Genomic DNA, 72,089 nt, shown 5'->3' with positions numbered 1-72,089 from the left:
TCTTTTATTTCCCACCTACACAAAAAGTTACTTCAAAGAATGACTGTATATTCAGCTAGTGGCTAGCCCCTCCTATGTTTCCCATCTAATCTAGCATAAGTTTTGATCCGCGTACAACTGTACTTGTCTTTCCTTTCTTTTAAGCTGTAGGCACGTTTCATGGGACCAAGTCCACGTTATTGAAGAAGTTACATGTTAATACCTAATTATATCCTTCATTTCACAATTATTTTTTTCTTGGACAAATCAAGTCGGTTTATCAGAATCTTATTATAACATGTTGATAATTTTCCAGTTTTTCATCTCAATTCAAGTCAAACACAAGTCACGTCCAAAAAAAAAAGGTTTCATTCCAGTCAAGTCATCAGCCGGGACGTCGGAACTATTTTCTGGAAAGGGATGCGTACATTTTTAATTGTGGGTTTTGCAGTGGATGTAAAAGGATCATGCACGTTCATATTACCAAAAACATTATTCCCAAAGCCACTTTGACGAATGACCACTTTGCCGAACGGATGTCCTGATTTTTGTTACAACGGTTCTAATTTCAGTTTGAGCCAACTTTTAAAACATATTCTTCATTAAATGAATCAATTATTCTTTAATCAACATTTAATCATTACAATACGTGACGAATAATTAAACATTTTATTTTTTAAAATTAGTGTAAAATGAATGGGAATAATATTGGAACTTGAATCATCATCAAAAATATTATTTTTATTTTCGGCAATGTGTCTGTTGGGAATAATGACATTCGGTAAAGAGGTTCTAGAACCGAATAGAATCCGGCAGCACTTGAAAAAGGGTGCTCTAATGAAAAAAAGGCCTCTTTGGACGCCCCTGGTCAGAAGCCCTAAAAAAGAGATTTAGAGACAACTCAAATCATGTCACTGTGACTCAAGACATGGGTGTCTGATGAATGAACATATTGCAATATTATTATTATCAATTGTTTTTTTCTTAAAAATATTCATTTTTTTATTTTTTATTTATGATTAAATATTAAAAATTAGTCTATAAAAAACCAGAAATGAAGTTAATGTTGTCCAATAAAAAATGTGTATTTTATAAAATAAAACATCGTTAATAAATCTTTTGTCAAAAAATCATAAACAATAAGGAGTTTTATAAAAAAGTGTCAATTTTAAAACAAAACAAAAAATCTATTGGCGAACTGGTATTTCCAATTTTGAATTGCATTAGTGATTAATACTTCAACCAAATTGAAGTCGCCCCCCCCAAAAAAAAAAAATCTTATCTCCTACGCCTATGGTTACAAGCATTGTTATTTTTAATGTATGAGACACGCGCATACTTCCAGGCAGTACTTTATCTTGAAATAACAGACAATACTCGAGATATGAACAAAATCCTAATAAATTGTATGTCGAGAATTTCCTTTATATAATGTAACAGCATATGTACATACGTATATACAAAAAAATGAATGGAGAACAAATTGATTTGAGTTACGAGCTTGCTCCCGGAACGAATTAAAATCATATCTCAAGACACCAAAATATGTATTGTAAACGCATTATATGGAAGCACCAATGAGTGCAAATAGTATAAATCTTTTCCAATAAATATTACAAGTATAAAGAAAATATCTGAATCAGCTATAGCACTCGAGTCTGAAGTAAGACTTGATCCATTTTTTATGGATTCAGATCCATGTGAATTCGGATTTAACTTGGCCTCGGTATTGGTTTGGACTTAACTAAGGAATCATATTAACTTAGAATTGCTCTCATTTGGACTTTGGGCTCAGAGCTGTCTTTAAATAGCTCCCCTTTTAACTCAGATATTTTGTGAGAAATATTCGATTGTCTGGATTCTGTCATTTTTACATTGGTAAATATTTAAGTACAAGGTCCAACTTAAAATTCAAAGTACCTCATTTTGTTCATGGCGACGAGGGATTAATTAATGAAATATCTGTGGTTTTATTTTTTAACTCGGTTGTAATCAAAATTAAAAATCAAATACATGGTGTATACTTGTATATAGTGAGCCCTGATGTATCTCATATACACATTTTTAATCTAAGCAATCACAATATGTGGAGCTAAGACTGAGGTAGGTAGAGTTCTACTAGAGACGAAAGTACTCCTTGGCTCTTTTTTCATATTAATTTTTTTTATCACACTATAATTATTATCTTTCCATCTTGAGGAGAGAACATCTATCAAATTGAGGAACTACGTGTGAAAAACAGTGAGGAACATAGATGATTTCTTATGCAGTTATTTTCTATATTAATTTAGGCTAAGTTTGTATGTTCGACAAAGCCTAATAACTCCGGGTAACGCCGAGTACTAACAATAGTTCTCAATATACAGGGAGCGGGGATCAAATTGACGCCAAAATATTTTTCTACAAAAAACAACACAAATATACATTTTTTAACTTTTCTATTGAAAATCAAAACCATGACGAGCATATAGGTATAGAGTAGCCATTCATTCGATATAATCACCGTTGGCATCAATAACGGCCTCAATACGGCCTCTGAACCGGCCGCAGGCTCTTCTGACCATCTCATTGTCCATGTTGCCGAATACCTCCTTGATGGAGTCCATCAGGCTGGCCCTGGTGCTATGGGAATGTCTGTTGGTATGTCTCTTGACATAGCCCCAGACAAAATAGTCCGAAGGATTAAGGTCGGGAGAGTTAGGAGGCCACAAATCCTTGGTTACGACGTCATAAAAGTTCTCGGTTAACCACTGCATGGATATTTTGGACACATGGCAGGGTGCTGAGTCCTGTTGCCACACCCAGGGCCTGTCTCCAGCCTTCATGGACCTGGTAGGGTCATCCTCAACCATCTTCTTCACCTTATCGACAAAGTCGGTGTCCCTGACCTTCCTATCGGCGCCCTCCTCCTTGGGTGTCCTCTTTATGGTGGCATCAACATCCCAGGTGTCCTCTAGCTTCTTACAGATACGCTGAACAGTCCGTAAATTCATTCCTAAGGTTGAAACAATCTTTGAAAACCAATGCCATGACGGCGGACCTCGAAAGCTCCTCGTTCCACTTATAGCTCTTTATCTCCTCATATGATGACGGCATGATGCTAACTGAACTACGTATCGTCAGCTGACAAGAATAGCTTTCCTCTTTGGTAACCGGTTTTTTATTTGATAATGTCGTCTTCAAGTTATCAAGGTTTAAAGTAGGCAACAATGTGATCCCCGCTCCCTGTATATAAAAAAGAACATTAAAAATGGATATATTATTATTTAATTAAGAATTGTCAAAGTATTTTTAAAAAGTTTTGTTCAAAAGCAACACCCTCAAAGAAAATTTTAATTAATATCCCTGGTTCTAGCAGAAATACACCAAGTAACTTTGAACTTGTATAGGTAATATTACCTATGTATATACACTTTACTCCATAAATACAACTAAAATATTGAATGAAGAAAAAAAAGTAATTGAAATATTTACTTCAAATATAAAAAATATTTTTCATTTTTTGTTCCCTCTTTCTCTCGAGTTTCTTTAGCCTGAGGACTTTGTTTATATAAAAGATTTTTGTTTTATGTACTTCTATAGTTTAAGAAGAATTTTATTATTATTTTCCTTTGCTATAATATGTAGCAAGAAGATAAGGATCAGAGCAAGAAGGATTCATGATATAAGTTGCTCAACTAAAAAAAACAACCTTAAGTCAAAATGAAAATAGCTTTAATTAATTATTATAAGTTTAGTATATGTTCAAATTGGGATTTGTACAATGTGTAACTTATTCTACAAGCAAAGATTGTAAGACTTTCAAATAAAAAAGTGAAGATAAAAAAAAAAAAAATAATATTGATAACAATGAAATTTATTTATTTTCAGTTACGACATACAAAATTCGAATTTTGTCTACACACTTTAGTTTTTTTGGTGTCTTTTTCACAACTTACTAGTAAATTTGGAGGAGAAAGTGTTTAAGGCACTTTGTAAGAGATTGGGTTATTCCTGGAAAAATACTTGGGATAAATAAAGATATTTATTAAAGTATCTACTGAAATTAATATTTGTAAAAAAAAACTATATATTAATTTAAAAAAAGAAGTTTCATTTCGTACATAAATCTTTGTGGCCAAAAAAAGAGATGGGTTAAGTCGGAGTTCCAAATGAATTCATTTATAAAATAGTTTTATTTTGCGAAACGGACGTGACAAAAAATATATATATTATCCCCAAGGTGGTATTACAGTCTGTAGCTTTTTTTTAAACTACTAAAAGAATTTTCAAAGAGTCTTCCATAACAAGGAGGGAGTAGGCTGAAGGAAATGAAGGAATTTTTGCTTTTGACTAGAAAATATTTTCGTCATTCTGGCAAATTATGCAGCAGAAAAGTAACTAATTAATTTAATTATTAAAAAATTTCCCTAAAAATTAAATTGAAATTTTTTTTTTCTAAAAAATTAATTTTTTTGAAATAAAAAAAAAAAAATATATATATATATATAATCCTAGGGACGCCCCTGATGTGATTAACATACGTATGCCATCTTTTATATAATCATTGAGGGAGTTGTATTCTTTTGCCACTAGACAGCGCCACCCTCTGTCGCTTTGTTTATAAACGAATATAAGTAAACAACGCCTATGCCCTATTGATAATTTTAAGCATGCCATGAAATCTCTTTTTTTTTGTTTCTATAGTACTGAATCAGGGACACTGGAACTCATTAAAGAAATGGAAGGTAGTTATATAATAAAGATGTCTTGATTAAATTCAGGCAATTTTTTACCTAATTTGGTTGTCATCTTTTGATTTTTCTGTTTTTTATCCCCTTATCAGTATTCTGAACATTGATTGTGGGATTTTTGGCATTTCCCCCACCTTATGTTCAGATTTAGTACATATAATATAATTTGCTTTAATTGCATTTTCTAAACACCCCATCCCTTTTCTACTTGCGTACGTAGATTATCCCCTTGGTTGTATACGAATGAGCTGTTGTTAAGCTCTGAGCAATCTACAACAGTGATGAAATAACTATGCTATAGAATCTCATATTTACCAACTGATTTACAGTCTTTCTTTTTTTAACACTCTTTCGTTATGACGGAAATATTGCGAAGACAATAAAGGTAACGACGTATCAATCGTAATAATGGCTCAGAGTAGTGTTATATTGATCCTTAATAATGGTATTTAAAATTTGTCCATTTCAATTATTGATCCATGAAAAATATCCCAAATTTACATGGACCCTCTAAAAAGCATCATTATCACTAATATTATAGTAAAATACCCCAATTTACAAATTGAATTAGTCTAATAAAACTTTAAATATCTTTACAACACGTAAATATTTTCCCATTGTTCTTAATTTAATCCAACCAAGCAACGTATAGAACACACACAATAATTAATGAATAGTCGAAAGAGTGACTATTAACAAAAGAATAGGCGGGAAATTTTTACATTATACAGTCCTTGGAATAACGATAGGATATGCTCTCTGGAAATCACGCAACCTTTTTATATATATTAATACATAAGTTACCCACGACTACTCGCTTCTATTGACCCTTGGTTTAATTATTATTTGTATTAATAATAATATAAACACATTCTCTAGTTACTATTAGGTATTTCCAATATGAAAAGTAGAGTATAACCTTTCCCACTCATATTGGGCTTGGGTACTTTCAAATAAATAAATATGTAAAATTGTGGTTAGAAATGTGAAAACCCATAGTACATATTATGTAGAAAAGAGGGGCTCTTAATTTTTTTAAATCCTCGAACGGGCTTTTATTTGTATGAGAAGCAAAAATATTGCTTCTGGTAAAAATAAAAGTTGAAGCCATATTGATCAATGCATCTTGAAGTTTCTAAATTTCGTCATTATTTAGAAAAAATATCACATTTATCTAAAAAATACTCAACATAAGTTAAAATAAAGCAATTTTTAATGAATAACAATTTAGATGAATAAATAATCTGTCAAAAGTTTTTATATCATTTTCTCCTATAATTATTAAGCTTTTTCATATTATATAAATCATAATATTTTCCAAAAAGGACTTTAAAACAAAATTTTGCGAGATTGAAAATTCATTTAAATTATTTATATATCTCTATATTTTAACTTTTATTGATTATTTTTAAGAACAAAAGCAAATTTTTCTACAAAAATATGAAGTTTAGAAACTTCAAATGGAACGACATAGCTCAATAAATAACGAACTTGGGATAAACTATTGTCTTGAACTCAATGCAACTCCATTTGAACAATTAAAGGAAAATTATATATATAAAAAAACCCCTTCAAGAGTGATGTGTAACCTCCAAACTAGTGTTTCGTAATAGGTGCTCCAAATGCTCCAGTGGTTATCATGGTCATCAAAAAATGTCTTATCTAATAAAGGTCATCAATAATTTTTGTTTCTAACAAAACCTTATACAAAATTCCAATGAAATATTTGCTCCGATAAAAAATTCATAGTTTTTTTATAAAAACTCTACGCCAAAGTATTCGGTCAAAATTGGGTAATCCCTAAAAAAAATCGCCTAGTGGCTCTGCATGGATGAAAGGTTGGGAATCACAGTTCTTAAGTTTTATCAATTTAGCTCAAACTTTATACGCTTATATATATATATTTTTTTTTTTTTTGCCTAAGGAAATTTTTTTGAAGTATGATGATCCCTAAAATTTCGAAAGATGCAAATTTAAGAACCACTCTAATCTACGTACATATTATAATGGAAGTTTGAATAACCATATAAAATTGTCGATTATGCATGTAATTTTAAATTATTATTATATGACGAATAATAATAAATAAGAATACGGAGAGAAGAAGAAGCAATCTAGGCAAATAATTTAGTGTTGGGTTTTGGTTTGAAAATCATAGACCGATCTGAGACCGATATGGTTTTTAGTGAACCCATCTAATTCGGTTCTTTATTAGTATAGATCAATCAATTCAAAAGAAAAGTTCGATCTGGATCGGTTCCATTTAAAATTTGGATCTAGACTGATTCTACACAGGGGCGTCTGAAGTCTAGCGAAGACCTCCACCTAAAAACAGTTAAACATTCCAATGATCACAAAATTAAATAAAACTAAACAATTCAAAAAATAATAATCAATCTATTGCTCTCCCTCAATGAGAGCGTTCTTATCTCAGAACAATTGTTTCTAAACAAGTCGTAGTAGTGTAGTTGAATCTGACAGTTTATATTTGATTATGTTAATAGCATGATCCCAGGAATCACCAACCATCCTTGGAATTTTAAGAGAAAAAACACAATAAATATCTGCTGAGGACAAGATCTTTGGTTTTCTTTAATAATTGGTTGTAGCGAGAGGTTGTGTTTATTGTTATTTCTTGTTTGCCAGTACATAAATTATGTTCAGAAACTTATGAATGTATTAGCAATCAATATATTTTGATCCATTTCATTTGTTGTTCGTTCCTCTTGTTAAATATCTTATATTCCAAATATTTTCTTTATACCTGACACAATTATTTACTATACATAACTAATAACTACCTATACCTTTAAATCAAATCTATATTTATAGTCTCTAGAGTCCAATGACTCAATAGAACTTATATGTATAGGTTATAAAATATATTATTAAAAAATTGTGCCTTGAAGTAGGAGTCGGTGACACTCAAAATACTTTAGTGGGAGTTTATTAATCGACTCTGCAGCCCTGCCTATAATAACATTTCAACATTCTGAACTTTGACTTACAATTTAACGTCATAATAAGCTTAATATGTTGTATAAATAAATATTGTACGGCTCATAAATCAGGATATGGGGAAAATCGGTCCATAGATTAAAACCGAAAAAAATCGGTATGAAAACCCAGTCTGAACTGAAATATGGGGCCGCATCTGTCTAGACTTAAATATTGGTTCACATCCGTCTAGAAAAATTAAATTAAGACCGAACCGAACATAAAACCAACTCGGTTTTGGACCGAGTCTCAATACTAGCAATTATGTATTTTTCTAACGTTTTTTTTTTTTTGCATCTAGTAGAAATTATATTTTACTTTTTATTATTGTTATTATTTTATACCATTATCATCCTCATCATCACCTCTGTTAAGAGTATAATTATCAATTATTCGATCATGGTTATATATTTCCAAAAAATACTTACGTTCATACTTATTTATAGTCGTAAGTGAGAAGAATTCCCCAGGTTCATAAATCTTTAAAGTAACTCTTCTTTTTTTCCATACATAATATTTTGCTAATATCATGTATGTACATAAAAATTATAAAATGTGGTTGCATATTATATAAATCTGTTGGATTAACACAAAAACAATCCTGCACCAAAGTCAAGAAAAAGAGAAATGTCCAATTTATTTATTTCCATCATAAATAAATATTTTTCTCAATTATAGGCTTTGTATTTGCATTTCTGGGATGAGTTGATATACCTAAAAGTGTTAACTATGTTGGTTAGCCTCCGATATGATCCTTCAAAAAATTTATTAATTATAATTATTTCAGATTATCTTCTTCTTGTCATCAAATGATTCTTTTTTCATTTTAAAAACATTAACTAGAGCCCATTTGTGTTTTATTTTGAATTTTCCCCATTTTGTATTAATATGTACAGTCATGAGCAATGGGCCATTATGTCTGAAATATATATCAAAGCTGTGGGCAAGGAGTTCCGGAAAAGTCTGTAGATATTTTGACTAATTTAAGTGCGATTTGCAGCACTGGTAAATGGTTTATTGTTGGAGTTTGACAATAATAATTTGTCGAAGAATACAAATGTAATCAATACTCATTTATATTAAAAACATATAAATGGACCGGCGTTGTTCAATCGACAACGCACTTTGGCGAAATTGTTATATTGAACTCAATGTGGGTCGTTTCAGGGTCGCACCTAGAGAAGGAAATACACAAAACGTATATGGACTTCAAAGACAATTCCTAGATCAGATGGAGTAAATATAACACTATAATTTTTACAAATACTTAATGACTAAGGATAGATGGGTCCATATTTTCTCGGATCCAAGTAATAATTCTAATTGCTACCTTAATACCATAATCTTTAATTACTATTAGAACTATTGTAATAATAACATTGGACAAGCCTTTTCCTTTATTATATATTGGAGCCTATCATCCTATCAGAAACAGAAAAAAAAAAACCAAATTAGTTGGTAGTTGGCGAATTCTTCAAACAATTAAAGTATTATTCAATAATAGTTGATAATTATTATTATCAGCTTAATAAGAAGGTACTCGTGTACAAGCAATCAATGATTCGAGGAAAAGAAGAAGAAACATCGACAGCAGACTACCAAATTCAATGAATTTTTTTGTCATAGTGAGGTAACGCCGGTCGAATAATAACAGAATGCAATTGCTTACGTACATAGATGTGACTTCAAGCATTTATCAAAATAAATATAAATGCTAGGCTCGATGTCGATAGTATCGTTTTTTATAATTTGGATTAATTATTAAGCAATACTATTTGCTTTTTCAGATCTGAAAATCTCTCGTATCTGTTTTATGGTCAGTAAAAGTTCGAGTACCCGAAGTCCATTCAGGATCTTTTTGGATAATAAAAGTTTATTTATACCAGACCCGAGTCCTTTGGCTCCGGCTCCAAGACCCGCCCTCTCTCTTTATATGACTTGAAAGTGTAACATAGTTATTAATTACATAAACATAAGCAATGTTGCTAGTTATGTATTTATATGATCATATATGCGTCGAATAAGATGCCCAAATATGGGAGTCAAGACCTTTTACTAAAAAGGAATGGTTTTGAAAAGATTGGAATATATGTACAATTAGACTGTTCCGTGTTCGCCTTGATATTTTTCTTCGCCTGCTCAAAGATCTTTTTTGCTGAGAAGAATAAAGAAACTTACTTTCCCAAAGATTGCGCTCTTTAAAGTCATTTTTGGGAAGGTACAAGCCATTTTAGTATGGTAACACATGACATTGACCTCCTTTTTATTTAACAACTATCATTACAACTAGGGTTAATTTTTGACATGTCATATTTCATAAACAGGGAAATTGTAAATCATTGAGTACATCTTTGAGCGCTTAAATGATTAAACAAAATGTTCTCAATATTTTCAACGTATAAAACGTATACAAAAAAAAAATATGTAAAGTGCAATTTTTAATCACTTTTAATTTAATCAATTCGGACGGTGCAAGATGTCAAAAATGTTCAATTTCCGCTCATTTTATTCAACTAAAATGACCTGAAAGGCCTCAAGCTTTGATTGTCCCTAGCACAAAAATGTCTTTTTGTAAGGAAAAGAAAAAAAATAAGCCCGAAAACGGGACAATCTAATGTACATTATATATAGAAGACATAATAATAATGGTTTTGAGCCGTCCGCCCTTAATTTCACCCACACAAGGCACAGTTATTTTGAAGCAAAACTTTTTAACCTAACAATACATAAATGATATCTTTAATGTTTGGGTTTTTTTCTCTTAAAACACACATACCTACATACACTTTATAAATGTGTACTAATTTTTTCTTCCTCTCGGACCCCATCATAAAAATAAAATAAAAAATTAATTTTTTTATTAGTATTAAAAAATAACATATTTGAGTGCATCTCTTATCAGACCTACATAGTTAGTTTGTTAATAAGTAACATTGCCAAATCTTATGTCTTAAATATAAATGAGATGATTAGTTTTAATATCAAATAATCTATCAAGGTCATGTAAGTTCCTTAAACGTCTTTAATAATAACAAATTTATCTATATACACACAATCATTCCACTCTCCCCCCCCCCACTTTTTTTTGAAAATTCAATATCCACGTGAACTATTTATATATACAAGGCGTTTCCAGTAAAATGTGTCGTTCCTTAAAGTAGGTTCAAACGATCCCTTGCGACGTCATTAAGGTTTTTTTCTTCTTTTTTTTAAGATTATTCTGTTATATAATAGAAAAAATTATAATGGACTGAATAAATAAGGACCAATTCAACACTAGTTACCGTCAGACAGCACCATTGCAACATATCCTTTCTTGTGATTCTTACAATCTAAATTCTTGCAATTTAAATTTACCAGCACACACTGAAACAATTGAGATGTTTGATTGAGTAATACTTTCAAAAGAAATACCGTTGTATAGAAAATCTAGATTAAGTCCACGAGCGGGTAGTTGAGTTGGGTTATTCTAGATTTTAGCTAACATAGTCTTAGGTATCCTTATTTATCCTTGAAATTTGACTATAAAGGCAATAATTGACTGATATATTGTTTCGGTTGTTTTATTGAGGCGTTCATTAAATAAAGCAGAACTTCTTATTTTCTTGATAACTGCAAGAATATTTTTATCTGAAATAACCGGCTTCAATTTTCTAAAGTTTTCAATTCATACATTTTTTTGTCCTTCCTCCAAATAGGACATGATAAAACTAAAAAAAATCTATTCTCTATAAGGTGGTTTGAGAGAAATAAATAATTTTCTCAGCAACTTCTATGTTAGTAATCAGAGGCGTTGCCAGGGTGGGGTGGGCTTGAGGGTCTGTAGCCCCAAAATATCCCAAAAAATCAAATTTTCAATTTTTTTTTTACAAAAATTTAATTTTCTCTGAATGGCTATGGATTTTATATTAAGTAGTATTATAATTTAAGGAGTTTTAATATTTTCCTATTATACAGCGACACTTTCTGTTGCTTTGTTCTCAAACTAATTTAAGTAAAAAACGATCATGCCCCATTGGAAAAAATTAGCTACTTTCATATACATACAATTAATTAAATATTCGTTTACTAACAGTTCAAACATTTTCGAGTCAGAAAGAGATAATGGATTGATATATGATGTAAAATGTATGATTGAGGCATTTAAGAAGTAAAAAAGACTTATTCATTTAATCAATAACTATTGTTCCACATTGCTTTTATATTGACGGATTTAATTCATGTCATCACTCCGTCCAAATATTTGAAAAAATGTTGACAGAACTAGTCCAAAAGCAACAATCATTTGTCTATGTTTGTAAAACAATTATTCCTTGACTCACCAACCAATAACTTTCAGTTATTCTGTGCCACTGAAGCATGAGGAACTCTCTTATTAATGGAGTCAGTGAACCATGACCAAAAAGCATATATATATATATGTATTTGTTGTACAAAATATGAATGTATAAAAAACCCCAAAATAGCACACATTGATTCAATCCTCCCCCCTCTAGTTAAACGAAATTTAAGAGCGTTGAACGACAAAGCAATTACACACCAAAATAATAATAAAAATAAAATAAACGACGTATCCGTCACGTGACTTGCAAAATGATATTCAGCCTCTCCCCTAGTCTATGTATACTGCATACGTTAGAGTCACTGCTGCTGAATGAAGAGGTTACAAAGGGTAGACGTTATATTGTATAGTACACACACATGAAGAGGTTAATTGCCTTGAAAACAATGGATGCGAGTAAAATGTCAATTTATGATTCTATATGTTGTATACAAGTTGTAAGTCGATTCTACAAGATAGAGTTTGTACGTCTTACACGGACTTGTTCAACAACAAAATCGATCATTTTAATTAAGAATGTCAAGTGCAAAGACTTTTGGGAAATTTATGATATGATCATCGCCTATTTGGAGTGTTAGTTTTAGGTCAGGGATTGTTTAAACCCCCAAAAAAGATAACTTAAAGGAGAACAAGGTCCTGTTTTTAGCACCTCAAAGTTTTTCGAAAGATCCTCGAACTTTAGTGGAACATAACTCCGCTCAGAGTCAACCGCTTTAAAAATGTTTACTTCAAAATACTCACAAGAGCGAGTGCTATAATGTATTTTTAGCATTTGTACAAAGATACAAGGAAAAAATTAATGCGATTGATTAAAAATGGCAACCAAGCCAAGCTGTTAGTTTGATTTTCATTTTGATCTATTCACCCTCTGTTATCTACCCCAGAGGCTGAAATATCATGCTACAACTTTGTATGCGCCATATTTTCACTCAAATTTCTATGTAAATTCTTAATTTATCATATTCTTCTTGCATCCACTTTATGGAGGGATAATACATAATTGGCTTATGAGTTATTAACAAATTATTGAATTAATAATGGAGGTTTCAAAAAGGGGTTTAGTTGGAATTCTTGTTCGAGGTTTAGTTATTCTAATTTGAGTAGTTTTTCTTCAAAAATCGTTCTTTTGTTTTTACGTTTGATTTCTAGAATTCTTGTTTTTTATAAAATGTAAGACCTGAGGTTTACAAAAGTAGCTACAATTAAGCTAAAACACAATTATAGCTATTATTTTTGCTATAATATATGCAACCTTATCAAAAAATGGATAGGTACTAATTTAATTCCCCAACTTTTTGCATATTTTAGTAATTTCACAAATAAAAATCTAATGTTTTAACTATAAGAATAACAAATTATATATATTGTTGAAGCCGAAAACTCATGTTGTAAAGATTATTTAAAAAAAAAGAATGTTTTTTATGCCCAATTATCTTATATTTATATATGGATTTTTAACATTTAAATTTATTCTTGCAAGAGTAAAATGGATGAAATAGTTAAAAAAAATTTACAAAGTTTATATGGTGTCATTATTATTATCGTTTCACTGTTTATCATATAATTAAATATGATTTATTTTTGGGGTTTCTTTTTAACACAGGTCACAAATCAAAATAGGACAAACATCCTATATAATAAAGTTAAATATAACCAAAATAGAGCATTTAATAAAAGTATAAAAACATGCCTCTATAAAGTTTATTTATTCCTTTGTGAATTCCTTCTACTTTACATTATTTAATTAGGATGCAGAGCCCATTCCACAACTTGGCATTAATTGCTTACCCTGGATTGCAAAGAATATATATTTTAGCAATGCAACGGTGTGCACCTGAATAAGACATTTTGATGGAAAAGTATGTTTCTACTTCTTTTCCCCTAATCAGTGTTATGAATAACGTTGATAGGTTGAATTTGAATGAGCTCTTGTTTCTCAACAGTTATTGAATAATAATTCCATAGCTGAGAAGAATTGTCTAACTATCAACTGATTTTTGGCCTTTTTTTCCACCCGTTAAATTAAGTGAAAGGTTGTTTGATAAAATAGACGTGTGATGCTTATAGTAAGTATCACATATAACAGCTACTATGGACAAATAAAGGTAAATGATGGTAAAATATTCGTTTTTAAGTGGGGATGGCTGAACAACCTGGGCAAATACTTGCGTTAGGATTGAAGGGAAGTGAAATGTTTAAAATGACGTATTTATTTTGTATTTAGAAGTAATTTAACTGTGGTTATTTGAGCATTATAATGTACTACAAAATATGTATTTGTCAATGAGTAGTTTTATTTTAAAATAGTCCAACTTTACAGCATTGATATATTACATGATCCCCATATAAAATAATTTATATTCTTCATATAAAATAAGAGTTAGTAAAGGCCCTTTACCATAAATCCAAGTCAATTCTCAAGTCTCTGCTGACAGATTCAACTTCTTGAATATTTTCATTGTGTCCTGTTGAAGTCCTCAGGAATATAAAGATACTTTTAATTTATATCCTTTAAAAAATGATCTAACTCTTGAGTCCAAGTCGAGTTAGGAGTCTTAGATTTTGAGTCCTAGTCAAGGCTCGAGTCTTTGATTGTGCGATCAAGTCCATTTAAAAGTCTTCAAATTATGAACTCGCGTGTAAGAGCCCACCTCGGTTTAAAATTATTCATCGCATTATTGAAATGCAACTTGTACAATCTTCTTAAATTATTTTTTTTTGCTACAAATCTTCATTACGTTGACAATATCAGTATATTTGTAAAGTTAAGACCACTTTTAGTGTTTTCTCCCATTTGCCACTATTGAAATTGAAAGATAAAATCAAATTAGGGGTAATTTTTTGAAAGATTGTTTATTCTTCAAAATAATTATTTCTAACAAAATGCTAAATTTTGTGGAATAAACAGTCTTTTAAAAGTTGAAAAAAAGTAAAATTCTCGCAAATTGAGCACATCAAAAAAGTCTAACTTTTTTATTGGTCAAAAACAATGTAAAATTGAAAACATTCTGGATATGTATATCAAAATAATTAATAAATTAAATTCAAAATGGGATAAGAATTGAATTTTAAATGAGTAAATAACGGTTTCTTTTTGATCAGACCTCGCACGATTGAGTTTGTATATTGGAAATTTGAGAAAATAGAGACTTTTTTCTTTGAGAAAATGTAACAAGTACATACATAATATACAATGTACACATACACTAATAAAAATAAAAATATAGTGAGTGAGGACGTGAAAATTAATTAATTCTAAAGGTTTTTTTAAGAAAAAATATTTTTTTTTCTTATTTTTTGTTTTTTTGTTGCATGCATATTTATTTTACCACGTCTCAAATTCCCAAATTGATTATTATTTCTATTATTTAATAGGTTTTCCACTCATGTACTACTGATATGTACGAGTTGACCTTTTCCTTGAAAAGTGAAAAGTGTTACTTTTGACGAAAGACTGTACAAATACTCGTAATGTGTACATTGCATATGCTATGTAGGGAAGACCAGACCGGGGGAGTTGTAATGGAGCGTTTTACAGAAAGAGATTCTCTATTATATTTGTATTCTCATCTAAATTATCTTACATTGCTATTTATAAACTATTTTGATAAATCCTTAGGAAGTGCCGCTAATTGCAAATATAGGTGGCAAAAATTCCTTGAATAGTTATATCAAAGAAAATATGATAGAATATATTTGAAGGGTCATATCGGAGCCAAACAAAGTCCCACATTATAATTGAAGGTTCTAAACTGTGAAAAATACTTATCTCAATCTATCCTACAAATTAAAAAATTAGAAAAATCAACTCAAATTTGGTGGAAAAGTCAATTAAATAATAATGTATTTATTCGTCTTGAGACTCAGTCCAATACTAATTGTTTTCTGACTCGGTTTTAAATGATTTTTCTAGAGATATTTGCATTGATATTTTGGTCCTAACGGCGATCTCAGACCGTAGACCGAAATTTAATCGTTTTCAAATCATAGACTGATTTTGTAGGTCTAAATATTTACTCATGACATCAACATGGGTCTTGACCAAATTTTAAATGAGACCAATTTTTTTGTTTACCAATACATACCGAATTTCTTTAAAGAACCGAATTAGTTCCGTTTACTATTAATCATAATGCTCTCAGATCATTATAGGATTCTCAAACGGAAATTCAACACTAATACGTATGATTTAAAGCTGTTGATTGGGATTTTCTCATTTTCTATAACAACAATATCTAAATTTTCCTTAAACAAATACTTTTTACAGAGGGTAGTTTTTTTGTTCAGCATTTGAATGCTAGAATATAGGTAGTTAATAGATTTTTGGTCAGTCTTTTAACATTAACACAATATACATATATCAATAAAATAAACTACCTTTCAGAAGCTTGGCATACTTTAGATTGAGCAATGAAATGTTTGTTATGTATTTTATCAAGGTCGGTCAAAAAGAACAGTTGAAACAGGTGAATAAACAAATACCGCTTTCAGCAATAAAAATAACCTAACTAGAGTAATAAAGACAAAACCTCGTTTTTCAACCCTAAAATAATTCTAATCTTCACTAATCAGAGGTGATATTATTACTTGGCTTTAATGTTTAATAATACCGTCATATTCAGTATTATTTGACGAATAATTATCGTAAATTTATGTAACTTAAAGTAGGAAAAATTCAATGTCACAGTTAAAGAATTATAAAATTATGGATTGTCTTTGTAAGGATATATCGTGTCCAAATTTGTTAAAAAAAATCAAATATAGGTTATAAACTTGAGTTAGTATTCTTGGGTAGCTCAACATATCCCAGAAATATAAAAAAAAATCTCTTTAATTCGTTAAACCATGTCATTGAATTATATTCTAGAATGATATAATAAAAATGAGTGGATTTTTTTTTTTTTCAAAATTGTTTTGTGTAACATTTTCATATAATTTGATGTGTTCTAAAGTCCCTATCTTGGGAAAGGGCTTTTACCTTTCACACTCAAGTATTTAGTTAATCATCTTGATCTAAAAAATTTAAAACAAAGGAAGTTTTTTGTGTAAAAATTGGATATGTCTAATTTTTAGCCATCTCCGAGTAATTGAACAAGGAGCTAAACTGTTCCCCGTCTACCCTAAATATTATGTAGAAAAATCAATCCATTTTCGTCCTTGAAGGAAAAAAAAAAATAGTTGACATTCAAAACACATCCCCCTTCAAAAAATCATTTGCTGAGGGGGTAAAAAAATAAAACACAAGACAAGGATTGACAAATTAGTTATTTTGACCCCTTTGGCTCACCTTTTAATTAGGAGTCAAGAAGACTCAAACAACAAGACTTCTTCTTTTTCGTCTTGACAAAATAAATAAACAATTTTAAAGTGGAATGTTGACAATTAGCTTTGCAATATAAACAAATACTCACCTAGGGCAAAAAATTACCTATCTACCCTCGTATGTTTGAAAGTAAAGAGCTTTTTTAAATATTATTAAAACAATATATGTACATTATATAAATATATATATATTCAGAGAGTGGAAATGAATTTCTCAGATCAATTTCAATTAATTAATGTTGACTTGAGAGTATTTGACTCTGAACGTATAGTTCAGCTGTGTCGGTAGGGAAATCTACAATTGTATCTGATTTGCAAATTTGCTATCAGCGGTTTCAATCGATTGAAAAGATTGAATTCTTAGCTCTCCATTTTAGGCGATAAACGGTATTTTTTGCTAAGCATTCCTAAGCTAGCTTCAAGTAATTCACTTCCTATAAAAGTAGACTAACTCATGAAATAGGATTGAGACAAACCCATGAGCAACTATATTTTTCATAGTGCTTATACTGAAATACATTGAAGGTTCTTGTAAATTACTTAAATAATTTGAAAAAATAAGACTAATTCTTGTTCTACAAATTTCAGTGAAGTACTTCTACTAGACTTAAGTACATTTAAATGTACTTTGGCCAACCCCTGTTACTAATTAGTTTCTAATTTTGACAATCAAATGGATCTGAAAAGTTCAACAGTACAAATTTCTCTATTTTTGAATATTAGCAAAAACTATTAGACTTTCAGGATGACATATTGGCAAATATTTGTAACTTTTGAGCTACTTCAATTTGGAACTCAACCCTCCATCTTACAATTGATTAAAATATTTATGATTGCATCCCAGAAGACTCCAATCAAGATTTCCAATGACCTCAACATCAGCTGGATGACCTTGTATAGTATTAAAAAGGGATTTGAAATCCAAAAAAGTATAAAACGAACCGTTTGAACAAAGGTCAAGATGATGCGTATCAAAAACCACCTTACTAAAAATCCAATGAGGACGATTCGCAACTTAGTCAAGAAGATGAATGTGAATGAAGTTACGCTCCAAAGAATCATTACTGACGACTTGTGATTAAAATTAAGCGCAAGGAGGAAGAAATATCTTATTACGGGGAAGAAATTGTCTAGTGTCAAGCTTCTTCTGAATGTGTTCAAGATCATGGGGCCTCCCAGGTCCCTTATTCCATTTAGGCAAAGGTCAAGGGAGCTGCTTACAACCAGGCTTCGCGGGGTCTTTGAGATATTTTGAGTCCTGTCAAGGGTACATTGGCTAACTTGTCAGAAGACTGTATCTGTAAGGTATTTCCGCCCTCATTAAGAGGGTGAAGGCCGTCATTGAGGACGGCCATATTTAATAAAAAAATGTTCATTTCAGTTATAATTCAAGAGAAATTTAAGTTAATTTTGTTCTCACTGTCTCGTCACGAAATAGTTTTAATAAAGTTTGAAAAACAATTTTCAGAGTAAACTTAATATTTTCCATCTATTTCATTATTTATAGGATTTTATAAATGAAAAATTGTCTAGCTAAAAATCCTTTTAGGTATTATCGTCATATGACTGATGACGTTTGTTGTGTAAGGAAAAAATGGATTTGAATCTCTTTCATAGTATGTATTTCTAAAGAAGAAAAGGAGTTTATTCAAAGGGTCCAATTGGTAGGTAGTTTATGAAAACGTTGTTCATTAAATGAATTGAAACATGACATATCACGGTGGTTCTAAAGAGATGATAAGGGGGAAAAGTAAGTCCATGGTTAGTTAACCTATTTAATAGCAATTCTATTGATAATGAAAATAATAAAAATAAAACGAAAAATAATAACAATAGGCCAAAGAACAGAAAAAAAAAAAAAAGAGAAGAGTAATGGCTTATTAAAAGGCCATTAAATACCTGCACGAATAACCCAGCAATAAGGCAAGGGACATTTACGGAGCGTCCCCATTGACGTTTCATACCTATAGGTTCATAATACGAAAGCAATGTCATGTTGGAAGCACAGTTTCTGATGCTTGGCCCGTCAACACAAACGCAAACTGGAATAATTTTTATCAAAATTGATTGGTGATCACATTTCTATTCTTCCAGAAATTATCATCGTTAATTTTTATTTATAAATTATTCTTATAATCCCTTTGTCTGCGCTGCAAATTGGACCTAATGTAGCCAAAATTGATCGTCAGAATTTAAAAAAATTAAGTCTCGTAAATAAAGGTTCTAAACTATAGATAAAACTTTTGCCTATTGTAACCCATCCCACAAACTCGAGTATTTGTCGATTGGATTCATAAATTGATAGATTTTATTTGAGAAGGGTCCATAAATATCATAGATCAAATATCGGTTTTAATTTGCTGTTAACATTCTTGTTTATATCAAATTTGAATATAACGCCTTTAATTGACTCAAATAAATATATTAAGTATTGTTTTTTTTTTTTGTATATAAGGATTAAACTAATTAAGTAGGACTCTACTCATTTTCTTGATATTTGTTCGATATTGTTTTTATACTGAGGCACTCCATATAGCGAGCATAAAAAATATATTTTTTTAATATTGACAGCCTTCAATCTCTTCTGGTAGTTCCTGCAAACTGGCTTTATATAAATTTTGAACATTATGACCCATTGCTCTAACGCCTTTATTCAAAAAGATAAATAAATAGAAAACGAAAATTAAGGTTTTTATTAAAAAAAATTGATATTTAACAAATTTTTATTTATAAAAAATTAAGGATGTCCAAATTTAATAAGGAGTATATAGGGTAATATATCTGGAGTCTGGACAAACGCAAGTCTGTAGTATTCGGAGGAAATATTGACACATGACCCACCCTGTGAAGGCTAAGCCATGCAGCTCAATGTACACAACTATAGTGTTTCACTGAGCCATGGAACTCTAAATACCTGGAATAAAGACGACACTAAAATATGGTACGCGTATATTGTGTTTAACATTTGCTTTATGTAAAACTACAAATTTCATCAAAGATTGGGTTTCTTCACATTTTTTTATTAAAAATTTTAATCCTAGCAATTATTTTTGATTTTTATTAAAAAAACCTCATAAAATACAATGGATATCGTTTAATATGTATGTTTATTTCGAAAGAGTTACCAATGAAAAATATGCATAAATTCAAATTATGCACAAAGAACTGTAAGCGTACAGAGTAAATAAAAAAAGTGAGGGAAAAAAGGAAAAGAAAATGACGTAGTTGGACTTCCATGTATCTATAATTCAATGACTGAGCCTATGAAAAGAGGAATCCAGCAGCATTGCCTGGATTATGATTATGATTAAATATGTTCCACCCACAATCTGTGTACACTATTAATTTATGAATATATGACGTAGACAATATGTAGAGAGGAGAAAAATGAGGAGAGTGTAACACGTTTTGTCCCTTCAGTCTCGGAAAAGAATCACTTAAATATGTACCATGACGGATCAGTAAGTCCTCAAATTGCGATTCTTTTGTTGGTAGAGATATATACAACGTGATGGTTGTGTAAGTAGTTGCTTTGGTCACTCACTCTAAATATGTAGACTTAACAACGAGCTCTAGTCTTCAGAGTAGGAAACTACTCATTTATGTATGGTAGGGAGTGAAATATTATATAGTGGCCAAACGACTTGAACTACTTGGGCAATTATGTAGGGAACAATATTGTCCCTATCATTCATCAGATGTAGAAATTTGGACTACAGACAATCGATTTGATTTAAATATTTATTTTGAAGATATGCGACTTTATTTGATCTTATTTGAGACTTGACTTGGAATCGATAGCTAAAACTCGCGACTCGACTTTGATTTGAAATTTTTTCGATGCACAACTTTAAAAAAGCACACAAACTTAACACCATCGATACTATATTATAACTATGAAATTGAGCAGATTTCTTAATTAATTTGAGGCCTCTAACTAGGGTCGATGAAAAAATTCAAGGACTTTAGTCCATATTTTAAAAACTTGTTATTCGACTTGATTTCACAATCCAAAGCTCTCGATTTGACTCGATAGACTCGCGTCTCGACTTGGGGTTGAAAGTTATTTTATACAGAACTCAAGAAAATCCTTAACACTATGGGCTCTAAAACTGATTTGGACTCAACAGCTAAGACTCACGACTTGACTTGGTCAATGAAATACTTGCAGCTTGATTTAGACTCAATAACTAGGATACACAACTCTGTTCCGACTCGAAAGCTAAGACTCACAATTCGATGTAGACTAGAAAGGTATTTTATACTGAGCTCAAGAAAAGTCTTATCACTATGGATCGTATAGTATTATAACTGTAGACTTGAAAGGAGCTCAAAAATATTCTAAGAATTCGAAATGGACTCCATCAAATGACTTGGATTTGCAGTTTATTGAATTTTTATAATCTCTTGTAGGTAGATAGTTCCTCCAAGATAACTCACTCCAAGCTACTTTATCTCAACTCTTCAGGCTTGCAAATTGACTATGTTTGGTAGGTAATCTAAATATCATTTAAGTTACTCGTTCCAAAGTGTTTTAACAATAAAAATTTATACTAGGACACTCGCGCCACTAAAATCCCAGTCAGTTTATTTTTCAATTCTCCTCGTAATCTAATGAGTCCCTGTGGTTATATAAAAGGATGACTCTTCAAATTAAGATGATTAATTTGGTTTTTTTTTTTACATTTCATACCCCAACTTTTATTCCCCTCACTCTCTCGCTCTTCTCCTTGGGTTAAGGCTATTACATTATGGATGTAGAATATACAGGAATAGCTATACTAAAAAGAAAATGATTCTATGATGTTCATATAGTGAACATTTATAACATATATGTTATAAAAAAACTCTGCAACATGTTGTGAAAATAACAAAAACTAGAATAAAAATTAAATGAATGGAAATTAAATGTACATATTACACTAATACCAACATAACCAAGAGGAGAGATGAACATTCATCCATAAAAACATTTATGCATAAATTATACAAAATAAGGATTTTAACAACTAATACAACAAGTAGGATACTTTATAATGTATATTGTAAAATAAAAACGAAAAACTTTACTCTTTAATACAGAGAATCATGTCTCAATTAAAAAATAAAACTTTTTCTCAATGAAATAAAGCATCATAACCTCTTGGTTTCGTTGTAAATGCTAGTACAAAAACTCGGCCAGAGGCATATTATTTTTTTTCTGGGTTACAAAATTTAAAACAATTTTCTTAGAGAATCTGAACAAGTGAGAGATGTCTTAGAGAATCTGAACAAGCTTTCTTGTTTTCTTAAGTTATTATGATTATTTAATTATTTTTAAGGGAATATCTATGTATAAAGTGATATGATTGCACTCATGAAAGGAGGAGAGTAACAATGACTAATGAGAGTTTCATCCTTGTTAAAAATGAGTCCTTCACAGACAATCAAACAAACACACACACACTTTGTTTTTATAAAAATAGATGTCCTAAGCTCGTGCAAAATTTATTTTAGTTCGTATTCTGAAGAGTGTTTTATATTTTTCAATGCCTTTATCATTATTATTAAATTCTTAGAGACTCAACATCTAAGTATAAAGTAATAACTCATGCGTGAGAATAACAGTGAAGGTTCTCCGAAGTTATTAGTGTAAGTCTTTCTTAAGACTCATTGTAGAATAGAGGATTAACGTCGGTGAAATTCCAGTCTATCTGTCCTTGATCTATACGGAGTCGGATTTGTGTTTATTTCCTTCCTTTCACGGCTGCTTGCAGCTGGTCTAATAAAACGTCATGTCAGCTACGTTACTCTCTCCCCCATTACGACGCTAATTGTCTGTTTCTTATATTTTTACATAGCGGGATGACTTGTTTATGAATCCTAATTTACTTCGTCAAGCCTGACAAGACAAAATCATTCCGTCAAGCGAACATTTCTTTTAAAACTAAGACGAGATGAAGACGAGAATCTGACAACAATTATGACAAAGGCAAAACTCTGACATAGACAAAATTATGACGGAGACGAAACTGACGAGGACGAAACTCTGACAAAGACGAGACGAAAACGAAATAAAAGATAACTATGACAATTTCTGACAAATATAATATTATGATGCAGATAAAACTCTGATGAAGACGAAAGCTAACGAAATGATGACAAAGACTAATGACTCACGACAACGGGAAATGTCATTCACCATTTAAGGCCAGAAAATCATCACATATATTTAAGCTAGTTCTAGCTATTTTTATAGCTATTCTTCATTCATAGATAAAATGGAATAATATATAACGAATAAAATAATAAATGATTGCTAGACCTCTTAATAATAAGTTCTAGCTAAACACCTCCTCCTTTAGACTTTAGCTATCTTGTTTTATAACGGAGCTTATAATAAAATTTCAAGAACGGAAATGACGTAGTTACTAACTACGTCATTTCAGACCAATCAGGGCCATTCCTTGAACTGACAATTTTATTAAGACTTATAGGATTACATGCTTTTTAATTTTTTTTTTTTAAACCGATCCAACCATTCTTCTAGCTTCTTCTTCTGTTTGAGGGGAATAATTCAATAACAAGTGTTACGACAATGGTGGTTCATCATTAAATACTGCTCTTTTAAGTGGGAAGATACATTTTCCATCTCGAAGCACATAAGACATTCCAAATATCTCGAGACATTTATGGCCAGTATAGATATGTTCATTAAATTATTTTGACTAACATATCATATAATTTCATAAATTTTCTTGGTCAATATTTTTGTAAGGAATGAAACAGTAATAATAAAAAATAGTGGCAAAAAGAAGCGTTTTAAGAACTTTTGAATGTTATAAGTAGAGATGCTTTTTTCGTAAGAGTTGGAGGAGAAGGCGGAAGCAAGACATATCAGCTGCCTGCTATATAATTTTGATAAGAGAAAATGAAATACTGCTATAAAAAAGAGAACCTTCTAGATGACTAATAGCGTTAGTCCATTTAAATTTATGTAAATATTCTATTTATCCATTTTTATAGTAATTTATACAAAATATAGGCAAAAATTCTCTTTTTAAAGGGAAATCTAAACGTTAATGAATAAAAAAGAAGAAGGTGCAAACGTATCAACTGTTTTTCCTTTTCTAATTGGTAATCTTAGTTTTTTCTTGGCTCAGATCCCTTCTTCAGTTATGAGATCTCTAAGCAGAGGAGGCCTGGAAAGATCCATTTTCAAAGAAAAATATTCATTTTTTTTACTGAGAGTTTAATCCTGCATATAGTATTCAAACCTCTAAATAGACTGTTCCTCAGCAGTTGATTGTATCTGGAGAATTTATGATTACTTTGTTGCTCTTATAGAAGTCGTTTATAAACTTAAAAAAATGGAGAAATATGAAATGAGTCAAAAACAAAGAAATTTTGACTTATTAATCAAATAAAAAAATGACAAAAAGTTTTATCCTATTAAAAATATGTGGAAAAAAAAATTAAATTAAATTGAAATTTTATTTAAATTCATGAGGGGATGAAAGAACTTTATACAATCAAAAGAAGATAGTTCCGTACATACATATGTTCAAGTCAAAATAAATTCATTGCTGTCTGGATTTTTTTTTATCAATTTCATTCTTATTATTTTTTTATATGTATAAGAAAATTTCGACTTCGTCATCTTGGAATAATAAGAATATTAATAATTTTAAAAGAGAGAGAGAGAGAAATGGTTTTTAGGATGTATTGAATCAACAGAGTAAAAAACAGAACAGATTTCAATCTTCTTCCTTCCTGAAGAGTTTATTATTAAATTAAATTCCAAGAGAAGAAGTGATGGAGTTGACAAAAGGCTGTGAAAATGGAGACTGGAGATTATGTTTATACATACATTAAATTATTATAAATGTGTCCCTGGAGAGGGAACGAAGGAATTGAGGAAGGAGTTTTATATTGTATTTGTATAAAATAATAACAAAAAGTGACGACAAGAATAGCTTTTGTCATATTATACGTAACAGGAAGAAACATCCTATATACACAATGTTTTTACGTGAGGTCATCGTTCTGAGGACGTCGGTCATCTAGGAAAAGGCATCACACTTAATCAAATTTTATTAGAATATAAAGGCAATCCTTGGATTTTGGATTTCTGAAAATAATAGACCAGTCATGTTAGTTTGTCTGTTTTTTTTAAAGGATAACTCAGTCAAAGTTTGTAATAAAACTAGGTCTTGATTGGATTACACACTCAAAAAAACAATCTTGAGAAAATAAATTTAATAAAATTATCTTTTATTTCTATTTTCTTATAGAAAAGAGAATAAATTAATTGTGTAAAATCATTATTTCTATATAAAATTTCATTTTTTTTTGTAAAGATGTAAGATTTCATCTTTAAGTCCAAATAATTGCTTTAGAGTGCTTTAATTGCCTCTAAATGCGTTTTTGGCCAAAATACTGATATGAGGAATAAAATTGAAGAAAAAAATGAAGATCATTTTAGGAATGAAATAAAACAGTTTATAACAAAAAAAAAGCTTAAAAATTAGTCAAATAAGACCTTTTGAAAATATGGTTTTTTCTTCTTATTTTAAAGGTTAAATAAACCTGCTGCATGTTTGAAGATATGTGTTTATTTTGCAATTTTAAGGGGATTTACAAAAACAATTGGTTTTAGGAAAGGGGGTTAAGAAAAAAACCAAGTGAGTAAAGTCCAGATTGAAGACGATTTTATCATTACGTGCAACTCTTTCTTTTATGATTCACAGCTAGCTGTAAGGGGGAGGCTGTCTCCTTTATACGTGGTCCAGCTTGACTGAACATACCGATGGGGAGGGGCCATACGATCCTACCTGGTGTAGAGAAACGTTGCAGCTTGTTGAAACATTTGGGAGGGCTAATTGCGCGAAACTGCATTTACGACTGCTCATCGAAAAGCCTCGTCACACACATTTTTTTTCATGTATTTGAAACAGAACAGAAGGGGTGTTGCACCTGGGTGGCCTCCTGAAGGGAAACATCGTTCTTAAAACATGGCAAACGGGCTCTTCCATACGGGGGATCCCTTTTTGTGTGGAGGTAAAAGGCAATGCCTCTTATGGGGGGGGGGTAACTAACTACTGGGTCTAAGACAAATAGCAGAGTTAACTAGTTCTACACTTGCTTCAAATCGGGGATAATTAAATGAAAAAAGAACCCAGGGCTTATGAATAACTCCAAAGGTTTAAAATAGTCTGGCTGATTTATGTAATCAATGTTCTTTAAAAGAGATACCTTGAACTTCTAAAACAAGAAGTCAAAACTCACATTCAATCATTCGAAAGCAGCTTCGTCTGACTCTCTTCCTTCTCTCTCTCTACCTCTTCCCCTCCTTGTACTGTCTATATGCATACAATGAATCCAGAGCATTTTATTAGTAGAACAATGGGAATAAAAGCTCAGAATAGAAGACAATGTATGTAAATGTGTAAAATAAGGAATCTTTTCCATTGAGTACTACATACATATAACAATTTAGAGATATAATCATCCACAGACCCATTCATATCATCCTCATCATGATGATAAGGATGAGAAAATGAACGAAGGAAGGAACCAAGGAATGGAAATAAAACAACTACATTGTACAATTGCTTTGATTATACAAAAGGACTAACAGAGAAAAAATCTTTTTTTTTTCTCTCTTTCTTTTTCTTCCTATGAAAAAAAAAAGTTATTTTTTCTCGATCAAATTTCTAAAAAGAAAGTTTTCTTATTGTAATCAATAAAATATTATATATATATATATATATAAAATAATGGACAAGGAAATACATATACATAGTATGAAAGACCCATTAGTGCTGTTTGTGTTTTGGGAAGAATGAAGAAACAATAATAGAAGAGGTAAGCCGAGTGAGGCCATTACCAGAGATGCATGACATATGACGCTATTCAAGGATAAAGTAACCTGAAAATGAACTTGGTAATCCTGACAATTTGAAAAATGTTGGGAGAAGAACAGCATAGCCGTCATGAAGTTTTATTAAATCAGCTGCAGGCAACCCTGTGAGAGGAAGCAAGTAAACACGAAGACCTCTTCATACAGGGAGCGGGGATCAAATTGTTGCCTACTTTAAACCTTTATAACTTAAATACGACATTATCAAATAAAAACCAGTTACCCAATAGGAAAGCTATCCTTATCAGCTGACGATACGTAGTTCAGTTAGCATCATGCCGTCATCATATGAGGAGATAAAGAACTATAAGTGGAACGAAGAGCTTTCGAGGTACGCCGTAGTCATGGGATTGGTTAATAATGGATGTGAAATCTCCAATTCAACGATTGCTTCAACCTTAGGAGTGAATTTACGGACTGTTCAGCGTATTCGTAAGAAGCTAGAGGACACCTGGGATGTTGATGCCACCATAAAGAGGGCACCCAAGGAGGAGGGCGCCGACAGGAAGGTTAGGGACACCGACTTTGTCGACAAAGTGAAAAAAAATGGTTGAGGATGACCCTACTTGGTCCATGAAGGCCGGAAACAGGCCCTGGATGCGGCAACAGGACTCAGCACCCTGCCATGTGTCCAAAATCTCCATGCAGTGGTTAACAAAGAACTGTTATGACGTCGTAATTAAGGATTTGTGGCCTCCTAACTCTTCCAACCTTAATCCTTTGGACTATTTTATCTAGGGCTATGTCGAGAGACATACCAACAGACATCCCCATAGCACCAAGGCCACCTGATGGACTCCATCAAGGAGGTATTCGGTAACATGGACAATAAGATGGTGAGAAGAGCCTGCGGTCGGTTCAGAGGCCGTTTTTGATGCCAACGGTGATTATATCGAATGAATGGCTACTCTATACCTATATGCTCGTCATAGTTTTGATTTTCAATAAAAAAGTGAAAAAATGTATATTTTGTGTTGTTTTTTGTAGGAAAATATTTTGGCGACAATTTGATCCCCGCTCCCTTTATATTGGAAGGACAAGAAATATTCAAGTATTAATTAATAATTACGACAACATCTTTGGAAAATAAAAAAATACACACTTGAGATTATCAACATGAAAAAGTTAAAAAACGTGTCTTATTAAGCCTGCAAAGATTTACAATTACTGTAAAATCTATGGACTTGTACAAGTTGTATATCTAATATTAAAGCTAATATATTTGTATCATCGTACTCTTAAAAATGCGCGAGTTTTACTTCTTATAGTTGTAAATCCGACGGTTTTTTTTGTCGTTGATCAACTGAGCAGTGTTTTTTGAGCTGCTATTATTATTTTTTAATTATTGAGGGGATAACATCTAAGTATAAAGTAACAGCGAGAATATAAGTATGTAATGAAATATAAATTGCCCACCCCTAGAACAAGTTTCAAATTCCGTCTATGAGTACATTTGCCCATGAATGCCAATGTATAATACTGAGGATTTGTTGGAGAGTTTTAAATTCATGTGTAAGTCCTTGTTGGACTCAGGTTTGAGTTGATCGATATCAGAGTAATTATCATGACAGCTTAGATTCTCTACTTTCAAACCGTCTTAAAATGGTCAGAGCTACAATGCTAATTTTGGATTGCTATATTTTTTCACACCAAAATAGCTTATATTGGAGCAATTTCTTGCTAGATATCATGAAGTGGGACTTATTTTCATTTCCTACGTCACATGGTTGCTTGCAGCTATTTTAATGAAACGCCATGACAGCTAAGGATACATTTCGTTTTCTTATTTTTTTACATACTGCAAATTCTTAGGATTTACAGCCATCACAATTCTTTAAATAGTGCTCTCTGTCAGCAAATAAGTAGTCTCTCAGAGTTACCATATTTTATATCTACATATACAAATTGGGAGTTGTGTTTATTTCCTTTACGTTCATGGCTCCTTGGAGCGAATCTAGTAAAACGTCATAACAGCTAAGCTGTTCTCTTCCTAATTATGCTTCAAACTGACATGATTACCATCTTTGGTTACTTTTATTTTTATATACCGAAAGGGTGTATGATTTACAACTCAAGCCAGTACGTATGCAATTTCAATCATCGATCATAGAAGCAAAAGAAGATAAAAAAACACATTTTGGTTACGGAAGTCACATCCATCTTTTGAAGATTCTATTATTATTATTATTCGTTATCAATATGATGATAAAAAAACAACCATTTTTTATGGCATTGATTGGTTATAGAGCGTATAATGTGGTTATAACTCATTTCAGGGTAATGAGTTATGTATCAAATCAGGGAAAGAGAGATCTAACTCTACATACGATGTAGAAGACGAAGTATGAGAAGGGGGGAGAAAAATATACAATTATCCACATAGAAAGAAAAAGATGAAGTTGATCTTCTGGAAAGAAATGATCAATCAAAAGCCTTCTTCCCAAAAAAAACAAAACAAAGTGAATGAAAGATAATTCAAAGAAGACCAAAAAAAAAATATAAATAAATATATGTAGACCATAAATGAATTCGTTATTTGAGGACCAAGTTACGAGTAGTTTATTTAAGAACACAAAACATTACAAATCCATCCGCTAATGCATTCCATTTTAACCACCCCCAACTCCACTTATTTTCTTCCTCTGAAAGATATAAAAAAACCATATAATCATTGCCATTTACTCACATTAGGGTGGATGGTTTTTCCTCTTTTTCGAATTTCGAAAAGTTGGCATGTGGTTAAAAATGACCTATGTCAAACTTCATTATCCCACAATGACATCTTTATGTAGCATATATATATATATTAAAGTTTGAAGAAAGGTCAAAATTCGTAATTTAGTCAATAAAGATAAAAATATACAACTTGTTTATTATTTTGCATAAAAAAATTGTTAAACATTTTGGAAACCTATAAACTATGGTAAAAAAGTTATTTTCTAAAATGATAAAATGATCCTTTCCTTCTAAAATTGTTAAAAAAATAAGGGAAAATTTTTCATTATACTGTTTCCCCTTTTTGCTCCATAGGAGGATTTTAAAAAGAAAAACATAATTTATAATTTTATTAGGTTAGAATAATGCCTACCAAAATGATTTTAAGTAAAATAAAGATAAATACTTTAATCTTTATTGTCTAAATAAATAATTTTGGCCCTTTTTTCAAACTTTGACAAATATGTGCGAACCAAAAGTAGGATAAGTCGTTTTTTTTTACCGCATGACAACTTTTCCTGACTAGCGGTAATCAAATATCGAAAAAACTTGAAAAACAAGGCGCCCTAATAGATAATTATGTTTATGAAAACCCATCCTTACCCTCTTCTCTGCCTCCCCCTTAAACCCATTTATAAACCGTGGGGAACCCAGTCCCAAAAGGAGAAACATTACAACTCCAAACCATCCTGTTATCGTATCAAAAATGCAACCCCACTCTAAACCAAATCCCAATATATTCTTCCTTCCGTAAGTATACTTTAAGAACCAAATAGAGTTGAGGCCAAGAAATCCCAACGAGAGAAGGCTTAGCCCAAAGGTTTGTGCCTTGATTTGTGGCACTACTTTTGTGCTTTTGGTTTGTGGAGTGCTCAAATTCAGTAGAGAAATGATGTTGAGTATAATGGATGTTCCGATCAGAGCATAGAAGGCGTAAAAGAACCATGACTTTGTTTTGTTGTTGTAGGAGATGAAACAAAGAGGATCAGAGCCGAGTTCTGAGTTATACAGAACAAAGGCTAGACCTACTGGGATGAGGGACACTCCGTAGCCAAAGGGGACGTAGATGATGAATCGTTTATTGATAATTCCGGATGTTATGGCCTTGAATGTTGCATGTGATTCATTAAGGAACCATAGGAGTGTACACGTGTAGAAGTAGATGAGGAGTAGTCCGATGACAATGTTTGAATTGATGGACTCATTGATGGCGGGTAATTCTGATAATACCATACAAATCATGGATAAGAGCCAAGCAAAGGAGGTCTGTGCTCGCAGTAAATGAAACATGTCCCAAACATATCTAGGTTCATACAGAAAAAAGAAAATGAATTCAACAAACCTCCACATACATATTAGTGATGAACGAGTTGACTTTTATCTCGTCGGACCCACAGATTATCTGCAGTTCGGACTTTATATTTTGAACCAGCAGTTTCAACAAAAAAATGTTCTTTTATTGTTAATTTTATAAAATCATATTTTTGTCATAAGTAAACATGTTTTAAAACGACAATAACAGGTGATTTTTTCATTTTTCTTTGAATATTTTTTGTTTTAAGGAATTTTTAAAATCATATTGGATAATTAATTTTGACAAAAAGATGTAAAATTTTATTAACAATAATTATTATAATTATGTATTATGGGTTCATAAGATAATTAGTTATTGGATATTTTGTAAAGGTCTCAAAAATACTTGTATTTAATTAATAAATCCAGGTCTAATTACTTTATTTAGAATTCTTGAATGACACTAAATTTTATGGCATAAATTTCAGCTCTCTGGCATCAATGTCTATGGATTTACTAGCGTTCAAAGTTTTTTGAACTCTTTTAAATTATGAAAAGGAATTGAAAAAATCGTTTTTTAAATGTAAGAAATTGAAGCAATTAACTGATTTTAATAAATTGCACCAATAAAAACTCGGGAGAAAATATTTTGTCAAACTATTATGGCAATATTTTTATTTTTGACGGCATGACAACGACTGGCTTTATTTCCATAAAAAAACAAAAAAAACTTTTGAATGTCATGTGTAGAATGAATCCACGCCAACTTTGTAGTTACTTCTACATTCTGATTGCCACACATTCTAAAAAAGGAAATTATGATGTCACACCCCGTACTACTCAAATTAAAAAGTTACGGGTAGGATTGTGTCAGGTTACTAAATTCAAAAGACGCAGCAACTATGAGCTCTTAAAAGAAAGCTAACCCGCGCATATGTAATCACTTACTTTGAGACGAAACAAATAGCAATAAATACTCCAAGACTAAACAAGCTTAGGGTAAGTCCAATGTATTTCACTATATTGTAACTCATGGAACAGGAACTAGATCCTGGGATTTCCTCTGTTAATTCCGCAATCACGGCCATTATTCCCCATTCCTTACATTCACACACGGTCATGTCGGATTGACTCGTCACTGCTTCACACTTCCGTGGGTCCCATGCTCCATTTTCATCAAAGTCCTCGTTCCAGAGTACACAGGTTCGTCGCTCAATTCCTGTTGGACGGAAATTTGAGAAAATGTTGTTTTTATTATACTTGTAGTCATCTGGATTAATTTCTCTCTTTCGTCTTAGCTTTCGAGACCAAAATGGAAATACTTTAATGGCTTGCTTGTGATAAAATGTTGCTCGTAGAGGATTCCATTGCATATAATTTGGAGATATTTCACATTTCTCCAAGAGAGCTGGATTTGGGAGAGATGGATCCAAATTGATTTGAAACTTGGCAATGAATACTTTACTATCAAGGAACCATTTTTTTGCTTTTGATGTAACTATCATCAACGACATATATGTGTGGGCATAGAAAAAAGTTTTCAATGAATGTTACTTACAAGGGATTCCTTCTTTTAGGAGTAATTTGACGGTACTCATTGTGAACACTCATTATGATCGAAATTGGCAAATTCTGGCATTCTTTTTTTATCGTTAAACATCCCTGTAGGCACGGAAAACTCATCCCTGGGCTCTCCAAATTTCTCATAATTCGTCTCCCATTCATAGCTTTTATAATTGGGGTAGGTTAAACGAACTTGTGAGGACAATTTATCTGCTGCTAATTTGTAAGCAGAAAAAACAAAGTCCTGTCCTGAAGTACTAATATTGAAGATCCTGGTCCTTGGATCAAAGTATGTGGATCTTTCATATGAAGTTGTGTCAATAATACTCATATATTCTAGGTAGGAACATTAAAAAAAAAGGTTTACTATGAATTCATTATCAACAAGCAGGGTCGGTTTTAGTTAGAATTGCTCTGTGACAAGAGACTAGGCTCTAAATAAAAAAATCTTGTTGTTTACTTAGCGACAGAAAATGGCGCCGTCTTACGACAAAATAATAAAGTCCCGGAATAATAATATTATTTAATATGAAACATAAGCGTGTGTTACAAACATAGAGAGCCCTATGAAAAATTTTCTCAGCATTTTTTTAAACAATTAGTTTAACTAACAAACTACAGACTCTCACGCCATTTAAAAAAAGATCAAACGTATTCTAAAACCGACATTTTCTACAATAGTAAAAAGAATACCTAAGATATATTCATGAAGATGTCTAAAAATCAAGGGTGGCCCTTCATGCCTGGGATTTGACTCGAATACAGCTTTCCATTTGGCTACATTTTCCTCATCAGCTCCAGAAAGGATCTTGAATATAATGGCGACGAGTGAAAAGCGCATTTCAACGTTCTTAGGAAGCTCAAAATGCAATTTGTTGGAAGGTCCTTTAACCATGGACAAAAGTGCATCCTGAAGAGATAATTGCGCGGCCGCCAACTCTTCCCTTGATTTTGTCAACAAGGGGGATAATGGTGGCGAATTTTTTGCATTTATTGAACTCGAATTTTGAGATTTATTTGAGGAGGGGATTTTCATCGTAGAAGTTGTAGTAGTTGTGGTCGTTGAAGGAGGCATCGTAGTTGTTCTGGTAGGAAAAAGAGAGGCTTCAGTAGGAGAGGGTATAAGCATGGCCTCCAAAACCGAGGCTGCCAGAGATGCATCATATGGATTTTCCAAATCAATGTTTTTCAACATTGCTTTAAACTGTTTTGGATTGATGTTTCTATAGGAGTCAGCTAGTGTTCAATATTTAAATCAAAGGTTAACTATCTACAATTTACATATTAATTTTTATAAATAAGTTTAAACTCACAGTATCCCCCATAAAAAAGAGGAACTAAGTCATGACTTGAATTCTTCTTGAGACTTTTGCCCCAAATTGTGACTTCATCAATGATGCCATTGAAAAAATGTTCAAATTTTTGATCGTCATAGTTCCATGAACACCCAACCATAAGAACAGGAGCTGAACAATCATTATCAATTTTTGCAAGAATGGGTGAAAATGTGGAACGCCCACTATCAGTAGATATTGGATGAACCAATCTACCCACCAAATTCAAATTGATAAAAACTTCAAGTCCGCCAACATCTCCAGAGTTCCTACTTGTTTTTTCCCATCGTACACCAATATTTGTCCATGAATCATTATAAACTTGTCCAGCGATCCTCAAGGACCAAACATTAACTCCAGTACTTACAACCACTTCAAGATCATATCCCTGAACAAACTTAAAATGACCAAGAATTATATTCAAAAGTAGAATGCAAACCTGTCTAAAAATCCCAAATCCCGGATGTGATACTTCTGTAAAGACATTATAGGAAACTCCAGTACTGATCAGAGTTCTTATTGGGCTACTCTTTGAGTTCTTTGCAAGAACACCCAAAGGGAAAATTAGCTTCTCCCAAACGGCAATGGATAATCCTTTTGGACAATCCTTGGGGTTGGTTACACATGGAAGAAGCTTTTCATTCATTGTCCATTCATCATCGATCAGACACTATATATACAATCATGATTATTTGAGTCTAATTAGAAATATGTTGAAATTTCGAGCTGATATCTATAAAAGTGATAATACTGTAAGTCCAAGTCGAGTCTCAATCCTTTACTCACTAGTTCTAATCAAGCCTCAGACCCAGAATATTTTCATCGAGTCCAGATCAAGCCCTCATAAAATATAAGATACTTTAAAGAGTACCTTGTATCCAGTGTAAAATTGAAATGACTTTAGAGTCTAAGTCGATTTGCAAGTCATATTTTTCGGGTACAAGTCAAGTATCGAGTCGTAAGTATCAAAATATAGACTCCAGTCAAGTCGAGTCCATGTCCTTACGTCAGATATCTACACAAAGGACTTTTATATACAATCATTAGTCCCAACAAATTGTCTATGTACAAATCCTTTAAATATTTGCATATGGCTCTTTGAAAATGACTTATTTATGCACATAAAATGGAATTTCAATCTATTTAAAAATAGATCTGTTTATAAAAATGATTAATTATGAACTTACAGACTCGAGAGGCAGGGAAATAGCAGTTCCAAAGCCAAATGCACCTTGCTGAACACCACCATTTTGCGGATCCCAAGAACCAACCACATTTGTTTTGTTTTCATGAATGCTGCCCCAGTAATAGTCGGATGTTTTTGAGTACTGAGAGTCTTCAGGAGGGATCACAATGAGATGATGATCATCTTTGTTGTTCGGCTCTGTGAAGAGAGGATAAAAGAGGGATTAAAGTTAATAAGTCTCGTATAATAGGTAAATATAAGTAGGTATGTCAAAGAGTACAAAAGTTTATAAATGATAGTTTCGAAATATGAAATATGTATTTGTTTGGGTGGACTCCTGAAATGAAATGCCTTAAATATTAGTCTACTCAAATATAAAGGAAACTACTAACACAATAAAAAAAACGCACAAACATGAAAAGCTTGGAAACGTAGTCGTCATCACAAGGCTTGTACCTACGAGGAGATACTTTTGTTTGTATAAATAAACAAATATAAAATTGCCAGGTTTTTTTAATCAATGCAAACAATAACAAAATAAATCTATCTAAGGGTTTGTTCTATCTACATAGCTACACAAATACTTATTTGTGTACATGACGTCAAGTTAAACGATTTTTAATGAGGGGTTTGATATAAACTATCTGCATTTTTTGAGAAAATTCCTCTGCAAATACATATAAACAAAGTTTCTGAAGAAGTGTAATTCGATTTGCTACTACTATTTTCTAAGGTATGTTGAATATAGAAACCCCAGCTCCAATGCAGCTTACCCCTACCCACCAATGCCAAATCCATTAACATGAAGTGGTTGAGCAATGTATGGTCCAGTGTGGGGTTCTGTACATAAATCTTAGGATGGTCTGAAAACTTTAAGATTTTTGTTGGTCCGAACTAATTCGTTCCAACAGGAAAAGTTCCTTCTTAACCCATATCATGGCACGGCATTACCTCGTCAGCAAAAAAATATATATTGTATTTTGTTGTCAACCGTCTAGGCTTTTCTTCTTTTCCACGAATAAGTTTTCCGAACCTTGATTGGTTGAATAAGAATTAGCTCTTGTGAAACTTTGTATACTTTTCACCAATTATTAATCAATTTTTTTTTTAAATTGGGAAGAATTGACCTAGAATTAGTTAACTACCAACTGATTTTGAACCTTTCCCTCCGTTTCTTCTTGTATGAAAGGTTGTGTTATATAATAAAGGCCACAAAGTGACAGATAAATGCGGTTTAGATCGTACAATGGAAAAAATCTGTCTAGTTTCGTACCAAATAAGTCAGTCTTGCTTAAAAATCGGTTGAGACGGATTTGTAATACAAATAAGTTGTTTATGACGTCATATGTGTTTTCAAATTGTGAACACGGTAAATCATACGATGTTTAAAGAGAGATACCTCGGAGATATTTTCTTCCCGTGGTCCCCCTAGAATACAAAACTCCGAATTGGAGCATCTACTGAGATAAGGGATCAAGTTATAAGTCTATTCTTTGATTCCATTTATCATTCTTTGGTTCTAACTCTTGGGAAACACAGAGATCTACTTTATCCAATCCTTATGAATTAAGAATTCTAATAGGGGTCAGTAATTGTCCAATTAAAAACATATCTAAATTTCAAATTGCTATATATTTTAGTTTATGGTAATGATTTCATATTGAAATAAATGGGAAAATAGATTCTAAATTATTCTGAATGTTATATTTATCCATGCAAATATAGTGTACTTTTGAGATATTCAAGGTTATTCAAATATTTAGGATCCATGTAAGATCTTTGTTCTAAACAATAAAAATATAAATAACCAAAAAAAAAAAAAAAAAAAAAAGATTCAGTCTCTCGTAATATTTGAGAATGAAAAAAATTGGTAGATAATGCGATACCGAAAAATATTTGTCGACAGTTTGAAACCGCGGTCTGGTCTGAAAAATCGGTCAAGAAAAAATAACATGAGACCAACCCACTAAAAAATATTGGTGCTCACCCAAACCTCAACACTACTATGTAAATCTATTTGTAGTTGTTTCAAAATTCGGTGAAAGATTTTTTTTCCTAGACCAATATTCTGTTCAAAACTGGTGTCTCAGATTGTAAAACAAAATTTTATCACTTTCTAACAATGGACTCCTATTTCATGGGTCTCAGACTGGTGATCAAAAATTGTCAATGGCACTACAGAACGAGAAAAATGAGACTTTGAATAACAAATTTAACACTTTTTGAAAAAATTGGTCCTTTAAAGTTGATCAGCAAATTTAGTATTTGAAATGTAATTTCTGAATTTTTTCCCGAAGCATTTTTTTTTTTGTTAAATACGATGCATTTTTCAATTTTTTTTCCAAAAATTATAATTTTTCAAATATAGTTTTTGTGAACAGCTGTAGAGTTTTGCACTTTTATTCAAAAGAATTCAATTGTTGGTCAATAGTTATGTAGTTTTAAAACTTTTTTCAAAAAAAAAAAATATATATTTGAAAAAAAATTTCGGAAATTTTTGACCAAAAAATTTAGGTTTTGTGAACAGTAGTGGATTTTGAACTTCTATTCAAAATAATTCAATTTTTGTGAATAGTTATATAATTTTTAAATTTTGTTCAAAAATAAAAATATTTGAAATTTTTTTGACAAAAAACTTAATATTTGAAATTTTTGACCAAAAATTTAGTATTTTGTGAACAGCCCTGAGTTTTTTTAACTTTTTGAATTTAAACGAATTCAATTTTTGGTGAATAACTATGAGTTTTGAAATTTTTGACCAAAAAATTTAGTTTTTTGTGAACAGCAGTGGTTTTTTGAACTTTTATTGAAAATAATTCAATTTGTTGTGAAAAATTTTTGTATTTTTAAATTTTGTTCAAAAAAAAAAAATATTTGAAATTTTTGACCAAAAATTTAGTTTTTTGAACTTGTATTAAAAAAAAATATTCAGCTTTTGTGTGTATAACTATGAATTTTTAAATTTTTTTTACAAAAAATAATATTTGAAAATTTTTTTGGAAATATTTTGTGAATATCTATAGATTTTGAAATTAAATATAACAATAAACTATATGCTTGTAGATATTTAGATATGAAATGTTTGATTTATGTTGAATTAAATTCAATTCACTTAGATCTTAGAGAGACAGAGAGTAAAATGAATCATATATTACACAGAAAGGGAAAAAAAGTCTTGAAGAAAAAGATCTTGTTCTCAATTTTCTATCTCTGAATAAATGATATTAGATATTCTGTCTTCATATTATTATTAATACTTGAGAGAGAGGTGTGTGTGTTTGAAGAGAGGGGGAATACATACTAGATAGAATGAAGGCAATAAAACTGTAGAAGATATTATGTATGTATGTATGTATTCAACTGAGCATTTATTGTTACAACAAGCAAGGAAGACATCAAGTGAGTGAGAAAAATTTCCTCTGACAAGGAAATTTTGTATGTACATATATTTTTGTATTTCGTTTATTATCATCTTTTTATAAACGTATAATATTAGAGACTTGTACTCTCTACTTGAAGGAAACAGACATATATTATATTAAAGTAAAGAAAGAAACATTCACAAATACGTTTTTAATACTTATGTAGTGTTACATGTACTATCAGGGGATGCGCAGGATTATATTTGGCTTGGATTTTGGATTTTTTTCGGATATAAGTTTCCAAAATCCTTTTTTTTGTGATTTAAAAAAAAAAATCCATAGCTTTTCAGAGAAAATTAAATGTTTTGGAAAAATATTTCAAAAATTAAATTTTAAACGTTTAATTTTTTGAAAAAAAAATTCAAATAATAAATTTTTGGAGAAAAATTCAATTTTTAAATATTCAATTTGTTTGAAAAAAAATTCAAAAATTCATAGTATTTTAGAGAAAATTAAATATTTTGGAAAAAAATTCAAAAATCCATAATGGTTCACAAAAAAAGTAATTTTTTCGAAAACATTTCAAAAATTCGATTTCACATATTAAATTTTTATGAAAAAATTTCAAAAATAAAAAGCTATTTAGAAAAAATTAAAATTTTTAGAATTTTTTTTTCAAATATCCATAGCATTTTAGAAAAAATTAAATTTTTTGGAAAAATATTTTAAAAATCCATTGCATGTCAGAGACAATTAAATTTTTGGGAAAAAATTACAAAATTTCAATTTCAAATATTCAATTTCAAGAAATTTTTTGGAAAACATTTTCAAATATTAAATTCTGGAAATAAAATTTAATAAATCAAAGGCTATTTAGAGAAAATTCAATTATTTAGAAAAAAAATTCAATTTCAAATATTTAATTTTTTGAAAAAAAAATTTCAAAAATCCATAGCATTTCTGAAAAGTTCAACTTTTTGAAAAAAAATCAAAAATTCTATTTAAAATATTTTTTGTGGAAAAAAATTTCAAATATTTTTTTCAACAAAATAATTTCAAATACTAACTATTTTTCAAAAAAATATTCGAAAATCATTAGCTATCCTTAGAAAATAAATTTGTTTGGCTAACTACTAACTTATTTTTCGCCTTTTTTCCAACTGTTTTTATATAATAGGTTACGTGATACAATAAAGTTATCACGTAACTTTCCATAGCTATTAGTGATTAAGTAGAATCAAGAGGTAAGAAATTTACCATAGTTTTCAGTCAGCTGTCAATGGTCAAGTAAATACATAACTATACTCTGTCTATAATATAGAGAGATAAAGGACGAAATTCGTATTTTAAAAGTGAATGATCCAATAAATTCAATTTTGTTTGCACCATATTTTAGCAAAAATATATTTAATAAAACATTATTAATAATTGAAATATTTTTGTAAATTATAATTTATACTTTTCACACTACGAGAAATGTTTTTTATTCCAAACAATGGGTGAGAAATGCAACCTTAGGCAGTCTAAAAATAATTTGTCTATGGTTTATGGAATTAATTTTTAATAAAAATATACGCAAAAAGCTCCATAACTTCACCATTATTTTACAGACATGCCCTTCCAGCCACTATATTCTCCTTCTCTTCCTCATACTACTCAAGCTATACACCAAATGGGGAAACCAGGGTCACTTGCCCATTTTTTGTAAAAAAATAATTGTATATGAGAATAGTTTTTGTCTCCTAGAGGGTGCAACGGATATCAATAATTGACACTAAAACTAACAGATAGTCTACATGAATTAATTTAATTAACAACGTGAATTCTGTGAAGGGCAGCAAAAATTGCATACGTCAAGACGAGAAATGATAAATGACATTATTTGAATATATATATATATATATATTTCAAAAAGAAATTGAATAGTGGCTTCGATACTAGATCGATTGAGCCATTGTATCGAGGCAGTCTTTTATCCAGAACTATATCCAAGGATGGATAAGAATCGTACTATGATTTTTCTTTGGAGTTTGATTGGATTGAGATCACATTTTTAGACTTTTTATGTAAAATAAATTGTATTTAACATTTATATAGTTATTTGATCCCTCAGTTGTCACATTATCTGGTGGACACATTCAATAATTAGTCATTGTTAAGCACAAGAATGAAGAATGTGCTCACAATTCAGGGAGTTAAACATTGAAGAAATATATTATTGATATTTCATTTGGGGAGCAGAAGGATAGTTTTGGAAAGGAGTAGATACCAAGTACCATCCCTTAGTTACGCTTCTGGATTGATATGTTAATGTTGTAACAGGTTCGACTCTATGTATTGATTATTCAATTCCATCCATCCATGTTTTTGAAGGCGTGACTAAGGACTAATGAAGCAAGATTAACATCCAAATACTTTCCAATTGAATGTACTTATCATCAAAAACACCATTTTATCAATATGGCTACTTAAGTACAATTGGCGCGCCTTCAAAGGATTAATAATAATTATGTGTGGATATAAATTGATGAATATTTGTCGAAGAGTAAAAATAAAATACACTCTAAATTTTCAAAAAAAAAAAAAATTCAAGTTATGTTAGCGGCCATATAAGTAGAGGCTGGGGATTTTAAATGCATAACAAATTTAGGAATCAATATCTTTGTAACCCTAAAATCTATGTTTGTAAAAGTGTGCTCATCAAATTCAGATGACAAAATTATGTGAGAAAAAATACGAAATCTTTAAGATGTCCTCCGTATAAGAACGCTATGCTTCCATTATTGTGTACCTCCGGGCCATAGATAATAATGCTAAAGATCTTAAATTAATGTTAACAGATTCCAGATTGGCCATCATTTTAAAAAGCTTTATGTTTTGGGGAAAGGAAATGTGGCCTCCTCGCAACACGGATCAGAGCCCCCTTGGAATGCTATGCGGAGAGAGAGACCAATATTCGTACACCTAACACTGTTGACTCTTTGTTGTCTTCCATTCACGAGGCAGTGTCAAACATGGACAATGAGTGCCTTATCAAGGCTTGTGCCTGGTTTAGGGCCATGTTAGAGGCTGTGGTTGAAACTGGAGGTGGCTATTTTGAGAATGTACTTCACTATGGACCCAGTCATTTAGGAGTAAAAGATTTGTGAATGGCTGAATTAAGTTTGCGAAATAAATTTTAATATAGATTATCCTTAAATTTTTCGGATTGAAAATCCCCACCCTGTTATCTGTATGTATACTGTATATATAAGGAAAATGAGCCTTTCTTTTGACGGTTTAAGCATGATGATCTTTGAATTTATCATATGTGTTAGATCTTATTTATGTATATCCAATATGGACACAGGTTCAACATGTTATATGATTTATCCCTCCTTTATATCTCTGCCATGAAACTGTCATTTCCGTGACTCAACCTTCCTGTAAACATTTGTCGACTTTTTATTTTTTTTCTCATTCCCATCCCTTGTAAAAAAAAAAGAAGAAGAAAAAGACACACAAATGTCGATAGACATATGTTTATTTGTCTATACATTAGGGTAATGACTATTTCCATTCTTTGGGGGTTGAACAAATGAAACCACTTTATACAATCGAAGATTCTTTTTTGAATATTAATGGCCTTTTGTAATTGAAAAAAAAGAAGCCCTCTTCCACTCTGATAAAAATACTAAAAATTGTCATTGATTTTCCTTTAATTGTTGATCGATAATTGAAACTTAAAAAGACTAAAACCTTCAACTCAAAAGGGATTATTATCTATATTAATAAAGCAAAGCTTATCTCTATGTACGTTTGAAAAAAGGTATTTTTGATCCAAGAAGTATCAACATAGTCGTCAAAATGATAACTAGCAGGGTTCTTGGATGTAGCTTCGAGCATGTAATGAGGTTGCACTGTATATCATGGCCCTTGATGTATTTCGCATACACATATTTGATATAGGAAATAACAATGTATATTCATTAAATCTTGTAAGCGTTTTGAATGTAGCATCGAGCATGTATAAATATAGGGTGCATAGTATATTGTGCTCAAATTTGAATTTAAGCATTTACGCAATTTTGAATGTAAAAACCGATGAATAGAGGTAAATTTAAAAATGAATCAAATCTGAATGAATTTAATGATACATTTTGAAATTTTGAATTATGCAAATGAAAATATACAAAGGTTATTGAGAAGGTCCCCCAGGGCCTTGATAACCTTGGGCTAACGTTTTGCTACCGCTTTAAAACTTCTTTCAGCTTTACATGGAAGAGGCAGGAGAGGAGGTTGTTGAAGAAGGGGCTCAATTGATTTGGTTACAAGAATGTAAACATTCCTTTTTAGAAAGAAATTGCTCTTTCAATGCGATATGAGCAGACACTCTATTCCATTGCTTTCTGCTCATTGACAGAGCCATTTCAGAGCTCAGCATTTGAGTGTCGGATTCTACAGGCCTAGCACTCTACTTACCACGAGATAATATAATCCAGGATATTCAGATCTGATGATTGGGGAGTCCAAGAGTTCTTGTCCAAAAACTTATAATTGTATCCCAACAATTCCTGGACAATTTTAACCGTGTGGGCGGGGTCCATCCTATTGAAAGACAAATCCAGACCCCCGCAGTTCTTCCTTGCCTTGGGGGTAACTTTGTCCTGCAAAATCCCATTTAGGAGAGAATGGGTTAGGCTCTGACTCGGTACTCGATCGGAAACCAGACAGTGGACATGCACTTGTCATTTGAAACAGTGACTTCAAGCATCAGCACGCTGTCTGGATGCTTTGTATTGGTTTGCATCTTTGTCTGGTCTATTATGTCCTTTTGTCAAGATAGCAAGTGGTCTTTTACTGAAGCAACAATGAATGTCTTCTTTAAGGAACAAATGTTAACAATTTGCAAGCTACAATAGTGCTTGAGCTAATTGATGAGGAATTTGCATGATCATGGCGCTTTTTTACCATCTCCATTCCTCCTCTTTCAATGCTTTGACAACAACTTCAGTAGTTAATTTTCTTGAACGACCATCCATGGGGATTCTTCGAGAACCTCACCATAATCCAGGGGCTTGGTGACATGGTTGACGACTGTATTTGAGCCATATTTGGCTGCAATAACTGATTTTGGGGACATTGCAGCGGCAGACAAGGTAGCAATCTTTTGCCTTTGTAGTTCTTGCAACACGATCATAAGTTCTAATATTTTATTTAACATAAAAAAGTTAAGGAGACTCTTTGTAAAAGGGCAAAAAAAAAAAAAAAATCATACTGTTATGGTATATGCAGAGCTATTAAATTCAGGTTAAAGTCGTCTCAAAACCTGAGCAATTAAGAGAAAATTTAAAAAAAAAATCTTTGTAATGATGTTAAATACAGCTTCACTCTTTAAACTAGTGTTTATATTATTTGTGATTAAAAATGAAGGGACCATTTGGAAATGCCACTCTGTACATACGTCAGATCCATTCTCCTTCCAAAGATATGATCAGTACGTATGTATTTACGTCCATCAAATCATTTGTAGAGAGACTCTATATTTGTGTACAATATTTAGAGTACATATGTATTCTACATCCTCCGTTCCCATGATGACTCCTGGGACATAAATAAAATTTGACAGTTATATAAACATACAAATACTCATAATATATTGACAATATGTTCGATAATATCCTAATTGGAGTTGAAGGAATGAAAGAGTTGTTCGAATCCTCCACCTTGTAGATACTAGATATTTATGTAATATTATTCTATATATAATGTTGTTCATGTATATATAGTACTTTCTATCCCTATTGAGAAGGGGGTTCTCTCTAATTTAATTTCAGTTTTATCCATGAATATATCGGTTGGGAAGAAGGGGTTGCTATAAGGAATATAAATAAGAGAGTTAAAAAGTTTTGACATTTTTCTTATTTTTTAAAAAATTACATATAAATCCTCGTCACCTTTTTAAAGATTAAAGGAAAAAGAGGAAGGGGGATTCTACACCATTCCCCTTCCCCCATGGATTCCATATACTATAAGGGATCACTAATTTTTTTATTCCCTTCATAGCATGTATGTATGTAGCTTCATTCAGAGAAGATCTACTTACTTATATTTATCGCTGGGGTTGTAGATTGTAAGCGTTTTGGGCATGTATAAAAAGAAAAGGAACAGAAAACCAACACGGTAACATTTACAATATATATAATGTTTAGAGGAGAGCTGCTAAGCTGTCATGCTGTTTCGTGAGATTAGCTACGAGCAGCTATGAAATGAAGGATTAACTCAAATCCCACTTTGTATCTGAACCTGATATAGGCTGGAATGACTCCGATGTCCATCTCAATTCTACTCCGAGTGCCACAAAGACGTATATGAGCGACTCCCCGTTATTCATGAGCACATACACCCTCATGGTTATACTTCATACTTGAATGCAGCGTGGGAACCCAAAATTGAAGACAAATTTTGTTTTTATCCCACGTCTCCATGTGTAAAAATGTGGGAGCAACCTAAAAAAGGGGACACGTGTGTGATCCTCTCCACGCCGGTTTCATTGCCAAGAAGGCTGCAGAGACAATTTGTATCTCCATCCGGACTGCCTACAACATGATGCGTGGACAAAACGTTGACCGTCGTTCTGTCAACCAGCAGAACGTCGACCGACAAAACGTCGAATGGACAAACCATCGAATGGACTAAATGTTTAATAGACAAAATATCGACTGACAGAATGTCAACCGTAGAATATAAAATAAAGGCTACTCCAAATGGTGTAGCAAAGTATACCATTCAGACATTTCCCGCCTGAAACATAACACAGCAACACCATTCCTATATAAACTACCAGTAAGGGGCTCTCCTAATCCCCTTTATACATGTTGGGGGTGTTTTCAATCACCACCGTGTCCCAAAATGGGACGAAACCTACCTTGGCTATTTAAGCAACCACAAAGAGCCCTTCACAACCCATATGTACCCCCAAAATGTTTGAGCTGTTATCGGGTACAGCCTGGCCCCATAATATGATGAAACTCAATGCTACTATTTAAATTTACTCTACCTCCACTTAAACCTCGAAAAGATCCCCGAAATTTGAGACTGTTTCGGGTTACAACTCATTTTGGGGCCCTGTGGTACCCGAAATAGCCCCAAATTTCGAAGTATAAAGATGGGAATTTGAGGGTTTCTTACTATTAGTTTATGTAGGGGTGGTGGGGTAAATATCCTGGGCTAGAAATGTCTGGAGGGAAATGTGGTAGAAACTGTTTTTCATATTTTGAAATGTAATCTTTTCCGGTCGACGTTCTATCCGTCGACGTTTTATCTATTCGACGTTTTGTCCATTCGACAAGTTTGTCGGTCGACGTTTTGTCTGTCGACGTTTTAATCTACTACCCTACAAAATCAAGACGTCTATTAAGGATGGAAAATGGAGTTATACAGCCAAGAAGAGCCAAAACTTATGTTACAACAAAATGGCTTATTTCAGGCCGGCCTCCATGTGGCCCTCCTCCAGCCCTGACCTCAAACCCCTAGACTTAACAGTTTAAGGCGGTATTGGAGAAGAATGTCTACTACACTTCTTTTCCAAATTTGTATTCGCTCCGAGCTACCAACATGACAGCGTGGTACACCATGGACACGACATTAGTCGTCAAGAGCTGCCCATCTGTTCCCCGGTATATTAAGACTGCTATGCCATGTGAAGAAGGACAAATATAATAACAAATAAAGTTAGTAAGGGTATATAAAATATATCCAATTTGTTTTGGAGTTGTCTTTTCTTGATTTTTTTTTCGTTTTTACAAAGTCAAGATACTGCAACTTTTGGATCCCCATCTGTATTCTCCCTCAAAAAAGGATAAATAACAATTAAATTTCATACGTTCCAGGTTGCCAAGAACAGCAACAAATATCGCATGCTAAAAAAATGCTCAGGATTTTCCACGCTATTTATTGCCATATTTGTATCATTAGTGTTTACTTTCGGTCTAAAAAATATGACTTAAGGTCGAATGGGAAAAAAATCGGTCTTGGAGAGTGTAGTAACACTAATATTTATGTATATACTTTGGAAAGGCGTCATCTCTTCCCTAGGAATTGATTATTCCCACAACAACTCCAAGACCGAAATTGTTTTTTGTTTTTTTTTTACTTTTTACAAACATACTTACACATCAAATTCTGTTGTGTTTTTTTATTTTATTGAGAGATGTTATCTACGTACATTCTACATAATATATATCAAAATATTCATTTTTATGATGTAAAGAGCTATTTTTGAGTGAGTGAGTGAGCCACCACGTCTTTTTGTACTTTTATGGCTCTTTTATTGTAAGTCTTCTTTTCTTTTTTGGGGGATGTGAATGGAGTCGGGTTATGATTCAATGTTATTTGAGCCGTTTAACTTCATAATGTGTATCCATAAAATGGGACTTTGCGGTTTGTCTTTACACTCTTCCATTCACGTGATGTTTTTTATGAGGGGAATGAGATTTGACGTCATTTGTTCTTTCATGTTGACGTCACTTTGGTGTTTGATTTACATTCATCAATGCCGTTTTTTATCAGGAAGGGAGTGTAAATAATTTTGAAATTAACAAATTTAAACGTTAAGTTTAAATTTGTTAATTTCTGTAGCAAAAAAAAAAAAAAGTTTCGAGTCTAGTTTATTTTCATTTTAAGTCGATTTCTAACTTTTTGTCCCATAGAAAACTGAGTATATCATGAATTTATAAAAAAAATCCCGAACAGGTAATAAAAAGATGACATTTCCGGCTAACAAAAAGGACAATTGTTCATACTAATATAAGTACAGGGGTGTCCATATATAGTTGTTTTTTTTTTTGGTGTGGGGAGGGGGGATTTTTCCAATAAAATCCAAAGTTATTCATAAAAAATTTGAAGAATTAAATTTTTGGGGAAAAAAGTCAAAAATTAAAATGTTTAAAACAAAATTTTTTAAATCCCAAGCTTTTCACAAAAAATTAAATTCTTTGGAAAGAAAACTCAAAAATCCATAGCTATTTTAATTTATTTTAAATACTAGATCGGCAAAAGATTCAAACTCCATGCTACTGTGTTGTGTTCATATATATTTTGATCAATAATGAATATACCTAATTATTGAAAAAAGATTGTTTATGCAAAATAACACTAATTAATTTACTTATATGACATACAGAGCATATGAACAATAACAATCAGACAATTTTAAATGTACCGTTCAACATCGTTGGCGGAGGTAAAAAAAATGTCCCAAACTTGTATTAAAATGGTTATTATTAATATTTCAGCCGAATTGAAACTCGTATAAAAAGTTCTCATTTTCTACGCCTATGGAGACTGTATAGCACATTGCCACTGACTTGGAATCCTCAAAGCTTAGGAAATTTAAGGTATGTACAGTGTACCTTCAACCCCAAAGTTACTTTTCCGCAAAATGAATGATAAATTACATCCCTATCCCTCTCTCATCATTAATTTAATCTAATTTGTTGCAGAAAGTTTGCTACTGGTGTATTTGTAAATATAATTAATCACTTTCCTAATTAGAGTAATTCTTGTTTCTACCTCTTCTCATTATGAAAACCAAAAATCCTTTGGAAATCGACACATGGTTTTGATTAATAATGAATCGATAGCAATTAAATAGGTTCATACCTACGATGTGTGTATATACCAATTAAGATTTTATCCCGGGATCCTATTTTGCCAGAGTTTCATAGGCATATACTTACACCTTCGAGAGATCCCTCATATAATTATATCATAGTATCAGTGTCATTTAATTATCCGGTTCAAGAGACCACTAATGGTTTTATCTGAACTCAAAATGGGGCTCCAGCCTATACAAGCAGGGTCGTTTAAAAATAACTTGAGTACAAACTGGGATCCGGAAGGATCTGTTTAAATATTATATTGCCCACTCATCCCTGAACTGAGCCCCCTGGATTTTTCCCTCTGGAAGCACGTGGGGACCAATGCATGTGCTGTCTTCCACATCAATATTGATGCTCTGAAGTTACGGAGCACCATGGAGGGCCTCAAGAAAGTCATTTTCCACCTTCAAGAAGCGTGTGGGCATGTACGTAGCTACTGAGGGGTCAATTTTTGAAAAAGAAGGTATGAAAAAAATGTACCAATAACTTTTCATTAGGGTCGTTTTAATCTGCTTCACTCAGAACAGCGTCTTTAGCACGAGTTAGTTTCTGTGATAAGAAATATCCTAAGAATTTTCAGGGATTCGGTATACGTATAGTCACACAAAAATGTGCTTGTTCATTACTTAATGTTTACGGAGTTTTTTTTGCTGGTGAGATGGGGTTGTTTAAAGAACACGGATCCAGGACTTATATTGAAAAACTTATAATTTCGAAATTTCTTCTTAAATTATAAAAGTACTTCAATTTCAGTGTATATATTATTTACCTCCCTAACGAAATGCTGATTGATCCCGGGATGCCGTAATTCTGAAATGTATATCCCGGGAAGTGAGACCTCCTTGTATGTAGAATGGAGCAAACCCCATCATTACTTTAGAAATTAAAACAAATTGACAACCCACGAAAGAACTGTAATACATATGTATGTTTAAAATAGAAGGGAAATCCATTTCTCAGTTAATCATATTTTGCATGCCTAACAACCATTAATGATTAGTTTGTTTGTGGGCCTCATTTCATTTATTTTTTATTGTTAAGGAATCCTTTTGCGAGAGGAATATTGAAAGGATCTTGTACTACTCGTTGTATTCAACTTGGAAGAAGCTCATAAATTGTTTTATTGCTCATTGAATACAAAAATTATTTACCTGAGAGACAGTCATTAAAACTAGATTCCTGTTTGTTGACCGGGTTTTCTAATAATATGGTCATCATCTGGGATTCTCAAATGGGGGTACATGTTACACTGGAGGTACTTGGAGGCACTCCAGTGAGTACTTAAGATTTTGTGATACATCAATGAACCTAAAAATACTTTGCACTAGCGAGGGGTACTTGGCTGAAAAAAATATTTCAGACGTGAAAAAAGGTTGAGTGTCTGTAGTCTACATCAAACAAATGTAATACAATAATTATATGTTATTTTTAGAGTTGAGTAATTTTTAATGAAAAAAAAAACAGCTTTTAAAAAATTAGAAAAGGAAAAACGGTTGTTGCGTGTGCTCTCATTATTTAATAGGTCGTTGTGATGTTAACTTCTCCCTCTGAAGTAAGCATTATTGCCTATCTTTGGTAAAAATTGTTTTAAAAATTAATGATAAAATAAATATACACGAATTACAATATTTTCCATGCACTAATTATACTTTACATGTAGAAAATTCTCCTCTTTATAGAAATAATTCATTTTCTCCCTTCAAAAATATATAACAGGCAACTGATATTAACAAAGGTCTTAGTTCAGTAAAAAAAACATATGTATCACTCCCGCCTTTTACTCGCGCTCTTTTTTTCCTAAAGAAAATTTCAACACTAGTTATTTTATTTAATACAACCATAGATCCTATATTTTCCAAATCAATCGAGTTTATCTTGTTATAAATGTTTTAGAGCTTGGAGAAAGGGCAATTTTAGATGCGTATAAGGTGTATTATAATGACGTCAAATGACCGGTACCGGATTTTTTTATATGTAAAATTTGACAAAGAACTTTATTGGTAACATTTTTTAGAAAGAATAAAGTTAGATCCAATACCCTTTTTTAAAAGACAAATTAGGAAAACTCTTGGAAATGTGACATTTAAACTTTTTTGGAAATGACTCCCAACTCAATTTGGAATCGAAGTTAAGGGATTCAAATTTGAAATAAACTGTACGGTTTTTCGAAATATTATGTTTTTTTTTTCAAGTGCTTTTTAACTTTTTATATTGTTGCATTTTTAATGCTTATGAATATGACTATATTATCAGAGTTTGAGATTAGTGTGTTTCCACAATTTGGACTCGAGTTGTGTTTTGATGTATTAGTTTGTAAATAAAGCGACAGAAAAGGGTGCCGTTGTGCGTTTTTGCGCAATTACGCTAAGTAAGAAACAATTAATTAGTAATTGTAAAAAAAAAATATATATATTAAAAAATCATTATTTATTTAATTAAATGACTTCTATGAAACGTTTTACATTAGAAAAAAATATTTTCAAACAAAAAATGATATATTTAAGGGTCAAATGTTGAAGGGTCTCCTCTTTATTGCAGCAATACATTTTCTCTTTTCAAAATCATATAACAGGCAGCAGATGTTAACAAAGATTTTAATTCAGGTGTACCATATGTCTCACTCCTGCTCTCTTCTTGGGCTCTACAAAATGCCCATTTTTTGTTATGACATAATTCATATCCCCTCATGGCCTTTGAGTGAAAAAAAAAAAGTATTTTTAAGACAATTAAATTTCAACAAAAATTGACCAAGAGGTCATTTTGTCTTATAGTTTTGGTTCTTACTCATTTCTAATTAAATTTTCGACTTTTTGCGGCTTTTCATCAAATGAATGCAATACATAATAATTTTTATATCGAAACCTTGACAAAATACGTTACGGGGGTTTTTAAGTTATTAAAACTAGATTAAAGTATCTTAGTACATACACACTTATAATTTATTGATTTACTCTAATTATCCGTGATGGAAATAAAAGAAAGTGTTTAACACTATAAAGTATCATAATTGATACATTACATTTGGAATCCTTTATTGGAGCAATCGGAGAATTTTTTGGGTCCAAAACTTCATAGATGTAATTGTAAATATAAAATTAAACATAAATTATTATATGCTAATAAATGCTATTATTTGATGAAAATTCTAGGTTTAAAAAAGATAGAAATCTAGTAAAACAGTCTGTCTATTATTTTGAGCAAAAAAATCCCCTTTCTATCTCCCCCTCCCCCAAAAAAACAAAAAAACAATTAAAATAAAAACTTCAATTTTGTCCGCTATTTAAAAAAAAAAAAAAAATTTCTGAGACAATTGTCAAGAATACCAATGTAAAAAAAATCCGGGAATTATGACCACGCATGAAGTTATGGGTGATATGGATAGAGTAGTAAATTATATGTAATTTCGTGCTTGCAATTTTTGTTTCTTAAAGTTGGTCATATTAACAGCGTTAATTATTTTCCAATGCTGTTATCATTAATTTTATATTAATTATTTAGTAATGCTTGTTGCTAATCTAATTTAACCTCAAGACAGCTATGTTACTCGAATTATAGTCAATTTCCATAATAAAATGAATGTCGAAAATTATTCATGAAGCATCCAAAATTGATCGTCCCTGTAAAAGCATGAGAAATTGAGATATTTTTAAAGGCATTGAAAAGGGCCATATTTGGGCAAATATACTTCTCTTGAAGCAAACAAAGGTTCTCAAATATATCTAAAATTCTTGAGTACATAAAATCATCGTATAAATTTGAATACAAAGCCTATAATTGACTTAAATATGTTTATCAATATTGGGCTATATGAAATTACATAATAAATTAGGATTTTCTCCATTTCTTGATTTTTGCTCAAGATTTTTTTTTGATGCATCTCAAAATATCATTTATTTTTAGAAAAAAAAAAAACCCTAAATATTGACAAATTTAATTCATCGTTTGGACAACTTTTTATTTTTGCTCAAATTTGACAAGAAGATTTTATTGAGACGAGTGTAGTCACGAGCTTGGTCGCAATACATGCTCCTCATTGAATTATAAGTCATGAAAATATCCATTCATTTGATTTATATCCTTGTATAAACCTATATCAAGAATGAGGACGGGTCTCAGTGGCAAAGGAAAGTCAAAATAAATATGAAACGGATAATGTCTAAATAGTTTTTGCATATGAGTACAAACGTAGTAGACATTTTAGAAGGTATTTTATATACGTATAATAATATATACATATACTGGAATATCTACATAATATATTATAATATATATACCTATATGAAAATTGGGTGTGATGTGATTTACGAGCCTTGATAAGGTAATAATTTTCCCCTTTAATAAATATTTGGAGCCATCGTTTTCCCTCCCTGAAAATTATTACATATATACGTAACTAAAATATATTTGTCTTCATATTAATATTTATATGAATTTCTATACGTGTCTACAAAAGTACCTATATAATATAATATATAAAATACATCTCTTGAGTGCATTTCTCCTTTGAATTGTGAGTTTCAAATAAAAAGATGAAAATAAAATCTTGACCATCCATTACTTTTTTTTCGAACGTCAAAAATTCTTCTTTTTATTATTATTTATGCTTGTGGGGGTTAAAATTGATAATAACTTAAATACCATAGCCAAAAACAAAACAAAAAAACGTACTTAAGATAAGTAGACATGAGATAAATCGTCATATTAACAACAAACAATAACCGCGCAACCTTTCATTATTAATTACGTAATATAAATTCATTTATGGGTACTATTAAAGGGACTCTGAACAAGAAAAAATGGCACAAAAGAATTGCAATACAAAAATGTACCATAATTAAAATAAATCCATTCACGCAACCTCGATCAAAGAATAGAATAACATTATCATCGGATGGAATTTTTCTGGAGTGTATAATTATTTTTCTATCAAAATCATAAAACAATACAATTATAAAATATTTGTGTGGTCACATCGTTGCTTTTAAGGTATCTCGCAACCTTTCCCCTAAAAGGTTCATATCAGTTGATAGCTTTCAGGGAGTTCTTCACATGATATTGATAATTTTTATCAAAAAGCTAATTAGAATTCAGCCAATCAATGCTTAGAACACTCAATAGGAAAGAAAAAGTTGAAAAATTGAGAACTGAGAACGAAATGCAATGTATTACAGGAGAAACTTGGAGTATTAATTTTCTATCCTGGAGAACGAATTACATAAAGGTAGTTTAGGAATCACAATACTCCATCTAGCAATGATTCAATCGGTCTGTGTTTGGTCCAAATTGGATTTTTTATTAAAACAAAACATGACACTAGAGACGTCTGATTAGTATTACTGTACATTTATTCAAATTGAAATAATTAAATATGATTTAAAAAAATTGTGGCATTATCGATTGAAAATCCCTTGAACCTTCTTCACCTTCTTGTCAGATGAAGTCGATCGTTCAGCCACTTACCACATCTACAGGCTTGTTCTAAATTAGTAAAACATTTAATTCAATACACTATAAATATTAGCCAAAGTTCCCTCCAGCATCGCCTCAGGGACTAGAAACGTATATTACACCAACAAACCAGCCTAAATCATAGTTGCATCAAATGGGAATAAATTGTCCTTTTCCATATCCTAAATGATGTAAAAGTCAATATGAACACATACCTGGACTTCTTAAAGAGGAAAGTACTTCCAAGATATTTGTATCTTTTTCCAACAAGACGGAGCACCTCTCCATATTTCCAAGATTGTTCAGGAATGGTGCTGTTGTGTGGATATATTCTACAATGAAATATTGAATATATCAAATTATTACTTTTCTGCTCTAAATATAGGATTCAACAATGTTTTTTACCAAGTTATATGTTTAACTAATTTAAAAAAGCCCTCTATGTTTTCATTACTGTTCTTAAAGTTAATTGATTATTGAATCGTGAACAATTTACTACAACTATTAGATAATAATAATTCGACAGTTTGATATGAATTATAGATAATATTTCAATTTGTTGGCTATCTAGCCAACATCTGCGAATAGAAATCCCCATACACATTCAAAACAAGAAAGGGATTCGATATTTTATTGGTTGCTTAAGTTGACTCATGACGTCACTCCAATCTTCTTTTTGAATACTAAGCGGCACCTTTTTCTTCAATCTATTTTATTATTATTTTCCTCTCCCACTCTTTGAATGATTAGAAGGTTTTTTTGTCTTTATATCATTACAAACATATATGTACATACACGTCATTAATATCCATGGTGCGCATATTGCATCGTTTGAGTTCTATGAGATCAGAGGATATTACATACTACGCATAAAACTAGGGGAACTCGAGTAAAACAAATGGGATCACTCAACTGTCAATTTAGACTGAATTATATTGTCATTTTCTGAATCATAGATTGATTTTGATTCTTATTTCTTTCTCCTTTATACATAGAAGAAGGACTTTTAAAGGAATCCATAAAGAAATGAAGCAGCACGTGTCGTCGTCGTCTCTTGGATGGATGATAAGGAAGTTTTCAGTGGCGAGACGAGTCTCTACTCTGTGTGGAATAATAAAACATACATACTATACGACAGTCGAGTCATCTTCATCACATCTATTATATCTCATGGTTGATTGAATGCAATGCAGTTGAAAATTTAATGACATTGGGATACCCCCATAAACATCATGAACTGAACCACTTCTTTCCATCTCATTCACTCCCTTTGCTTTTAGTGCTGTGTCAACTTGAAAGAACCGAGTCAAGGCTAATGGAGAAAAAAATATATATACAGGGAGCGGGGATCAAATTGCAGCCAAAATATTTTTTTACAAAAAACAAGACAAAATATACATTTTTTAACTTTTTTATTGAAAATCAAAACTATGACAAGCATATAGATATAAAGTAGCCATTCATTCGATATAATCACCGTTGGCATCAATAACGGCCTCAATACGGCCTCTGAACCGGCCGCAGGCTCTTCTGACCATCTCATTGTCCATGTTGCCGAATACCTCCTAGATGGAGTCCATCAGGCTGGCCTTGGTGCTATGGGGATGTCTGTTGGTATGTCTCTCGACCAAAGGATTAAGGTCGGGAAAGTTAGGAGGCCACAAATCCTTGGTTACGACGTCATAACAGTTGTTGGTTAACCACTGCATGGAGATTTTGGACATATGGCAGGGTGCTGATGTTTTTTTGTGCTTATTATTTTCTCATGGCAGCCCAGATCCCTCGCCATGGCCTTCATGGACCTGGTAGGTTCATCCTCAACCATCTTCTTCACCTTGTCGACAAAGTCGGTGTCCCTGACCTTCCGTTCGGCGCCCTCCTCCTTGGGTGCCCTCTTTATGGTGGCATCAACATCCCAGGTATCCTCTAGCTTCTTACGGATACGCTGAACAGTCCGGAAATTCACTCCTAAGGTTGAAGCAATCGTTGAATTGGAGATTTCACCTCCATTATTAACCAATGCCATGACTACGGCGGACCTCGAAAGCTCCTCGTTCCACTTATAGCTCTTTATCTCCTCATATGATGACGGCATGATGCTAACTGAACTACGTATTGTCAGCTGACGAGAATAGCTTTCCTATTTGGTAACCGGTTTTTTATTTGATAATGTCGTCTTCAAGTTATCAAGGTTTAAAGTAGGTAACAATTTGATCCCCGCTCCCTGTATATATATATAATATTGGCGATTTTTTGGGAGACTTATAGTCTGCTAATGAGCTATTATTTCTTAAACTTTGAGATCGTGCGATTAGTTATGAAACTGTGGTATATGTCAAGAAAGGAGGGATCCACATTTTTTCGCATCCGGATCGGTTCAAATCTTTAGACGTAAATTTAGCAAGGAATTGGTTATATCGAAGTTCGACAAAAAAGTCCGTTTTGACTGCCTCAATAAGAAAGTAGGTATTTTAGGACCAGATTTAAGACCTTTGGGTCACGGGCCGTAGTTTGGAGATCTCTGATTCTATAATAATATAATATTATGAGAATTAAAAATGGGACCAATATTTTTTTGTAAAATTAACAAAGTCAGTAACGTTGTTTACTTACATTACTCTGTAAACAAAACTACAGAGAGTGGCGCCGTCTTGCGGCAAAATAATACACCTTCCTGACTAATTATATTATTTAATATAAGATATAGATGTATGCCACTCTCATAGAGAGCGCTATGAAAATTCTTCTCAACATGTGTTCTTTTTTTTTTAAACAACTACTTCAAACGACAGGCTACAGACTGTCTCACCACCTTGCGGATAATATATATATTATTTTTTTTTGCCTATTGGACTAAATAAAAAATCTTCCCGTATAAATATCACAATGAAATAGAAATGTTGAATTAACTGGAAATGATATTAATTTTATACTTCAAAATTTTTAAGTTGGGATCATTTGAGTTAGAGTTTACATAGTGAAGTCTTTCAAATTATATTTTGGGCGAGCCACAGTAACTTTTTTGAATATTGTTTACTCAAGTAAATCTAGTTTTTTTTTTTTAGTTTAAGTAATACTTGAATCCAACCGTTAGTATGTATAACTATAAATAATCCCCATTCAAGGTTGAAGTCAACGTATTATTGTTATTGTCTAGAGATTGACACTCTCTGCCTGGTCAGTTTTTTCAATAGATTTCTCCCTTCAATTTTACATGCATAGATCCATAAACAATTTAAATTCATGGTCAATTATACATATGTAGATATTCATTTAATCTCCTATTATAAATTCCACTACAATAACTAAGTATATATATAAGTAATAATATTAAATAAAAAAAAAGAGAGTAGTTACCATAAAATTTTATTGATTTTTAATCCCCTCATTACCCAAGTTAATTGTTGTATATTGCTCATGTTCTTAATTTTATTTCATAGATCTCCTTCATGAACATACGAATAATGATTATTGTCCTCTCTCCCTTCCTCCTACCTCGGTGGAAGGACTTTTACATGTGTATCTTTATTTTTAGAGCAATCATTTATCTAAAGATAAGGAGGAATTAAGTTCTAGAACAAAATGGTGAAATGAAGATCACGTGATCAATATTTGTACAAAGTAGGGCTCTTAGTGACACCTTTTTTGTACAAAAGATGCTTTGAATATCATTCCAAATCTAACTACGGTACCATCCTTGAATTCACCCTTTGAACTGAATTAACATGATGAATTCTGCAAAGGGAAGAAAAAGTTGCATACATCATAATGGAAAATGACAAAAAATGGTAAAGTGGCGTTCGCTGTGTTATCATTAAAAGCCATGTCTCACGAGAAAAAAAGATGTATCTACGACCATGTATCTCCTGAAGATAGCAGGTGTGTTTCACTACGTTGAATTAAAATTTTAAGGAGGAAGGATCAATGATGATATCACCATGGGTTTTGAGTGTTCAATTAAATATAATCATCCTTATTTAACATTCGACTATTATTATAACAAAGTATGTATTGAGACAAATGGAACATTATTGAACTTGATATATTTTTGGAAATTATGGAATAACAATTTTTTTTTAAATATATTGAATCTTTTTTTTTTTTTAATTATTGTCGTTTAATTTCATTTATTCATAAATAGTTCCAGGACAACATATAAAAAAAGAAGTCATGTCTTGGAAAAAAATAAACAAAAAAACAGTTTGTAGTCGAGTCGTAAATTTGAGTCCCAAACTAAATTGAATAAATGTTGTCTTTGCAAATAATCAATATTTTGAAATTTTTTTTTAATGAACTTAGAGTATATAAGTACATAATTTTAATCGTCTAACTTATTATTACCAATATTTTCGTACGGGTTCTAATACCGAAATTCTCTTTCCGCTTTTTATAAAGCATTTTATGGCTCAGAAATTGGGGTAATTGCGTCATCAGTGGGATAATATTTTACCGGTTTTAGTTCTAATTTAGTATTGTAGCTTTTATAAGCGTCAGTATCCCGATAGAATTATATTACCAGGCTATTGAACAGCATCACTTATTAACATCAATTAAAAATTCATTGAGACTTTATTTATGGAGCAGATAATCTTGCAAATTTGTCCAAAGTCAAAATAGAAGATTCTTTTGTTGCAAAGTTGTATGTTCAAGTCCTTGTTGAGCTCGGAGTATAATTGAGGATCGACATTGATGTAATTCCAGCCTTTGTCCTTGTTTATTGTATTTCTTGTATTTATTTCCAAAATGTGGTAGCAGCTAATTTCATTAAACGTAATGATAACTAAGTAGCTATTATCCCAAATATTCCACAAATTGACGGGCTAGATTTTTTTTTTTTGAAAAACAGGGAGATTGTATTATGTCTAAACTATGACTGTAATCATTATGATGACCCTCCTCCACAGCTAATCCCTGAGTAAGAAGAATAAAATATTTTATATGGTGAGATAAGAGCTATTTAAAATTATGTGCATGTTTTTTTTTTGGGTCGGTTTTTGCCATTACAGGTTCTACTAACAATTTACTATAGCACCATTTTAAGAGCATCAGTACCCAGCCACCACGACAGTATCTGTATACCGAACAATACTATGACTGACTACATGGGTGGACCCCAATAATAAGCTTGGTGTCGGTCTTTAAATAATACTGGAGACTACAGTTCAGCCTTGGTCCGGTCCAGTTAGTTCTGAGATATCAGTTATAAAAATTTTAAAGTTCGGTCCTTTAAGACGTCACTCAACTTTTTTATTTAAATCCCTTCTAGTACTGACAGTTTAAAAGACCGACGATCTTATGGATCAAGGACTAATACGACCGGTCCTAAGACTTTTTTAAGTATAACAAATAAATAAGGACTTGCACAACACTACCACTAAATTGAATTAAATAATTGATTTTTAACTTTCTTTATGAGTAGTAAATATCCGAAATTGATCAAAGCATTATTATAAAGCACCTACATATATTTATCATGATGACCCACCTGTGCAGTACCCGATCCCCAATGAAGAAGAACAAAAAATAAAATCCGCAGGTGTATAAAACCATTATTCACAACATCAACAACGTTAGACAGAGCGACGCATTCCTCATATTTTGCTACAAATAAGGGCAAATAGATATTATGGTTCATGTTAATAGTTTTCCATGTATAAAACATTTACTTCGTCCTACGCATCATCATAAAGTAGGTATTTCTATTTATATCAATAAATTAAGTTTTTTTTTGCTCAGAATATTATGTGCTTGCAAAGAGAGTATTTATATGATTGTATGTTATATGAATTGACTAGTGTTGAGACTCAGACCGATTTTTGTTTCGGTTTTATCTTACGTGATTATTTCTAGGCCTATTTGGACCAATATTTTTGTTCATACAGCGATCACAGAGTGTAAGCCGAAATTCAATCGATTTTTAATTGGTTACCAATTTTGCTTCCTCAATCCAATCCATTTTCTACCTTCGATTTACAAAAATTTAGCTTCATATGACGTTAATGTAGGTCGATGTTTACAATTTTGAAAGACACTTAACACCATTAACAATTTCTTTATAGAATAGGTCTTGACCGAATTTTAGCTAAGATACATATTTTTTATAAGAAACCAATACAGACTGAATTTTTCTTTGGAGCTGATCAAGATCGAATTTTTCTTTGAGATGGATCCAACTTCTTTAAAGATACGAATTAATTCGATCCAGACCGAATATTAAATAAAACAAATGTACACTTTTTTTTGTAAAACCGATCTAGACCAATTTCTTTTGTTGGACCGATGCATACCGAGTTTTAAATATGCCCAATCCAGACAAATTTTTTTCGCAAAATTGATCCAGAACAAATGTTAAATAAGATCAATACGGATAAATTTTTTTTCGTAAGACCAATGCATACCGAATTTTTATTTGAAACTGATCCAAACTAAACTCCTTTATAGGATTGAATTATTTCGGTTCAGACTGAATTTTAAAAAAGTCCAATCCAAACTGAATTTTTCTTTGGACTCACCAAGATTGACTTTGTATTTGAGACCATTTCCGACTGGATTTCTTTAAAGGATCGAATTAGTTATGTCAACTAAAAATTAAAGCAATCTCAGATCGGTCTAAGATTTTCAAACCGAACTCCAACACTAGAATAAAGCTATTATATATTAATCTAAAAAAAAATGGGTTATGCAATTTTTGCCATTTGGAGAAATTTAATATCATTTCTTATGTGTTCTCCTTCTCATTTCGTTCCTCACTTTTTCCCCCCTTCTCCATTTCAATAATTAATGATGACTTCTGATCGTAATTCTGTTTTCCTTCGTTCCTTTAGTTTTTACTTTTAATTAAACCATTAGACTCTTTTCTTAATAATAAATTATGTTGCAAAAGTTGTTCTTTTATTATTTTGTATATTCTAAAGAACTGTAAAATATAAAATAAGAAAACAAACAAGAGATATAATGATCTCGTGTCTTTATTTATAATACGTAATGTTATTTGACTATAGACATGTACATACTATATATTCAACTAAATAATATGTATGTACCATGTACCTACATGACTTTGAAAGAGGTACGTCAATGATAAATAACTTCCAATCCTTTCTCCTCCGCCTCCTTACATAAATAGATAGATAGATAAGTACAGATACCCCGCTTTATACCTTTTACATTACTCAATGACAAGGGAATCGTGATTAAAGGAGTTACACATTGGCATCTCGAAGGGATCCAAATCATTTCTAATCAGAATTGATTCTTTCATTACGTTGTAGCTATTATATAAATATGGGCTATATCTTCAATCACAAAAGTAATTTATGTGGAACTAAAATTTAGAAAAAATGACAATTTTAACTTGAGTACAGCCGGACCATTTCGTTTATGAAAATGCTAGTTAATAAAATATGGGATATCTATCGGAAAATTTTATGGAATGTAAGCAAAATTTGGTGCTCAAACGACAGTAGTTGTTTTCAACAATTATGCAATATAAAAATAATGAAAAAAGTCATATAAAAATATGCATTTCTATAAGATTAGGCTATTCTAAAAGTATGTCTAAAAAAGGTTATCCCTGAATATGTCTAATATTTAAAAATTATTTACTATTCTTTATTATTAAAGAAAAATAAAATAATAATAACATATTTAAAAAGTTTTAAGCCCCAATTCTAGGAATGTCTGACAATTTTGGACATTATATATTCAAAATTACGATATGGGTTGAGATTAAGGATGTCATAAATAATTTCCTGCTGGATCTTTAATCGACAGATCTTTGGGGGCATTATTTTGTATTGTTCTGAACCATTTTATAATATTGGAAACGCTTTGTAGCTCGAATCCGGAACTCACTATGCAGGATTGGCACTATAAGATGCCTTCTAGAATAACACTTTTGAATAAAACGCAATAGGGTTTTTTTCTCCGCTGATCTTTCCAAGTCCGTTCCTATGGCCGTGGTTTAGTTATATAATAAATAAGGATACGTGAAGGATTGGCAGATTCAGAAATATTTCTTGATTCAGGGGGTAATGCCTCTAACTACACAACATATGGATGTAAAAGGCCCGTGAATTAATTAAGGAAAATATTGTTCAAATAATTAATTCCTTAATTATTTTATGCTTTACCATTCTATTATCTATATATATATTATACTCCACTAAAAACTCACATCCCTAAAGACACTTGAACTATTTTGGTAGGTAAAGTCAATATCTTGCACACTATGGATACTATTTGGCTCGATATGATCTACGAAGAAAAAGTTTTATACTTGAAAACTATTAAATGAGCCATATCATCTATTTACACTTATTTGTAGCAATATTTGATGAATACGTCACACTGTCTAATATAATCATTAAAAATTACCGGGATTATCACGATGATTAAATTACAATTTGTAGGGCATCTGAAGGATTAATCATAATATTAGATTATTTTATTTTAAAGATATATTAGTTAAATATATGCAATATTAATGGGAAGAAAATGTGATCCTTGCTTGCTTTACTTTGTACTTCCGGTTAAGGTGTAGGGGTAGGTATACAGTAATGTTTTCACGATAGCAATATTTGATACGGGTATCAATATAGTTCTTGAAAGAGTATAGATGTTTGTAAGGGAAAAAAGTGTGGGAGGAGAAGGCTGGAGCAATACATTTGTACTACTGGATTAAGAATCTTATCGCCTGTCTTTTATATAATTTTTGGGGCGGGAGAAAAGGAAATACAACTATTGGAGGATCACCCTCTACATTTAAAATAGCCTAAATGCATTTAATTTCCTTTAATATTTTGTATGTCCATTTCGAAATAAATTTACATCAAAGATAGGCGAGAATTCTTCTTTCAGAGGGAGAAGTTGACACCACAACGACCTTTCAAATAATAAGCAAAGAAGAAGGAAGAGGACACGCAACAATTGTTTTTCCTTTTCTAATTTTTAAAAATGAGTTTTACAAAAATGTCGTTCAGGACGATTGACATCGAAAATTTGTAAATATTATACAGGACAACTTTTTTTTTTTTTTTTTGGAGTGTTAGGGGTATACATTTGAGGAGTTCCTAATTCGGAGCCAAACGGCAATGCCCAGTTCCGATATCCCTTTGGTATAGTACCGATTTACATGTGACAGAACTCCTGCATGCCGTGCGACACTAATATGTAGTTTTCTATGCCTCATAGATAATTATGCATGCAGATCAATGTATGTATATGTAAGGAGTGAACAAAGCTCATTGGACTTAACTTAAAGATACTACATGCATGCAATCGTCATATTATGTACGTATGTAGATATACTTTTATGATGGGGGCAATATGACTGTTATTATTATGTCCAAAGTCACTCGTGGAGATTGGTTACTCGTTGGTTGCTCGCATGTATGTACCATCATCCAATTTCTAGCAGACAATAAAGAACGAACTCACGTAGTATGGAGAATGACCACAATATACATAATGTGTATTCTTTTTTTCTAAGTCACCTTGACCAAAGTGTTGTACGTATATAGAGAGCTATATACTATACATAGGTTCCTACTCCAATTGTCATTTTTTTGCACCATTATCACCGTGTGTGTACATTGTACGTACATACATACTGAATATATGTATGTACTGAATTTAATTGACAAGGAAGAAACAAAAATAAAAAGGGAAAAAACTCGTTTTTTGTTTCGTGATTACCTACATATTATTATATTCATTCAAGTACCGCAATACACATTTTATATGTGCACATATGTAGCACGTCAACAAAAAAACAAGCCGTAATTATTTTTATCAAAATTAGCGTCAAATTCTATTTACAAACTATTTTGATGGACTCATTGAAAGGCCTGAAAATTGCTATTCAAATTTACCAAAAAAATCAATCGTTACAAATAAATAATCAAAAATGGATAAAATATATTTGATAAAGTCATATGTGTGCTATATTAACTCTTCTAAATGAATTAAAGAGTTTTAAACTATAGTTAACAATTTTAAGTATATGAACTCATTCCAGAAATTTGACTAATAAGTCTGTAATAGGCGAAATATGTCTTATGAGTTATTCATATTGGGTTTTATCTGATATAAAAAATATATTGGACATGTTTTCTTTATTTTATTTCGAGATTGTTTTTGTGTTGAAGGGTCATATATGTAATATAAAAGTCTCAACTCAATTCTACAACAATCACAACTTGGTTTTTTTTTATTCACTCTCAACATAAACTGTCAAAATGGTAAGGAAAAATTTGAAAAAAACAAAAAACATATGGTGAGTAGTTTTCTGTATTTTTCTTGTTGCCAACTTTTAATTACTATTTCTAGAATAATTATTTATTATTATATACATTGAATTGTTAATTGTATCAAAATAAGTGTCAATGAAAGAAGATTCATATCAATTAATATCCAAATCCAAACCATTTATAATACATTTATTTGAGTTCATGACACGTTGAGTAAGCGGCTTTAAATCATTCAAGATTCACATTATGAAAGTGAATGAAAACAGTCGATAAGAACAAACACTACAACTTTGTTAGTTTCTAAAACCTAGGGATATTATTATTGCTATTAAAGTGTACAAAAAATTAATCCCCACTGAAAAAAATTATCGGGGTCATGTAAAGTTTTTTAATCAAATGAGGGATGTAAAGTATAAATAGCACACTGAGGTATTTTAATTCATCCCAGAAATTTGAAAATTAAACCTTTAATTCAGCAAAATATGTTCATTAATTATTGGGGTTGTATATGACGTAATACAATTGTCCCCTTTTTTTAATTTTTGTGGAAGATTGTTTTTGTTTTGACTGGCATATCTGTAATCAATTGCGTCCTCAGGGGGTGGGCTGGAGGGGCTGTAGCCCCCTCCCCTCAAATTAATAATTTTACTGATTCCTCGAAAATTGAATATTTGAAATTAAATTTAACTTTTTTCCAAAAATTTTATTTTTTCACTGTTTTTCCATTTTTTTTTGAACAGCCGTGGATTTTGGTATTTTTCAATAAAGTTTAATTTTTTGGGAATAGATATTGAATTATGTATTTTTTTTTTCCAAAAATATAATTTTTTGGGAGTAGCTGCTATTGATTTATGTATTATTTTTTTCATTATTTTTGTAAATAGCTGTGAATTTATTATTTTTTTTTTTTGGAAAAAATTTTATATTTGAAATTTAAAAAAAAAAAAAATTTTTTCTGTTTTTTTTCAAAAAATGAAATTTTATATGAATAGTTTGAGTTTTTGAAATTTTTCTTTAGAAAAATTAATATTTGAAATTAAGTTTTTGAATTTTTTTGTAAAAAATTTAATTATTTTTACAATTTTTTGAGAATGAAAATAGATTCTTTAATTGTTTTTTGAAAAAAATTACCTTTTGAAATGTTTTTCTACAAAAATTTAATTTTTGGAATTTGTTTAAAAAAATAAAAAATAAAATATATATTTAATCCTGCGGACGCCCCAGCTATTATAAATGTATGACTGGGAAATGTAAGACTCACGAACACGACCGCCATCATCTTCTTCTTCTGATTGTCACTAACCTTATTTATGTATCTACATAGTCGAATATACTTACGTAGGTACCTATGAATGTACATAGTTAATATAAAAGACAAAGGGATCTTTTAACGACTACCTCCAGGTAAAAGAACCCAGTTAATGTTATTATTATTATCGTGTTGTTCCTCTCTCTCTCTCTCTTATTTATGTACAAACCATTTCTTCAAATCTACATAAAATATTTGACAACAAATATGGAAATAAGTGTTTATGTACGAATGATGTCTATGCATGAATATTCTATTTAACTATTGCAAACAATGAGGGAGGAAGGAGTTGACCCTGTGGTCAGTATTGTATATCCATAGCATGTATCCTTCACACATCTTGCTTCTCGCAACCTCTCCTTCTACACACACACACACAAAAAAAAAAAAGGAAAGAAAAAGGACTCCATATTAACGGGTAGTTAATTGACCAATGTTTTCCTAATTTATAAATACTATTTTTATTTACTAATAGTAGGGATCTTCACCTCTCCTTAACAAGATATATAATTTTATTTGAACAAATCAACGGTATGATCAACACTAAAGATTCTCTAAGGAAAATATGAACATAAATTAAGTTCATACAGTCACGTAACCTCGAACATAAAATTAAAATAACAATGATTATGGGACTTTTGTAGAGTGCATTTAATGCTTTTTGCCAGTGTTGTATCAGTCCTTACTTATTTTGTCCAGTCCAGACTAGCTTTAGGATTGGTCAGTCATTGGGACTGGTCCTTAAGACCATCGATCATTTGTACTGACATTTCTAGAACTGATTAAAAAAGAAGTCATGACCGATCTTTATACGTTTTAGAACTGATATGCCTCGACTGAAATGGACCGGAAAGAGACTGAACTGGACGTGACTGCAGTATTCAGTCCAAAATATGGATCGACGCAATACTACATCTCGCCTCTTTCCAAAGAATAGGGATTTGTGGAAATACAGGAACGGCGCATAGTGCACCCTCTAACCAATAAAAAACTTAGAGGATCTCCAATCGTAAACAGTTAATAGAAGTCGGTGTTTTTGTAGAAAAAAATTAAATGACTTCTTGGCATAATTATCTTGTGAGCTTTTATTTTTCAAATTTCTTAATTTTTTCAGTCATAATTATCCTTTCAATTCCTATGTGTTTTTGACACCATTTTGTAAATAAAAAAATTCAAATTCGACTAAATATTTGCAAACGCTTATATAATGTTTTTTTATTGAAGGAAATAATTTGACACTATAATTTTAACTTTTTTACAAATGATTGTAAATCGAAACTTTAATTTTTACAAATCTTAAAGACGAGAGCGCCCGACACTTTGCTGCAGCGCACAACTAAAGCAAGTACTCATGGCAGGTTTATCGCGACCGGAGTTAAGTCTACTTATAAATAATCGATGCAAATCCCTCCGACCCATAAGGAATTAAAAAAAGAAAAAGATTATTTCGGTTTCGGACCGAGTCTCAACACTAATAATACATAAAATACCAAGAGTTTTATTTTATTTTTTGGTGATTTTTATCATCATGAAGTGAAGGTTTATCATCCCTCTTCATCATAAAAGGTAATTCATGAGCATAGGTACATATATGATACAACTCAAAATGGCATGAGTGGATTATAAAGCTACATAGTACGTTGTGGAACCATCATCATCATCATCATACCATAAGTAAGTAAGCTTGTATTTACTTTGGACTTGATTGTGAATAAATGTATGGAGAAAGAGAGAGAGATTGTGAGGGGGAAACCGGTCTTGTTTTTTGGGTGAGTAGCCCAGCATTGTATCCATCTATGTACATTATATATATAAGTATAAGGAACGCCTTTTTTCACAAATGCTATGAGTAGAAGAAAAAATAATAACAATACATAATAGTAATAATTGAATAACGACATTCCAAGAAAGAGAAAAAAAAAATATTTGTGTGTGTGTTAGCTGACTGGAATGTCTTGGAAGGAAAAAGAAGAAGGCGGACCGAGAAGGTAACATCAAGTTCAACAACAACAGCAGCAGCAGAGCAGTCGAGTACTCTGTACTTTTCCTTCTCTTCTCTCCTTCTGTACCCCGTGTCGTTCTTCTTCCTCTTTTATGTCTTTGGATGATTTCAATCTTTTCTCTCTTTCTTTCCTTTTCAAGAAAAGATGACAATGACATTTTTTTATATGTATAGTTAGAAGAAGGTCTCCTCTCATTGGCTCATAGAACCTTGTAATGGGCGTCTTTTTCCTATCTGCTATTATTATTAATATTGTCGTTGGTTTTTATAGGAAGGCTTTATTTATTATTGTTCTAGAACAGAAGAATGTCATTGAGACAAGTATTGAAATGACGATTTCCCAGCTATAAAACCCCGCATGTCCTTCTGTCCACCCTTTAAACCTTTGCTAAGATTCAGATGAATGATATTCATGTTGTTAGTACCCCCTAAATATTTGCAAAGACTCTGGTAATTGATATTATTCATGCATTTAACTAAACAGACAGTGTCATTTGGGTTTAAGGACCGTCTCCTTAGACACTATATTGCAAATTGTGTTGTTAGTTTCTACCTTGAAGTATTGCTCAATCTTATGTACATATATATGAAATCATTGCTCTGGCGGATCAACAAAAACACCCCACGCCACACTATGGACCGCAATAATGCTTACTTTTTGGATCTAATGCATTTCTGAATATCTAAAGAATAATCATCATTAATGATTGGTGATGGCCAGTGCCCTAGCCTATAGAGATGAGTCATATTTGTAGTATAATTTGAACTGGGATACTTTATTACAATAAAAAGCTTAGTCTTTATCTATAAAGAGAAGAGTTGATATTGTTTTAAAATTTAGGAGCAAGCATATGATATGTTATGAGGAAATCCTCGAAATTTATAACTCGGCTGAACTCAAAAGTATGTAGATTGTCCAAACTAACATGAGCTAGACTTTTATTGTAATATTTACAAATAAAAAGACCAAACATACCCTTATCTCGTTAATTGTGCTCTGCTATTCTGAAAGGAGAGCTATTTAAAGGGTTCCTAAAAGTGGCGTATCTTTTATTGTCAGTAAGGAAGGACGGATTAACCTCCAATGTTCCCTATTGACTATACATCTAGTAATCAAAAATCAACTTCTTTCGATATTCAGAGATGTATTGGATACAAATTGTAATCATTAATGCAGCCCACAGTGTGATAAGCTAGAGGAAAGATTGAATACATACTTTGGTTTCCAATTTTACAATTATTTCAGGTTGTTTTAATACACTTTATCGTTAATTTTTTTGTCAGGGAAGTCCGTGTCATTACTGGCTAAAACAGCTCAATGAAGAACCCGCTTGGGATAAATTATTCTTTTGGACTTAATCTGCGTAGGTTTGCGCCTCGTTCGTTTTTATAGTAGGAAATATACATTATGTATACGGGTATCAAAGACATTTCCTATGTCAGGTAGAGTCCTTGTAATACTATATTAATGTTTACTTATACTTAATCAATGCAACTCCATTTGACATATTAAAGGAACACTAAAAAAACAAGTGAGGTAACTTACTAAAATATAAAACAATTTAAATTTTTCGAATACAGCACAAAATTTCAAATGCTAGGCTTTATTTTTTACTTTCAAAAATACACAAATAAAATGGCAACCCCAAGGAATCAAAATCCTTGTCACTTGCTCCTTCTAGCACTGGAGTGCCCCTCCTTGGCTATAAGTCGTACTACAGGACTGGTTTAAACCATTGGCCATTCACAGTCACCTCAGTGATTATAATCTTTTGGATATTCATGCATTTTATGAACATCCTTAAATGAATCACCCAAAATCAGCTCATTGTCATCTTTGATGACTGAAGGAGTATTGAGAGGTTCTTTATGGTTAACAAAAGAGATCAAAGCAATTCCGCCGGATGTTTAAAAAAAACACAACAACAATTAATTAAAAGATCATTAGTCAAAATGTCTCAGAGTTGATTCTTTTGAGTTATGTGGGAGACTGAGTCAGTGTGTCTCATTCATTTTGGTGTGTTTTATTTATAGTTGATATTCATGGAGTGTATTTTTAGGTATTGGAAACAAGGGAGGGGGTTGTCATTAATGGAAAATGAGGTTTTAAATGATGATGATGGAAGAAACAAAAAATAATGAAAAGTTTGTATATGTATATATTTATGTATGTACGTACGGTTTGTGTTAAAGAAAAAGATAATAAAAAGAACAAGAAAAAGACTATCTAAAAAAATAAAACGTAAAACTAATTTGTCAATTGAGGGTGTCAAGGTGGTCGATTATTAGCTCCATTTCCTTGACACTCACAAATTGTGTTAGTGCAGGAGAGAGAGAGAGAGAGAAAATAAATAAATACAAATTGAACTGGACATACTAACATAAATATATTGGATCTATTGAGAGGGAATAAGGAAGAAAAGAGGGGAAGGAGGGGGTAGAAGTAAGTACCGTCTGTTAGTCCTAAAGTGACCATTTACATTATTAGCCTGTCCCCTTTTGGGGTTCATACTTTTCCTACCTAGCACAACGAATTTTTTGATGGGGATGATTTGAACACTGACATTCACAAAAGTTTGAAGGCATTTTGTCCTGGTACACGCCATTTAAATAGAAGAAAATATGATTTTCAGGTTGAAATTGTCAATTTTTAGACCTTTTGTACCCTCTCCAATATAAAAGTATGAGTAGTCCAAGGAACCAAGAATCCCAGTCACGTCCAGTTCCACTCGTTGCTCCTTAAAGAATGTTAAATCCAAAATACTAGTCTCTAAGTATCTTTGTAAAATCGATCGGTTGTGATGTCATTTAGGTTTTTTTTAATAATTCATTTTTTAAATTATTATGTTATATAATAGAATAAATTTTAACACTAAATAAAAATATAATACGTTCTTATTATAATTTTTAGTTTTTAGTTGTCAACGGGCATACACATTTTATTTTAATAATAGAGAATATAACTTCCACACAGATCCTTGATGTAACCCTACGTTTTTCATGCTCAGGCTCAATACTTCGACATTCCCTCCTCAATAAGAAAAAAATAATAACAACAGCTTCAGAATAAAAATGAGTTGATGTGCCCGGGAGTAATTTAATCACATTCATTTCTTTAAATTTTTTGTAAAGTAATTTAAAAAAAAAAAATATGATTTGAACTTCAGAATTCTATAATTCTATGTTTGAACTAAACGCCTGCGAAATTTTTATTCATTTTTTTACAGTGCTCTCAGTATGACATTAACATTTTTTTTTCTTTATACTGTATTGGTATATGAAACAAAACAGGAACACTGTATGACTGTTTTTCGTAAATTCATACAGATAAACTTTTTATATTTTATTGCAAGATATTTGCATTGTGCAATGGATAATTTAGGAAAAACTCATAGAATCGACAGCTAAGGACCGGTCCTAAGACTGAACTAAATAAATAAGGATGGACACAACATTAGATATGAGTCAAAAACTGTACTTTTTATATATTTTTAATATTCAGTTAAAAATATAGTACAGCTTGCCTTTAATAATATAGGAGGCCTGCTAAGATGTACTCAATCATTTGTAGTTTTCCTCTTTAATTAATGAGTATGTTCCTCCTTATTGTACAATAACCCTTAGTTTACTAAGGGTCAAATTTACAATTATTAATATGTAATCAGAGAATCCGCAAATCTTTTTGAATATCTTAGTAGATCCCTTAAAATAATATTTTTTTTTTCAATGATAAACCAAATAGGTACTCAAAAATGTAAAAGTGAACAGATTTTAACTCAAGGCACCAAAAGGAATTAACTATTCAAACCCATAAATCCTATTTTTTTAAATAATTAAAATCACATGTACCCAATGGCATTGTAATGTATTTGCATGTGGTTGCAAGAGGGGGCGAATTATATAACGGCGATGCCATCAGGGGAGGCGAATGTTGTTGTTTTTTTGGGGAGGGAGGGGGGCAAGGCTGTTTTTTGACAATTTGCATAAGATGTTTTTGTTGTAATATGAATGACCAATTTGTCAATAATTTTTTGTCAAACATTCCAAAAGGTTTTGAGAGGAGTCCAAATTTGAATGAATAGCCTTTTTTTTTTTTTTTTCAAAATTTGGACATTTTAAACTTTTTATACCTAGAATAATCATATAAATTTGGCAAACTATAGGGCCAATGGCCCCTACGCTTTCGTTTCCACTGATTGTACCTTAACAAAAATGATCTGAGAGGCCTCAAACTTTGCAATGTCATTGTTTCTGGTAGGAAAAGTTTTTATCAAATTAAAATGATCACTACTGAGGTCAAATCAAACTTTGACAACGTCATTTTTTTAATTATCGTGCTCAACAGAAATGTTTTTACTGTAGGGGGGGGGAGATTATTTACCTGAAAACAGGGACACTCTAATTTATGTATATATGTAGTGTTTGTAACATAGATACTATAGTACCCCCCCTCATCTACGCTGCAAAATACTCGACCATAGAATTTGACAGATGTAGGGTAGGATCCAACTCACTCACGGAATAATTAATACCCTTCTCCCCAATACTACTTCTACTTCGTCTCTTTAACAAATTACTTTTAATTTGAAGGGGTCGTCGTTCAAATATCGATGTATCTATACATAGATGAATCATTGTCAAAAGGTGTAGTATACTTACCTATCTACTTATATTAATCACCTGTGCATTTGGGCAAAAAACAAAACAGATCA

At 31.5% G+C, this 72,089-nt stretch overlaps 1 protein-coding gene across 2 annotated transcripts; it reads right to left on the bottom strand.

Moving 5' to 3' along the window:
* Window positions 1-29,809: 29,809 nt before the first annotated feature.
* Window positions 29,810-35,759, bottom strand: LOC121116237 (uncharacterized). Of its 2 annotated transcripts, none has more exons than XR_011779583.1 (8): window positions 35,367-35,757; window positions 34,619-34,849; window positions 34,159-34,567; window positions 33,539-34,081; window positions 32,841-33,181; window positions 32,231-32,780; window positions 30,593-31,292; window positions 29,810-29,916 (listed from the first exon to the last, which is right to left on the bottom strand). XR_011779583.1 is itself a non-coding variant. In XM_071887552.1 (8 exons), exons 5-8 carry the CDS (start codon window positions 32,878-32,880, stop codon window positions 29,884-29,886), a joined length of 1,323 nt encoding a protein of 440 aa, XP_071743653.1. In that variant the 5' UTR covers window positions 32,881-33,181; window positions 33,539-34,081; window positions 34,159-34,567; window positions 34,619-34,849; window positions 35,367-35,759; the 3' UTR covers window positions 29,810-29,883. The 2 variants fall into 2 exon arrangements, 1 of the variants encoding a protein (XP_071743653.1); XM_071887552.1 differs by having other exon boundaries at window positions 35,367-35,759.
* Between the last annotated feature and the right edge of the window lie 36,330 nt (window positions 35,760-72,089).

Source organism: Lepeophtheirus salmonis, chromosome 4 (genome assembly GCF_016086655.4).
Source record: "Lepeophtheirus salmonis chromosome 4, UVic_Lsal_1.4, whole genome shotgun sequence".
NCBI lineage: Eukaryota > Metazoa > Arthropoda > Copepoda > Siphonostomatoida > Caligidae > Lepeophtheirus > Lepeophtheirus salmonis.
This window is presented reverse-complemented; position numbering and strand designations above follow the sequence as displayed.

What these genes read in the sequence shown, in the direction of transcription:
- LOC121116237 (XM_071887552.1), bottom strand. Translation starts at nt 32,880, where the DNA reads ATGAGTACCGTCAAATTACTCCTAAAAGAAGGAATCCCTT. An exon ending in CCTAAAAGAAGGAATCCCTT is followed by an intron (nt 32,781 to 32,840) that starts GTAAGTAACATT and finishes CGTTGATGATAG; the next exon opens with TTACATCAAAAGCAAAAAAA. An exon ending in GCTATTTGTTTCGTCTCAAA is followed by an intron (nt 31,293 to 32,230) that starts GTAAGTGATTAC and finishes GTATGAACCTAG; the next exon opens with ATATGTTTGGGACATGTTTC.